Source organism: Trichosurus vulpecula, chromosome 7, assembly GCF_011100635.1.
Source record: "Trichosurus vulpecula isolate mTriVul1 chromosome 7, mTriVul1.pri, whole genome shotgun sequence".
NCBI lineage: Eukaryota > Metazoa > Chordata > Mammalia > Diprotodontia > Phalangeridae > Trichosurus > Trichosurus vulpecula.
Window position 1 is genome coordinate 147194987 of NC_050579.1, and position 60948 is coordinate 147255934.

Genomic DNA, 60948 nt, shown 5'->3' on the forward strand with positions numbered 1-60948 from the left:
TCTATCTGGTTGATCAATACTATATTAGGCTGTTCAAATTATTTACCAGGAAATTATAAGAACCAACATATTCTTTAGAACATGTATAGATATTGATAACCCATTATGCTTGTGATTATTTTAATGAATTAAATTGCCTGCTCTGTATTATGAATTGTTTTTAAGACTGGGCCACTTCTACTTGCCTAGGCTGGAAGTGTGTGGATCACTCACAGTCCAAACCCACTCTGATAGGCAAAGGGCCTTTGACATGCTTCATTTCTGACCTGTTCGAAACTCCTCCTTAGGAAATCTTGTGGTCCTTTGGGTGTTCACCATATTAATGTCAAATTTAGGACAGGCATCTGATTGGCTTTAGCCTTAGTGTAGTTCAGAACTCCAGAGCTAGAGTGATCTATTAGGCTTCAGCCTCCCTGGTAGGAAAGATTACAAACCTGACTCACTTTTCCCAGCTATGAATTAATTTTGAGTGAGCCACCCCTAACCAAGAGAAAAAATAGGATTTCCAAAGATTGTTGGGTTTTGTTTTGTTTTTTGTTTTTTGCTTTTCTCTTTATGTATTTTTCCCCTCATCCCTATGCGCTTCTTAATTTATATGAAAATGCTAAGAAAATTCCTGGGTGGATGGATGCATAAGGCCATAAACGTAGTTTCAAGATGACCAAGAGCATTTAAAAAAATTTGTTATATGGTAAGAAGAATAAATTACTTTTAGTGTCCTAAAAGAATTAATCTACAAGAAATTTGTTGGGTACAGAGTGGGGAGGGGAAAGTTTGGCTTAATAAATGTGTAAAGTTTGATAACCTGAGAAACAAAAGGTTACTGACTAGGGATGAAAGGGCTAAAACTAATGACCAGTAAACTGATACCACTGTTGATAATTCTGGTTTCAGATAAGGCTAAACCCAACTAGGAGCTATGGGAAAATGTGAATGAAGAATTTAGATTGGGTGGCAGACTATGAGAGCAGTTCTGAGCAGTGTTCTGTGAATTTAAAGAGATGATTAATGTAAGGTTTTTGGTTTGTTTGTTTTTAAAGCAAGCTATGTCTATAACACGAAGAGTGAAGGAGAGGTTTTTCAGCTATCAGCTTAAGGCAAGATTCAGGTTAAAAAATTCATTTTGAAGATTGAATGATCTTATTCAACTTTTCATATCAAATGCTCTAACCAAACAATTGCTGAATCTTCCTTTTTCTTCTTAGTATTGTGAATTTAAATACAACTGGGAAAAAAAATCTTCATCAAATTCTTAAGAAGGACCCACGTTTTCCTAACGCTTATATATTCTAATCCAACATGAAGAGTTTGCTGGTTAAGCCAGGATTTCTACCAGATAGATTCATAATGAGCAACTACTTTTTGGACTGACTGAGTTTTAACTTGGCACCCCAAATCAATGGCCTTCAAATCCTGATTTTTCTACTGCAACCAGAATTGAGATGCCAGCAATAGTTGGTCCATTTGTACATTTAAGAGAAATGAACCAAAGTAGTTTGAGGGTAATAATTAACTTTAGGATCCCTAAAGTCACTTCTTTAGCTCTCTTGTCTATAAGTTAAGAGAGGTTATTCATTAATAAGTGTGAACAATGCCCATGGAACAACATCAGAGTGTTTTCCTACATTTATTACTACTATTACTTAATAATAAGTAATTAGCAATAAGTTTCCCCTAACTCTGGCTGTGCAAGTCAATTTTCTCCATCTTTTCATTTGTTTTATTATTTTTCTTAATGCAGTTACTCAGTGGTATGCTTAATTCCAAGCCCTAAAGGCAAGAAAACTCACTCTCTAGTTAGTCTGATGTAACCTAAAGGACTCAGTTTAGGATGAAGGAAGGTGTATCTTTTTCTGGATTTCCAAATTTTGTAGGAGGTTTTTGAGCAATATTTTTGACAATTTAAGGGTTTTTTTTAAAGTTTTTTCAACATAAGTATTTAATTACTTGGTATCCTAAATTGTAAATATCTCTTCCCCTGCCCCATTGTCCCCTTTTTCAATATTTCCTCTGATTCTGGCTTCTATACAGTTTCTTCCTTCCCCTTCTCTCTTTACCTCTATCTCTTGGACTTCCAGATAACTTACTATCCTCCAGGCTTCCAAATAGGTGCAATCAGGATAGCTATTTCTCAGATACCAGCAGTCTGTGAACCAGGTTTCATCATCAAGAACCCACCAGTGTTTACTAGATGCATTAAATAGACAGGGTAAGAGGCTGACTCTCTCAATCCTCTTTCTCCACTGCCATTATCACTCTTCACAGAACAATGTAATTTCTCAATAAAATTCTATTCTCACAGAGACACAGATGAGACAACCCTATCCTAGACTAATGACTAAAGCCCTCAGCACTAGGCAGAGGGTATGAACTCATATCTCAGAGATGTAAGTTGGAAAATTCAGCACATATAAAGGAGGAAGTGAGTTAGGTGCTAGGGTGGGTACTGCTGAGGAGTCACGATACCCAAAGTAACCTGAGGTTCTGTGAACTCACATGGGAAACAACATGGTACGCTCCAGAGCTAAAAATCACAGATTCAATAATAAACATGAAGGTTATGTTAAGTACTGCAGCTTTCTTTCTCATAGTCATTCCACCTTTTAATAGCATATTTGATCAGGGACCACCATAATCCCTGAGGATATGGTATCCATGGCAGTATAGCATTTCAAGTGGGACAATTTCTTGAATAGTTTCTTGGATATTATGCTCCTCTCTCTTATAATATATTTTCCCTTCTCTCTTTCTTTCTTACTCTCATTTCCCTTTTGTTCTTCATCTCAAATCTTTCTTTTTTTTTGCTTCTTTACTCTGCTCCTGTTTCCATCCCTCTCTTTGTCATATATATTCCTCTCTTCCATCATCTCTTTTTCCTCTCAGGATAATTCTGGTATACTTATATTTTCTAAGTTTGGATATTCAAATATTCCAAACTTAGAAAATATATGTGTTAGAGCTGAAATATTAATTTTTTTAAAAAGGACTTGGAAAGGGGGGTTGTATTGCAAAAGGAGGCATTTCTGGGTTCCTTTAAATAGCAAGCTTCTTTATTAAATTACAAATAAGACAATATTTACAAAATTTTGACCTATATTCATCATTGTATGAAAAAGAAGCATACTCACAATCTTTAATAATCATCTCTATGCTTATGATTCTCAGTCTACTTATCCAGCCATAACTTCTCTGCCAATCTCCAGTTTAGCCTCTCCATTAGACATCTTGAACTGGATGTCCCATAGACATCTTAAAAGCAACATGTCCAAAACTGAACTCATTATCTCTCCCCACTCCAGTCTTTTTTTTGTTACTATCAAGGGCACCACTACCTTCCCATTCACGCAAGCTTGAAACCTAAGTGTAATCCTCCATTCCTCACTTTCTTTTGGCCCCCATACCCAATCTTGCCAATCTTGCATATGCTCCCTTCTCTCTGCCATTGATATCACCTTGGTGCAGGCCATCATCACATCATACCTGCAGTATGGCAATAGATTACTAGTTGGCCTACCTGACTCAAGATTGTCCCCAGTCCAGTCCATCTTTCATTCAGCTATCAAAATGATCTTCTTAAAGCACAGGTCTATGTCACCCCTCTACTCAACAAACTCCCGTGGCTTCTTATTACATCCAGGATCAAAGACAAAATCCCCTATCATTCAAAGCCCTTCAAAACATCTCCCCTCCCCTTAGCCTTCCAGTCTTCTTACACATTATGTTCCCCTTGAATATTTTGTGATCAGCTACATTGACCTCCTCGCCATTCTTCACACAAGACACTCCAACTCCCTACTCTAGACAATTTCTCTGGCTCTGGAATGCTCTCCCACCTTTTCTATTCCTTCAGGCTTCCTTGACTTTCTTCACATCCCAGATAAAATACCATCTTCTTCTTTTATTAGTTTATTTATTTTTAGTTTTAAACATTCACTTCCATAAGTTTTAAATTTTCTCCCCCTCCTTCCCTACTCTCTCCCCAAGATGGCCGGCAATCTGATATAGGCTCTACATATACATTCCTATTAAAAATATTTTCACATTAGTCATGTTGTATAGAAGAATTTTAGCGAATGGGAGAAGCCATGAGAAAGAAAAAACAAAACAAAAAAAAAGAAAATACTCTGCTTAGCTCTGCATTCAGACTCCATAGTTCTTTCTCTGGACGTGGAAGGCATTTTCCATCATGAGTCCTTTGGAACTGTTTTAGGTCCTTGCATTGCTGAGAAGGACTAAATCCATCAAAATTAGTCATCGTACACTATGACTGTTACTGTGTATAATGTTCTCCTGGTTCTGCTCACTTCACTCAGCATCAGTTCATATATGTCTTTCCAGGTTTTTCTGAAGTCAGCCTGTTCATCATTTCTTATAGCACAATAGTATTCCATTACATTCATATACTGCAACTTGTTTGGCCATTCCCAAATTTGTGGGCATCCCTTCAGTTTCCAGTTTTGGGCCACCACAAAGAGAACTGTTATAAATATTTTTTGTACATGTGGCTCTTTTTCCCATTTTTATGATCTCTTTGGGTAAAATCCCACCTTCTATAGGAAGCCTTTCCTGATCCCTTTTTATCTTAGTCTTTTCCCTCTGTTATCTCCAATTTATCCTTTACATAACTTGTTTGTACATATTTGCTTATATGTTCCCTCCCCTATTAGACTGTGAGCTCCTTGAAAGGAGGGACTTTCTTTGGCTATCTTTTTATCCCCAATACTTAACACCATGGTTGGCATGTTTAATAAAGGTTTACTGAGAGACTGAAAGCTTACTGATTTTAAAACAAAAAGGATCTTGGGGATCATTAGTACTATGCCTTCATATTTCAAAGGAACCAACTAAAGGTGGAGAAGGAAAATGATTTACTCAATGTCACAAATGTAGTATAAGCAGTAAATATGGTATGTAAAATAGGGTTGGGATCTTTTTCTTTCTATTTAGAACCAAATACTAAAAAAATTGACCTAAACTATTTGTTATATATCTTCTTCTTCTTCTCCTTCTTCTTCTTCTTCTTCTTCTTCTTCTTCTTCTTCTTCTTCTTCTTCTTCTTCTTCTTCTTCTTCTTCTTCTTCTTTTTCTTCTTCTATTTCTTGTTAAAATAGAAGGCCTCTAAAGTCCTTTCTTGTTACAAATTTATGATTTTATATGAATTTTAAAATCATTTATTTATTTGCTTTTCAGGGACAAAGACCAGGTTCAAAACTAATACAAAGTGCAATATACTTGAAATAAAGAAATCCCTAGCTTGGATACTTTACTAGCTGTGTTTTCTTGGAACTGATTATATTTTCCTGACAAATAGTCAAAGGATAGAAATAAGCAGTTCTCAAATGAAGAAAACCAACCTAGCAAAACATATTAAAAATATAAAAAATGTTCCAAATCATTAATAATTAGAGAAATATAAATTAAAGCAACTTTTAGTTTTGTCTTCATTCCTATCAGATTGGCAAAGATGATAGAAAAGGAAAATAGCAATTGTTGGAGGGGTTATGGGAGAACAAGAACACTAATGCACTGTTTATGGATATATAAATTAGTTTAAGTTTCCTGAAAAACAATTTTGGGGTATACACAAAAAGTAACTTCACCGTTTATACCTTTTGACCCAATAATACTACTATTAAGCATATATGCCATAGGGACCAAGGACAGAGGGAAAGGATTCATGTGGACAAGATTTAGTTATAGCAGCCATTTTTTGTAGTAGCACAGAAATGGAAACCAAACAGATGCCCATCAATTGGGGAATGGCTGAACATGTTGTAGTGCATGAATGTAATAGAATATTAGTGTACCATAAAAAAGATCACTAGGACAGGTTCAGACACACATGGGAAGATTTATAAGAACTACAGCAAGGAGAAATGAACACAACCAGGAGAACAATTTACTGGATGACAATAACAACAATATGAAAAAGAACAATGTTGAAAGACCTCAGGATCTAATCAAAGTATCAAAAAACAGTGATTTCAAAAGACTAGTGATGAAACATACCTCTTACCTCTTGACAGAGAGAAAATGAATTATACAGTCTCAGACCTAGCCAACATGTTGATTTATTTTGTTGGACTATATATTTGTTACTAGTTCATGCTTGTGAAGATGGGAGTGGTTATGGTAGGTTAGTGGATAGCAATATACAAAAAAGAGTAGCAAAAAAATTAACTCCTACAACACAACAAAAAAATGAAGAAAAGCATACAAATAGGACATTTTTGTTACTACCTTGCTAAAATTTACATACACATGTATATAAGTGTATATATTTATGTATACATATATATGTGCTTCTTTAAAAACTACATAATAGAAGTTCTAAGTTCCTTATACAAGCCCCCTTTCTTGTTCTTTGTGAATTGAAATGTTTATGTTTAAGTTCATAATATGAAAAATTAAATTTTAAAAATTTTAATTTCTTTATCTCTAAAACAGGAATAATAATACTTTTATTACCCACATTACAGAGCTGTTGTAAGGAAGGTGCTTTGCAAACTTTAATGTGCAATAACCATATATGCATTGCACACATGTATTACACATTTATGTATATGTGTATGTTATTTAAATTATGAGCAGGGAACATTAAAAACTATTCAATAAATTTAATGATTATGACAAATATATACTTCTGGTCCCCACTAAGACTAGCTAACGGAGAACGGGCCAAGAGATGGATACAGAGAAAAACAGATGAATGGACAGAAAAATAGACATACAGGAATAAAGAGAAAGGAAGAAATGAAGATTGAAAGGTCTGGGAACATTTTAAAAAACTATTCAATAAATTTAATAATTATGAGAAAATAGACTTTAGGTCCTTACTAAGAACAGTCAAAGAGAGGGGCCAAGGAGGATGGACACACAGAGAAACAAAGACAGACAGATGAACAAAGAAATAGACCCACAGTTATAAATAGACAGGGAGGGATGAAGACAGTTTGAACGACATTGAAACACAGAGAAAAAAGAAATGTAAACATGGAGAGAAATTTTTTAAAACCACAAAGATATAGAGACATACAGTCAAACACAAACACACACAACAAAAAGCTACAGGCCTTTTGTTTTAATGGAATTACAAGTGTCATAGACCAGTTGGTAATACAGTTGAAGCCCAATCACCCTAGGGCAGCATTTGTCATTTACCAATCTAAACAGTGTCTTTCTGGGGACCATTTCTTCTGGAGACAGAGCCAGATGAACATATTTAATGAGAGTCAAGGAATAAAAACATGAACCAGGTTCAAGACACAGAAGAGTCAGAGTGCAGACTCAATTATTGTCAGTAGCTCTATTTGCTTGGGGTTCCACGATCTTTGGCCAGTTCCTATGCTCAAGCACCACCTTTAGCCATTGCTTTCTCCACCAGTCCTCTATGCTTGTCCTAGGCAGACCTAGACAGCCCTATTTTGTAGTCTTTTAAGATAGTGCCACATAAGAACATTAACGCATTGTTCCATTTTTATTACAGAAATCTCTTGCGTTACTATCATTAAACAAGGCAAGTGACAAATTGGCCTTTGACATGAACCATTTCACTTTACCACTGCAAAACTAGAGTGGGGCAATGTGCCATAGTGGAAACAGTACTAGGTTTAGGTCAGACAATAGAGGTTCAAGTTCTGATTGTATCATATACTCCCCATGTGACCTTGAATATGACACTTAAACTCTCTAGGCCTCTGTTTCCTTATGGAACAATGGAAAGTACGCTGGATTTGGAGTCAGAAAACCTGGATTCAAATCCTGGTTCTGCTTTTTTCTAACTGTGAGACCTTGGGCAAAGTACTTAACCTCCTTGGGCTTCAGGTTCCTCGTCTATAAAATGAAGAGGCTGGACTAGACTAAGGTTACTTCCAGGTCTAAATCTATGACCCCATGATTTGTTAAATGTGGGGGTAAATTACATGATCCCTTCTAGATATAGAAGATCCTAGTTCCAGTCCCTTCTAGCCCTAGATCCTTTAACTCAGCTGTGCTCTAGAAATCGTGTAACTATAGGAACTCATTAGATACAGACACCATCTGAAGCCATCTACAGCTCCGCAGGACCTGCTTTACTCTTGCCCTTCCAGCACAACTAGCAAGTTTTTCACCTTGGGGAAGTGGTGCACTCTGGCTGCCAAGGGGAGTAGATGTGACCTAGGATACCCCTAGTGAGTTGACTGTGGGATTGGGTAGAATGAGAGACAGGCTGAGGAAGAGGTTGCCTAGGCCATAGTTTGTGGGAGGGAGAAGGCTCATCAAACCTTTTAAAATTAAGTATTCTTTTGTAGTTGCTGCACTCAGCTAGTTGCTAAATAGAATTGTTTTTGCGTTGCTGAAGGATTTCAGGCACTGTCTGCAACTTACAAATTTCAGTGTCCTGGGCAGAACCCAAATTGCCCTGCTCTAATTATGACTGACGCTGGGAATATTCCTTCCCCTTTAGCTAAGTGTTTTAAAGAGGACAGGGATACGTTTTGTGAGGTGGTCTCTGCATTATATTGGTGAATATAGAAATAGCAGGTAACTGTTTCAGTGGTTGCAATGGTCAAAGAAAAATCATTACTTCTTCACTTTTTATGGTGTCTTTTAGGTGTGGCTAAAAGAGATCCAAGCCAGATGGCTCTGGAGGCAATGCTTCTAACAGCATGGGTATATCACTTTTGGAAGAATGTTTTCAGAGTTGATCAATACAGAAAGGAAACAGAGACCCCTCTTATATGGCTTCCATTATAATAATGGGAACTCCCCTTAATCCAACTAAATAGTTGTTGAAAAAGATAAATTTTTGTGGTAGAAATGAGTGAAGAGTGGGAAGCTTCTAAAACACATTCTTTCTTTGTCTTATAGGTCTTCAGATGTAAATGTTTAAAGCCACGTCATGGGATATCACTCTATTAATAATTGTGTATGACCAATATTTATTTTTGAATAGAAAGTAACATGTTGAACTATGAGAAATCAAGCAAGGTTTGTTGGACATGCTCTTCCAACAAATCAATGATATCAGGGTATCCTACAAATCTGAGCCATCCTAACATGCCAAAGTCAGACGAATTTAGAAGAAATGCTTGTAATGACTGTTATTATCAGGTAACCCTCTATCCCAGTTCCATTGACTTCAGCAAATATTCATTAAACATCTGCTCTGTATTAGGAACAGTGTTAATTGCTAGGAAATTTTATTTTGATAGATTTATGAATTCATCAATGAGCATTCTTTCTTATCTTATGAAACTTCATTCTTGATCTATAAACCTTTCACTGGGGCAGGAGGCTCTACCTAATATTCTGGGTACCTTCCTTTAGACCTCCTAACATTACATGGATACCAAAGGAACACAAAGGCTGTCCATCAGTTATCTTTTGCTCTTTCTACATGACCAGACAGCCTCCTTTTCTGGACACACTTCTCGCTGATACCTTTTTTACACTATTTCTTTAATACAATTTTTTATTGCTAATAGGCTGTAGCTTTTTCACATCCACTATGCACCTACCTTAGACTTTGGGTGACTTGTGACTAAAATTCTTCATAATTTGAGTTATTCTTATTCTGTGACTCACAGTCATATACCCCAGCTAAACGAATAGTCATGCTAATGTCGATGGCCTCAACTTTAATGCTAGAAGTTTACTTTATCCTCTTCCATAGTTTCTGGTCTGCTTGAGAATTAAGAAGCATGATGGCAACAGCTCAGATAAGTTTCTTTCAACAATTTTTTTTTGTTACTCAGTAGGCAGTTTTGGGAGCTGTTTTGTTACTACTTTTTTAAGTGTTATAGATAGATATTATTTCATAAAATATAAACTATGTAACAGAAATTCACAGTTTCTTATTCAAGCCTCTTGTTTTTCTTGGTAGATTGAAATGTTTGTGTTTGTTGATGATTGTTGTCATAATAATAAAGAAAATGATATCAAAAAAAGAATTTACTTTAGGCTTTACTGGCTCATGTAACACCTGAGAGTGTTGAGAAACTCCTTTCCTCCCCTCCCCCAGCTATACATAGTGAGTCATTGCAATGGGGACAACACAACATATAAAACAATTCCTCTTCTTAAAAATCCCTAACATTTCAGAGTTTGAGACAGGAGATGAAGTTCTGTAGTAAAAGCAGCAATGGAATTGCTGGGCTTACTCTCTGGGAAATTTACATCTTAGAGCAATGATTGATGGCACTGGTGAAAAGTGCTTTTAACAGTTCCACAGAAACATAAAATAGCTTAGTTTTAGATGAAGGAAGAATACTGAAGAATTTCATTATGGCATAAATTTGTATTCCACAGGCTATCTGCAGCAATACTCTCTCACTGGCCAGAAACAGACTAAAATGCAATTTGGAAATATCTAACAAAATAAATAAATAAAAATAAAATAAATAAAAATTTAAAAATAAACAAAATAGATAAAATAGAATATGGATAATGGTAATGTGTGGTTTTCTGAGTCAATACGAAGTCTTCAAGGATTCTTATTATGATCTAGAAGTTCCTGTTTCTATTTAAATTTGACACTACTTAATCTAGAAGATACCATACATCCACTTAGAGTGGAAGTTTTGGGCTATGCAAAGCAACTTTCCTAAGAATCCCAGATGAACTGATCCAAAACTTCATTTTGTGCCAAAGCAACCATTTTGGGCATGTATTCTCAAATTTTAGAGTGTAGGCCATATCTAATTGCTTGCCTGAAATACTTAAGAATGGAGTTAACAGACTTCATCCTTATTGCCAGAATCATTGTATAAATATCAGCAATCAGGGAAGGGATGAGTAGGCTTTAACAAACTTTTATTGGTACAACAAATACTCTAGAAACTAGTTTAGTTAACTAAGGAGCTCAAAGGGAGTAAAATCACTAACCCCCCCCCCCAAAAGGTACCCTTTGACATGTACATAATAGGGATTTATAATTATGTGTACCATCCTTATTGTGTATATACAATCTTTTGGACTTTGCCCCATGGGCAATTTAAATATAAGCTGAAGGATGAATTGGATCAGTAATTTTCAAAATGTAGTCTGGCCATTCCTTTTAGGGGTCCATGAGGTCAAAACTAATTTCATAGTAATACTAAGATATTTTAATTTCTAATACAGTAAATGTCAAGACCTATTACCCACAAAACAACAACTTTTGGGGGGAATCCTCAATAATTTTTAAGCATTTAAAGGAGTCTGAGACCAAAAAGTTTGAGAACTGCTGAATCAGATCCATGGCAAAAGCCACAACTCCTTTTGTAAAATGTACGGATTGAGAACTTTAATATTAGTTTCTGGCTTTTGCTGCCATCTGGTGATATAACAGTATTATTGCTTGGGAAAACAAACAATTTTTTCTTTCTTTTGCTAAAAAAAAAAGATATAAAGAGTCATTGTTTACTGTATTTCACCACATAATCGACACCACCCTGTAATTGTCATTCCCTTTTCTTTTTTTTAGTCCAAAAATTGATTTACAACCTTTCGACTCAATCATTAGATGGTATAATCCTGTTGTCATGAAGCTTAAAAGGTAAACAGAGCAGCAACGTATTCACCAGTGGCATATGGATACACATTTATCTCTCATGCGTTGTGAGCCTTGAGCCTAGAATTCTCAGCACATTCACATCGTCATCAGTATATTTCCAAAAGCTTACTTTTGTGGCTTGTTTAGAGCACCGCAGTATTAACAGTATTGTCACTCAACCCAATGAAGAGCCATAGGGGTAATAGGAGTAGGCACACTGGTAAAGCTGCATGAGTAAGTCATGTGATATAGTAAGACTTGCATCTTCCCAATTGTAACTTATATTCATGAGTATTCCATGCATCCTAATCTTGCACCAAAGACAGTTTAGTAATGAATTATTTTTAAGTAACACCAGCACAATTTTTAAAAAATGTCACATAACGGTCACACCCCACTTTTGGCAAAAATTGTCATAAAATCTGTGACGATTACGCAGTAAAATATGGCAGTTCATTTGATCAAAACATGTTAATGAAGGTAAAGTCATGAATTTGATCATCCGTGGGCCAGGTAGATTCATTCCACTTTATTGCCTTTCCAAGACTATAAATTGGAGCATAGTTGCTGATCTGCATTGGTAATTTCCTGACCTGGAGCTCCTTACTGTAACAACAATGTGGCTTGCCACTACTGTGGCTGTGTAAGACCAACAACACCAGCACACAGAAGGGCTACCAGCATAGGTTCTTTGATCTGCTTTTCTAAGGAAAACAACTTTAAGGGGTTTACAGTCTCACTTTAATCAAACATACATATATCATTCACTTAGTTCAGGAGGAAAAGCTACCATCCTGAACTTCACAGCAAATACAAACAGAAATTACAAACGGAGACAATATAAACAGATCAACATTTCTTTCTAACTAAATCACAACATACATAGTTACCAGAGAAGCACCAACATCTGGGTTTTTTTTCCAAAGTCGGGGGGCTCCTTAGTAATGGCTACCCAAAGTCTCATCTGGTCAAATCACACAATACTCTTCCAGTGAGTGAGAACCCCAAACAAAATGTTAAACTCTGAGTTTATATACACTTCTTAGGGCCTGAAGGCTTCACCCGTAACCAGCAAAAGGGTGTGGGCTTGGGGCTTCAAACCTAGATAGCAAAAGGATGTGGGCCTGGGGCTTTGCACCTAGTAAGACTTAATCAAAGGCACTTGATTACTTTAGCATTCTAAAAGAGAAAACAGTAGGAAAAAAAAAGTCCCACTTTAATTACCAATACACCTACCCAATAAAATCACAGGTTTGGACAACGAAAAATATATCTAGAAACAGACATGGATTTATAGATGAGAGAAGACAACACAGAGATAAAAAGAGGAGGGGTGAGAAGGTGGGGCCCCACAGGGCAAGGTGGAAAAGTTGGCCAGAGAGTCAAGAGCTGAATATTTCCAATGCTAGATATTTTCCCTTTAAGGGAGGGCAGGGAAGGATGGTTTGGAGTAGGGAGGGAACTGAGGCAAGAAAGCCAATTAAAAGCTTTGGAGTATAGACAAGTGGTGATGATGGTCTGAACTAGGGTAGTGGCTATGTGATTAGAGAGAATAAAATAGATACTAGAGATGTTGTGGTATTAGAAGTAACATGGTTGGCAACTGGATATGTCACATGAATGAAAGTGAAGAGACGAGGAGCACACTGAGGCTGTGAATCTGGATGACTAGAAGGATGATGGTACCCTTGAAAAAGGGAAGCTCAGAAGAGGGATGAGTTTGGGAGAAAAGATAATGAGTTCTGTTTTGGACATGTTGAGTCTGAGATGCCTATTCAATTGAAATGACAAATAGGCAGCTGGTGATGCAGGGATAGAGCTCAGAAGAGGTAATGAAGCTAGAATATATAGATCTATGAGTCATCTGAATAGACATGATAATTATACTCAGTGTAGCTAATGAGGTCATCAAGGAAGAGAATATAGAAAGAGATGAAAGATGAAATACTCCTTGAGTACACTTACAGATATGGATGATTATCCAGGAAAGGGGGCTAAAAAGAAGTCACCAGAGTGCTTAGAAGTGAACCAAGAGAGGCCAGTGTCAAAAAATTCCAGAGGAGAAAGTATGCAAGGGAAGAAGGTGGTCAACAGAAGAGAGATCAAGAAGGATAACAACTGAGAAAAGTTCATAAAATTTGCAATTAAGAGTTCATTGGCAACTTTGAAGAGAACAGTTTAAATCAAGTGATGCGCCAAATTACAAAGAGTGGAGAAAAGACTCGGATGAGATACAGTAAATAAATAACTTTTTTTCTTTTCTTTTCTTTTTTTTATGAAGATGACAGCTGGAGGGCATGGTGTGGTCTAATGAAGAATTTTTTAAAATATTATTTTATGTTTTCCCTAGTTACTTGTAAAAAACCAATTTTTGACAATTTTTTACTTTGAGTTCCAAATTCTCTCCCTTCTTCCCTACCCACCCCGACAGTAAGCACTTTGATATAGGTTACATATATGCAATAATGCAAAACATATTTCCATATCTACATACCTATCTATATACCATATATCCATATATATCCATATATATATATATATATATATATATATATATATATATATATATATATATACCCACATCTATACCACAAGGAAGATAAAGAAAGTGAAAAATAGTATGCTTTAATCTGCTTTCAGACTCCATTAGTTCTTTCTCTGGAGGTGGATAGCATTTTTCATCATGAGTCCTTTGGAATCACTGTATTTCTGGGAATAGCTAAGTCATCCACAATTGATCATACCACATTGTTACTGTGTACAAAGTTCAGCTAGTATGTCAAGTGTTCAGACTACTATTTTTAAACCTCTATTCCAGTGGCCTTCTCATGCTAGAGATGTCTCCATTCCCACAGTCTTTTCCTATAATTAGTTTGTCTTTGAAACTTCCATCTGAGGAAGTAATCAGTCTAAACATCGTTACTTCTTACTCTTAATTCTAAACTGATATTGCCCTAGCTACTATTTTTCTCTGTTTTGCAAGATGATTCAGTGTTTCCTAGCTTAGGTGACTTTAAAAAAAACCAACCACCACAAAGTAAATGTGTGTGGCCATCAATATCCTTTCCTTTATCTATTTCCTATTTTTCAGCTTGCCTGAATAAGTTAGCTTGGAGATGTTATAATTGCTCACTGTGTTTTCATCCTACCTCTTTCTAATTTGATATTGATTTTGAGTTTTGGTCTAACTAGTCAATAGTTTGATTACATAAGACAGTTGATTCATAAATGACTTCACTATAATCACTTTTCCTGTCTGCTAAGATAACTCCATTTGTGTGTGTGTGTGTGTGTGTGTGTGTGTGTATAAGTATAATGTTATTCAGTGCTCACCACACTTAGTAGTATTTTCCAATTGTCTTCTAGGAAAAAAAAGTATTCATGAGGGTAAACAACACAGAACAATTTAGAGAGGATTGTCTTTGTAGTCAGAGGACCTGGATTCACATCCTGCCTCTTACACTTGCCATGCTTTGTGACCCCATGGTCACCTCCCTGGGTCTCAAAGGGGTTGGATGGTGGTTTCCTTGACCTATGACATATATATATGCAGGAATCTTCTAATTAACCTACAACCCTTTGATTCTTTCATAATTCTGAACAATGGTTTAATGAAACCACTATTGAAGATGGTAGATACATACATTTTATAGATTTTTTTTAATCAAGCTTCAGAACCTTTTAATCTGTGTTACCCTAATAATGTTGCTCTCCCATAACTCTTAGTATGGCTCTCTGCACATATTAAACCCTTAGTAAATGCTGAACTGATTTGAAATTAAATTCCAAAGTAGAATGGCATTAAAATAAATGCATGCAGTGTGTGCTGGCAACAGATGGCAGCACTAGAACATGTTTCTGCTTTCTAATGCAACATCTTGAGACACCTGAATTTTCACACAACCAGTGTAGTAGCAATAAAGTACCATTTGTATGCATTTGCTACATCTGTTTTTAGTACTGTCATTTCTAGATTCCACCTATATAAAGATGAAATAGCTCCTATACAGGGCGGTTGGATTATACCAAAAAGGGGTTATTTCACAACTAGTAGAATACTGGGCCTACTGAACTTAGAGCCAGAAGACTTGGGTTTTAATCCTGACTCGACCACTTACTAGATAGATGATGTCACTCTGGGCCTGTTTCCTCTTCTATGAGGTGAAAATAATAATACTTGCACTGCCTACATTGAAAGGTTACTAAGAAAATTAAATAAGGTAATTAATGTATATTAAAGCATTCTGAAAATTTAAAGAATGTTATAAACTTATTAAAACTATACTTCAACAGATTTGTAATTTCATTGATGTGAATAATCTGTCCAATGGCACAAATAACAGCCCCCTTATATCAAATGGTAATCGTCCTGTGTCACTTTTGTCCAAGTTTTCTCATAAATCCTCCATAGGTGATCTACCCAACATGCTAAGGATTTTCATCTAGATCTCCTGCTATGAGGTCACCAATGGAGCATGGAAGCCATTCATCTGCTGTCCTTCAACTCTTACTGTACAAATTTGTCCAAGTCTTTCTTAGGTATTACAGGTCTCTGTTGACATCTTTCATATTCTTCTTAGGCAGTTCATTTGTAATATGCTGCAAGTTCACCATGAACCTCTCCATTGTCCTTTTGGTGACTAGCAACTTTAAATCTTCTTACAAGACTGTGGCATTCTATAAATTGTCACCATACAGCACAACTGGAAAAATGCCGATTTTAAAAGGTAAATCTTTGGTTTTAGGGTGAAGCTTGGAGTTATTAAAAATACTGTGCAACTTCTCAAAGATAATGTAGTCTGCTCCCCCCATTTAATTCTGGGTCTAGTTCATTGTCTATTAGCAGAGATTATCCAAGATTGATTTATCAGATCAATGAGCTGTCTGTCCAATTGTATATCAGTTTTTGGACAATAGGCATTCTGTATCCATTTGGTTTTTTTTAAATGTAGATAGGGTGAACTCTTTAGTGTTTATGGTTATCATTTAGGAGACTGCAATATTCTGTGGTTTACTTCAATCAGTATCATGTAATCTATAAGTGGAAGCATTTGGGAGACTTCAACATTTTTGGAAAAACCCTCTCCCATTTGGACTTTGCAAGAAATATCCTCCATGGCAATATCGAATAACTTTGTCTCCCTGTTTTAAGACTCTCAACGTTAATTGTTGTTTGGTTTTCATTTTCAAAAAAGACCAATAACATAATGGGTGATGTCTTGATTTGCAAGTGAATTGGATTTAAGTAAGGTGGAGCTGCACAAAATTGTCAGCTTCATTCTCTCTTCCAGAGTCATCAAAGACAACTGGCAATAGCCTGGGATTCAGTGGACATCTTTGGTGTCTCTGATGTCTAACCAAGTTCTAAGCACCCCACACCACTTGCTTCAGCTACCTTCATGGCCAACAAATAGTTGGAACAAATCGTTCTTATCTACGCATTTCATCAGAGAAAATCTTCACATACTTGGGGGTAGAGGTCCCCTTAACTCACTGACAGATTTGAGACCTGTTGGTTACCCTCAATCTGACTTAGTCCATCTGCCAAGACAGTTTTACCAAGGTATGGCCACTGCCCATACTACAGCTTCTTGGAGCCACAGGTGAGAGTTGGGTGAAGGGTGGACACCTGATTTCATTACACCTTTTGAGGAATCATTTTGACATATATGTGGAAGACTTCTTGTTGCAAGATAGTCTTTAAGGCAGTAATTTACTCCATCAAATCAAATGTGCCTTTAAAAACAGTAATCAACAAACAGGAAGCACAATGGAATACTTTATCTTTCAGTCATTTGTATAAAAGGGGCTTGTATAAGACAGGGACTGCTGTAGAATATCATCTACAAAACCTTACTTATGCCTTCTTAGATCTCTACCAAGTACATCCTTGGTCCATATGGAGATTATTTTCATAGAGATTTTGTAGAGAAAAGAAAGTAGGTATATAATTCACTAATCATTGATATTTTCTTGGTTGCCTTTTTTTGGTAACAATAAGATGCATGATTTTTTTTTCCTAAGCATTTGATATGTTTCTCTCTGGCAGGTCTCTTGAAAAATGTTCCCTGAGTCCCTAAAAATTGCATTACCTCTAGCAAAGAGCACTGCTGCCGATATTTGATCTCTCAAAAAGTCCTATTCCAATTTCTCCTTGTGGTATGGAGGTTCTAGAAAGCTACATCAGTAGAATACAAGCTCTGAATGCTTCTTCCATGATAGAAAGGCTATGTGTTTAGTCCCGAGAACAGATCATGTCTGCTTTCCAAGGATGAGCCCAGCTAAAGAAGAAGACACCCTGACCAAAAAGTGACAAATTTTTTGGCTATGGTAACCTATGAATGAATGAGAAATACAAAATGGTCCTCGGATCTGTGCTTGCACCTTCTGCTTCTGTAGTGACAATGACAGAAGAGGGAACAGAGGGTGTCAAGAGTCAGAATTTTTAGACCTTCTACAAACTTTAACTGTTGATACTTTAAATGTGATATCCTTGCCCAATGATCAATAAGAGGACTTACTTCTCAATCTTGACATTTTTGTAGAAATAGTACCAGAAGGAAAAAAGAGAGCTGTAACTAAATGGATGGATGGTTTGCAGGTTCACCTTAAAGAAGCAAATAAAGAGATGGAAGAGTTGGACTCAGCAAGCAACCAAATGCAGTAAGAAACACAATTTTATGAGCCACTGTAAATTAAAAGGCATTTATTCAGTTCCTTCTATGTTCAAGGAACTATGATAAATGCAGGGGATAGAAAGAAAAAATGAAAAAGCCTCTTCTCAAAGAGTTTTTACATTTTATTGGAAAACTATAGCTTGTACACAGAGAAGTAAATTCAAGATCATTTGAAGAGGGGAGAGCACTAATATCCAAGGAATAAGAAGCTTTCCATAGGAGGTAGCATCTATGTCGAACTTTAAAAGAAGATAAAGTTGCTAAGAGACAGAGATGAGGAAGAAGCACAGTACAAGAATGCAGAGCAGAATACAAAGGCAAGTAGGCTGGAGATGGAATGCTGATTTCTGAAAACAGCAAGTTGGCCAGGTCATTAAAAAGCAGGATATGAGAAGAAAAGTAATGTAAAACCTGGACAGGTAAGCTGCAGTGTTCATTATAAGCATTTCAGAAAAACCTGGGAAGACTTACATGAACTGATGCTGAGTGAGGTGAGCAGAACCAGGAGAACACTGTACATAGTAACAGCAATATTGTGTGATGATCAACTATGATAGACTTAGCTCTTCTCAGCAATACAATGATTCAAGAAAATTCCAAAAGACTCATGATGGAAGTTGCTATCCCCACCCAGAGAAAGAACTACGGAGTCCACATGCAGATCAAAGCATACTATTTTCACTTTTTGGTTATTTTTTGTTTTTTTCCTTTTCTTCTGATTCTTCTTTCGCAGCAATGACTAATGTGGAAATATGTTTAATATGATTGTACATGTATAGCCTATATCAGATTGCTTGCTACTTGGGGAGGGAAGAAGGTTTCATATAGGAGGAAGGGAGAAAATTTGGAACTCAAAATTTTACAAAGATGAATGTTGAAAACTATCTTTACATGTAATTGGGAAAAATGAAATATTATTAAGCGCAAAAAAGAAAAAGAAAAAATGTTGAGAAAAGTTGAATATGGCAACCTAAAAATAATTTTAAAAAACAAATTATTTATATTTTAGTGGAGGGAAAAATTTGTTATAGATAAGTCATTTCTTATGTCTGTATACAGTAAACCATTACCTTTTTAGAACAAAGATTAAAATCAATACCAAATTAGAAGAAATCAGGATATATATCATGTACTTGAGGCAACTCTAGCCTATCTCATTCAAACAAACAATTTCCCAAGAAAAATGGCAATTAGATAAAAGAAGAGACATGATACAAACTATCCCCATTTCCTAATAACGAGTCCAAAATAACCTAGAAACTATCTTTGCCAGCAAATACTTAATCTTGTTCTGAAGAGATATATAAGAGCAACACCAGTTTAGAATATAAATTTGTTTATAAAATGTTATGGATAGTTGAATGGAAAGTGATGACCATTATCATTTATTCTACAAGCATTTACTAAGTGCGTACCATGTACAAGGTGTTATGTTTGGTTCTGAAGGGTCCCAGACAAAAACAAAACAGTCTCTATTTTCAAAGAGTTTACATTCTCCTGGTGGGAAAATATGCACACAGTTAAGTCGATATAAAATATGTACAAAGTAAAAACAGAATAATTTTGTTGAGGGGAACTAACTAGGGAGATCAGGAAATGTTTCATACAGGAAAAAGAAGCAGCTAGGAAAAAGAAACATATCCACATCTTTGCTTTTTGCTGCTATTATTAAGGACTAATATCTGGACACTCTTCGATCTCCTTTCCTATATCTTTATCCAGATCATGTCCACTAACAATAGATAACCCAAAGTACTCTATCCTGAGCCTACCTCTTCTCTCTCTATACCTCTTTGCTTGATGATCTCCCAAGTTTTTGTTTTGCTCTATTTTAACGAGCAGAGGAATTGCTTTAACATGTTTTACTTTAAGGATGGACTCATCTGTGCCCCTCCTGAAACCAAACCAAAGCAAACCAAACCATAGCTCCTGAAAAGGCAGCATTGCATGTTCTAAAAAGCGCTGCCAGAGTAGAAGGCAGAAGCGGTCTAGTGGAAAATACCCTCTTTAGAATCAGAGGAACTAAGTTCAAATACCGGCTCTGTTACTTCCTACCTATGCGACCCTAAGCATATACGGCACCACTTTGGCAGTCAAGTTTCCACATCTGAAAAAAAAGGAGAAAGGGGATGGACCGAGTCTCTCAAGTCACTTTCAGTTTCAAATTCCATGACCCGTGGGCTTGCACGTAACTGGCCCCAAAGGAATGAATAAGGAAGAGGGCGTCTAAGCTCAGCTTATGGATCACTGGCAGTGCAACCTTCGTGGGTTATCTGTCATTAGGTGATGCTCCCGTTCCTGCAGCCCTCGATCCCGCGTGGAGGGAGCATTCCCAGAGTTTCGAGGCAGGGTAACCCTTCGGTCCGGCTGCCCAGGCTAAGTGCCTACTCTGTGCCGCCTGAAGGGAAGCATAGGGATGGAATGGAAAAGATGCAAAGGATACCCGGGACTGACACCTCGGCAGATGTCCAGCACTCTAAAGAACATCCCGACTCGCTGGGGAGAGCATGGGGGCGGGAGAAGACGTGTGATGGCGTCAAGACAGGGACAAAAACGTGTCTACTGCGCACGCGCACAAGGTACTCCATCACTCTTGCCTCAGCGCCCCCTTCTGCCCCTACCACTTTGGGATCTGACAGAGGAACAGATGGACGGAAGCTACTCTCCTACACGACGTGGACACTCTTGCTCTTCCTCCATGCCTTCCCACGTAGACAGTGACGCAACTCAACACCTCCAACTCTTCTATGAGTTCCCACCCCGCAACTTGCCAGTACCCAAGATGGCCACGGAGAGGATGGGCCCTGTCAGAAGCCTATCACAGGCTAGGCGCTGACCTTTGCCCCTCCCCACTCCTCCCTCTCCGGCGCCAGTGGCGGATTGCTTCCGCGCGTGCGCAAAGGGGACGGGGGAGGGGGGTGGGGGGTGCGACACCGACCCACTGTATAGCCAGTTCCGCCTCCGTAGCTGCTTCAACCTCTGCTTCATCCCTTTGCCACCCCCAGAGCTGGGTTCCCATCGTTACCTGCGCGAGGGGACAGGGAGGCAGGACCGGCAGAGGCGCGCTCCCAGAGCGCTCGGTCTCGGCTGTTCCCCTCCCGCGGGCAGGTGGCCGGGTCGGCGGGAGAGGCTAGGGGGAGGCCCTCAGCAGCGCCATGTCGGCGGGCGGCCAGTGCTCGGCGGGGCCCGGCGGGGTCTCGGGGGGTGCCTCCTGCGCCTCAGGAGTGCCCCCCGGGGGGGTGTCGATGTTCCGGTGGCTGGAGGTGCTGGAGAAGGAGTTTGACAAGGCCTTCGTGGACGTAGACTTACTCCTGGGCGAGATCGACCCGGATCAGGCGGACATCACTTACGAGGGACGCCAGAAGATGACCAGCCTGAGCTCCTGCTTCGCGCAGCTCTGCCACAAAGCACAGACCGTGTCCCAGATTAATCACAAGCTGGAGGTGAGCCTGGGGGAGGGGGAGGGAACGGGAGCGGGTAAGGGGGGGACACTGCCCGGGGCTCCCCTGCGAGGAGGCGGTGTTCTGCCCACCTGGGGCCCCCGGAGCTTCACCTCGTCGTGGGGGAGGGGAGGGGAGGGAGGCTGGGGAAGAAGCTTGGGGGCGTCCACCAAAGCACTCCCAGCTTCTAGTAACCGTAACGACAGGTTACCCCCTTGCCACCGTAGAAAGGAAACCTCATGCGAAGAAGAGATTGCCACAGCTCATTTTCTGGGCCCTGGGACTTAGCATCGGGGTGATGTCTTAGTACTCCTCCCTACCCTCCTTGGTCCTGCTCCACATTTGAGGTTCTTCTATCAGATTAATGGATATCTTGGAGATAGACACTGTTGATTCTCTTTAGTGCTGGTAATACACCGTAGCTTTTTCTTCAGTACCTGAGTTATTCAGTGGAATTTGATCAGAGCTGTTGAGACGAATTAGTTTGGAGAGGGAATCGCTTTCCTTAATTATAGTAGAGTGGTTTTCTTTATAGATAGGTTTAGTTCTTAAGTTACCTCAGTTGTTTGGAACGGCTCTTCAGCACTGGGTTTTATTTGTGAACCTTTTGTGATCCCCCCTTATTGCTTTCCTTCTAAGATTATTTCTAATTCATCCTGTAGATAGTTTGTCCCCAGAACTCTTAGTACAGTTAAAAGCTTTAGTAGTTTTTTCAAGTCTTAGTGCAGTTTTAAATTACCAAACCTTTAGTATCTTAAAATTGCACTAAAATTTTGGGGACACCCTATATATCTCGTTTGTATATAGCTATTGGAACGTTGTCTCCCCTGTTAGATTTCGTAAGCTCCTTGAGAACAGGGAATTTTTTTAGCCATTCCTTGTATTTCCAACGTTTAACAGAGTGCCTGGCACATAGTAGGTGTTTCTTAAATGGCATGTCAACTTATTTACTTGGCATGCCCTAATTCTCGAAAGCTGGATTCAGGGTAAGTAAAGAATGCTCAAACCTTGATCTTCTTGTGACTTTCTAGGGGCAAAAATATTTCCACATCACATGTACAAAATAATTCAAATTAGAACATTGTCACAGTACTACAGAGTTAACAGATAAAGTGTTTCATGAAGGAACATTTCCCACTTTAGGATTTATAAGCAAAGAATTAGACTTGTCCTTTTAAAGTAGAAAAAATGGGGATGGGAGGATGGGGATGTTGAAATTAGGACAAAGGGATTAGGTGGGAAAAACTATGGTAATAGCTTTCAGTTCTACAGCAATAATGTTACAGGTAAAAGTAATTATGATACATTTTTAATTAAGAAGTTATTATTATTGATCCAGACATTTGGGTTCTTACTTGTCACATAATTTGGGTGGCTCTTATTACAGGGTCAAGGTTCTGTGTTTTAGAAATTGGTAAATCTTGAAAGAAAAATTGTGTACTTAATCTTTGGTTAGCCTACTATGGCATTCTAAGATTTTCATCTTGAAGGTTTTTGTTGAGTTTTCATTGACAGCTTATCCCTTCCCAAAAAATTTGGTAAGAAACTAATGGTGAAAATGCCTCTTGAATTCTTGGGTTTTAATGTTTTATTTTGTGCAATTCAACAAATATTTTGTAAGTTTCTCTTTTTGGCATTTGCGTTTGGGTGTATGTCTGTTTTGTAGGTGGTGCTTATGATCCTGTATTATAACGGAAAGGAAATCTAACTTGAATTGAGACATATAAGATCTCAGAATTTTTCACTCCAATGTAGGGCTATATTAAGAATAAACATCTTTTTATATTAGAACAGATTTTAATTTCTTTTAAAAACTTAGATAACCAAACACTTAAACAGTGATAACTTAAATGTCAAATTAAGAAGCTAATTTTGTAGAAGGGATCATTTTGTGAGTGGGAGGTGGTTTTCAATTACCTTCATCTTTATCCATTTCAAATGAATGTTAAAAGTAGTCATAAATTATTCAAAGTTGCTCTTTTCTCAAATTACATATTCTAACTTCAAGATCTTTTGTAGGAGGCTGTATTTTTTAAATGTAAAAATAAAATAACACTTTTTTCTTGAATCCTTTTTCACATTTGTTCTACTACTACAAATGTTGGCAATCCTTGTTTTAGATGAAGTCGATAGTAAATGGAAGAAAAATAGACTTTCGTCTTTGGGTTGGACATATTTGGAAAAAGTTGCCCAACACTTCTGAACAAATCTTACAAGTTTAGCAAATTATGCAGTTTTCATTTAGTAGGAACTCTTAGTTCTGCATGCAGAGGAGAAGAAAAAAGAGTCACCAGCAGCAAGTACTTTTCAGAGTTTACCACGAGGTAGCTATTGTATTTCCAGTCTTCTGAATACTTAGAAAATATTAGCCTCATATTTTGATGCATACTTTCTGTTCCTCATATGACATGGTTTTTAAGCACATCACCGCTCTAGTTGGGTTTTTCTGGATACTCTCCAGCTTACTAATGTCTTTTTAAAAACAATGTACCCAGGAATGAACACAGTATTCCAGATACGGTCTGACCACTGCTGACTATGGTGGGATTTATATTTGTGTTTGATTACCTCCCTTGTTCGGGACACTGTATGTCTATTAATTTGGCTTAAGATTTCCTTAGTTTTATTTGCTGGGGGGTGGGGGAATGGGGGGATGGGTGGACTGGTCATTTTGTTGGCTTATATAGGACTTTTAATCGCATGAAACCCATAGGTCTTTTTCACATAAATTGCTCTTAAATCTGGGGGAGGGGTATTAGAGGGTAGGGAGGGAACCTAAATGAAAGACTTTAAAACTTCAGGAAGTTGGGGGAGATGGATAATTTTTTAATGAGTTTCTCATTATCAAAAACCGTCTTTGTAGATCAGGGTTTTCAGGCTGTTGTCTTAGTCTGATTAACTTCGTAGAAATTAAAACTTGCCATTAAAAGATGGACTCTAGGGGCAGCTAGGTGGCACAGTGAGTAGAGCACTGGCCCTGGAGTCAGGAGGACCTGAGTTCAGATCTGGCCTCAGACACTTGACACACTAGCTGTGTGACCTTGGGCAAGTCACTTAACCCCAGTTGCCCTGCCTCCCCCCCTGCAAAAAAAAAAAGAATATAACTGTTATTTTACAGTTTTTTTTTTTCAGAGACATGGTATGAAATTCCTTGGGGAATTTTCTTACCATTAGTCAGTCAGTAACTATTTATTAAATGCATGCTAAGTTCCAGGTATTCTGCTAAGCCCTGGGAATACAGAAAAAGAAAAAGACAAACCCTGCCCTGAAGGAGCTCATAATCGAAAGGAAGAGACAGTATGCAGATAATCATGTACAAACAAGCTATATACAGGATAAAAAGGAAATAATTAGAATTAAGGAGGATTGGGAAAAACTTCTGGGAGAAGGTGGGATTTTAGTTGGAACCATGAGGAAAGCTAAGAGATGGAGATGAGGAGGAAGAACATTTCGGGCATGGAGGACAACCAGAGGAAATAACCTGGAACCAAGAAATGGAGTGTCTTGTTAGAGGCACAGCAAAGAGGCCAGTATCACTGAATTGAAGAGAATGTGGAGAAGACTAGAAAAATAGAAGTGTGGGGCTAGGTAGTGAAGGACTTTAAACGCCAAGCAGAAGATTTTGCATTTGATCCTAGAGGCAATAGGGAGCCACTGGAGTTTATTGAATATGAGGATGACTTGGTTAGATCTGCATTTTAGCAAAATCACTTTGGTGGCTGAATTTAGGATGCCCTGTACTAGGATAAGACTAGTGGCAGACAGACCAAGCAGCAGGCCGCAGCGGTAGAGTGCGGTGATGAGGACCTGTACCAGAGCGGTAGGAGTATCAGAGAAAGAGACAGGTAGATATATTTGAGAGAGATTGCAAATGTGAAATCAACAGGTCTTAGCGGCAGATTGGATGTGGGAGGTGAGAGATAGTGAGGAGTAGAGGATGATACCTAGGTTGTGAACCTGGGGGACTGGGTTGATGGTAATGCCCTCAATAGGGAAATTTGGAAGGGGCAGGTTTTAGGAAGAAAGAAAATAAATTCCATTATGGACATATTGAGTTTGATTTTTATGGGTTATCCAGTCTAAGATTTCTGAAAGGTAGTTAGAGATGGGAGACTGGAGGTTAGTAGAGACGCTCGGCCTGGATAAGTATATTTGAGAATCATGAGCGTTGTTGTTGGTGTTGAGTCGTTGCAGTCATTTCTGAATCTTTGTGACCCCTTTTAGGATTTTCTTGACAAAGATACTGGAGTGACTTGCCATTTCCTTCTCTTACTCATATTACAGATGAAGAAACTGAGGCAAACGGGTAAGTGATTTTCCCAGGATCACACAGCCAGCAGGATTTGAACTCAGGTCTCTCTGACTCTTAGGCCTGACTTTCTATCCACTGCCCCACCTCGTTGCCTCCACAAACATAGAGATGATTATTAAATACATGGGAGCTCATGACAACTCCAAGTGAAGTAGCATAGATGATAAAGAGAAGAGGACCCAAGAAAGAACACTTTGGTACACTTATAGCAGGCATGACCTGGATGGATGATGAGGATCTGGCAAAGGAGACTGAGGAGGAAATCAGAAAGAGAGGCAGGAGGAGACCCACAGAGTGTTGTACTGAAAACCTAGAAAGAAGAAAGAGTAGCAAGGAGAAGAGGGTAACTGATAGTGTCAAAGGCTTCAGAGAGGTCAAGAAGATTGAGGATTGAGGAAAAACCATTAATATCTAATTTAAACTGCCCAATTATTTTGGTAATAATAACGTACCAGAAATGAGATGCTTTCCAAAGGTTTCAGTAGAATTGAAAGCAGTTGGATAAATCATTTATTTGATCTTTGTCTCAACTTCCTTATCTATAAAAATGAGAGTAGACCTAGATCCTTAAGATTCTTCTACTTGCAGAATTTTATGGTTCCATAACTATGAGAAGTCCTGTGGTATAGTAGATAGAGTATTGGACTTTCATTGGTAAAATGGGGATAAATAATAGCACATACCTTACAAGGTTGTTGGAAAGTTCAATGCAGATAATTGGCACTACAATGTAAAGCACTTTGCAAACCTTAAAGCCCAATAGAAATATTAATTATATTATTCATGTGCATATGCAGTATTTGTATCTTATATTTTAATTATATTTATAAATATTAATTATCTTGATCTCACTTTATAATGGATTTTAGGTAGAAATAGTTGAAGAACAAGTCACCACCATGTTGTTATTCTTTTATGTTTAATATTCTGTAAATTTCTGCATAGTACATAAAATTACTGCTTTCTATAATTGAATAAAAATATTAAGATATAAGCACATCTACTGTAGGCTCACTGAAAGCATCTTTGGGACACCTCCAGTGGCAGAACAATAGCAGTGACGTATACCTATCCCACATGGTTTTTATTTCTTCTGTGTATAATTTATTAATTTTAAATATTTAATATAAGAGATCAATTTTAAATCATTTTTCTTAAATTTGTATGGATCAGTGTTATCTGTGAGTAATAGTTGTATCTGTAATTGTGTTCTGGTTCCAGTAAAGTTATTTGTTAAACTCTCAGGTGTATTTGAGGGATTGCATTAATTATATGGTAACTTGTCATTTATTAATTTATAAAGGTAGTAGTAATTCTAGCTACCTGATAATGATAATGTCCAGAGATGCCAAAATTTGTAGCTTTCAGTGATATGTTACAGCTTCTACCATGTCATTCTGTAATCTGTATTAATTAACAAAACTGGTCTCTTTAAAGATAACCTTTCAGAAATTTCTAGTGGCAGTGAAGAATTGTCATCAAAACCTCTTTTATTCCTTTTAACAAATGCGCATAACTCAACCATTTATGTCAGCATATTGTTGGTTATGTTCATATGGATATTGTGCTTTTTGAGTACCTTTTGATTCTTCCCTTTTGGACCTTAAGTATTTCATAGGCTTTTCCCATTGTAAACCACTTTTGATTACATCTAATGGAGTATAGGCAGCTACATTGGTGCAATGGATAAAATGCCAGGCCTAGAGCCAGAAATATTCATCTTTCTGAGTTCAAATCTAGCCTTAGATACTAGCTGTGTGACCCTGGGCAAGTCATTTAACTTTGTTTGCCTCAGTTCCTCGTCTGGAAAATGAGCTGGAGAAGGAAATGGCAAACCATTCCAGTGTCTTTGCCAAGAAAACCTCAAATGGGGTAATGGATAGTCAGACGCAACTGAAAACCAACTGAACAACGACAACAAAATGGAATATACCCATTGTTGGTCTTTACTATTGAAGTGAAGTGAGATCTTTGTCCCAAAGTATTTCTGTAAATTTTTAATTTGCTTTTCATGTGCTCTGATTATATCAATCTTTTTTTTTTTTTTTTAGGAAGTATTAACCTTCCTATGGCAGCATTGGAGTAATAAGCTCAGTGTTTTGTTAACATGGTATGGATTTTTGTGTGGATTCTTTCTAGATGTGTTCTAGTTCATTTTACCCAATCAGAAGTATGTTAAGACCAGTATTGCCTAGGTGTTAATTTTGGACTTATCTTAGCCAGTCAGTCTCTTTGACATATTCATTGTCGCTCAGCTTTTCATATTCTTAGCGTCTTACCTGGAAAAGTCAAATGTGGTTTTCATTTGGTGGTTCATTCTGACCTCTCTATTCTTTGGTATAGGACATTACATATTTTACACTTAATGAATCCAAATAACATTTTTATATTGTTGGAGAAAGTTTCCATAAGATGAAGTAATTGTTTATTATGCTTTTCAGCCAAGTTATTTTCTTGTATATTTATAGGTTTGTTTTGAGCGATACAAGTTTTGAATACTTTGTATAAAAATATGTAACTATGTAACTGATCTGTTTTTGGAGATGTCATTGGTGTTCCCATGTTTTTATAATACGTATGTGGCACCTTAAGAAAGATGGAATAGGCTTGCTTCAGAGAGTAAACTTTGCTAGAAATTCATGCAGCATTGCAAAGTACTTGAATTAATAATTATTGCTCTTATTAAGACAGGCTGCTTTGCAGTTTTGCAGGGGAGATAGAATTCATCACTTCCCTCAGTGTAACTTTTGTCATGCATTATATTAATAGTATCCAAGCTTTCTTTGTTTTCAACTTCTTTAAGTCATATAGACCGTAAATTTTCCATAGCTTCCTTTTGGGGTTTCCCCTAATTTTTATGCTTCTCAAGCTTCCATCTTATTTGATTCATATTAAGTTACTCATTTTGTTCTTGGTGTTGGCTTTTATTTGTATCGCCTTAATCTTTTGGCTTTCCTCTTTAAAATTTTTAAAAATAAATTTGTATTGTTACCTTTGATTTTTATATTACTTACATTTTTCATTGAATCTCTCCAATAGAGCCATTCCTTATGTCAAAGCGATAAAAATGAAAAAAAAAGTTTACTAAACTAACCATGTCCAAAAATAAGTCTGACATCCATACCCATAATCTACCATCTCTGTAGAAAAGGGAAGCGTGTGACCTTCAGTTGTTGATTAAGTGCATCAAGTATTCGTGATATATTTTATGTTCTGGATTCCATTCCACTTTTTTTTTTTGCCTTTAATTAAATGATATGGTGTTTTCTATTGTGCATAACAGGTAGATATTGATATTTAGAAGCTGCCTTGAAAGAAGCACATTTGGTATTTTCTCTTTCCTTGATTGTGATGGCCTCAGGGTACAGAATGAGGCCCTTTGGCCTGTGTGGGAATTTTTTTTTCTTTATTTTGCGTATTTGTTACAAAGATTTCCTTTTTTTTTCCCCAGTAGAAAGTGGAGAAGAGAAAAAAATAGATATTTAGAAGGCATATTAAAATAGATAATAAATAGGCATATTAAAAATTATCTAGTCTTCCAACCCCCCCGCCTTTTTTTTTAAATGAGTTTTGTATAGAAAGTGCAAGGTTTGCTATTTTGAAACTATAGTACAATTCAACATTTTTCCAGTGTACATTGTGTTTATGGCACAGTACTAAGTGCCATAGATATGGAAAGGTACCTTTAAAATTTGATAATGGGATTTGAAATTTTATGAAGAGACTTTTTCTACTTCTAAAGTTCTGTAGCATGTAAGAAGTTAATTCTATTTCATTCAGTGCAAATTACATGTTTTAGAGGTTTGGAAGAATTTTTTTCCTTCTTGGCCCCGCACATACCTTATATTTAGGCTTTTCTGTACATGAAACATTTAAATATAATTTGGATAGCCTTCAATTTACTCATGAGTAATATTAGTTTGGTTTATAGCAAAATTCTCATCTAATTAAATCATAGCTCTCCTGTAGTCACTTCCTAGATCAGCTATGTTTTGTTCATGCATAAAGCATTATCAGTTAATTAAATTATACTCTTCAAACCCACATCAAATTCAGTTAATACTGGGCAGATATAAAGGTTTGCCAGCTTTTTGTGTAATAAAATATATTACACAAATAAAATATATTCATGCAATTTCAAAACAACCCTTAGTTTTGGCATTATTCATAAGGGGAAAACTAGGAACCTGAAAAATATAGAATATTTTTGAAATGTAATAGGAAACACAACCCCAGAGTGTGTTTGAATTAATTTCACTTCCATATCTTAATTTTATGCTTAAAGAGTTAGACTCCCTTCAGGAACTGTGGTGTGATAAGGACAGAGAAACCAAAGGCTGTAAAACTAGAGCAGCAACTATTAAGAAATCAAAATGAAAGGGCTTATGAAGAAATAAGGAAATGAAAGGTTTACTAGAATAAAATTTAACTTTGCTCTTCTGAAAATGAAGTAGAGAAAAGTAATCTTAGGAAGATATCATTAACACTTTTTATGATACTTTTTATGTAACTCACTGGTGACTTAATACTATAAACTAGTTCAAATGTGCTTTTTGCAGAGCAGATTATATTCTTGGGTGGTGCAGTAAATAACAGGGCTGGACCTGGAGTTAGGACCAGAGTTCAAAAGTGGCCTCAGGCATTTACTTAGCTTTGTGGCCTTGACAAGTCACTTAATCTATCTGTCTCTGTTTCCTCATCTGTAAAAGGAGGATAATAATAATAGCACCTTTTCCTCAGGGTTTTGTGAGGATAGAGCAAGATAATATTTGTGAAGCACTTTGCAAACTTGAAGTCTTATATAAATGCTAGCTTTGTCACCAGGAAGTCTTGAATGAGTACTTGGGTACAGAGAGACTATATAATACTAAAAAAAAAAAAAATAAATGTTTTGGTTTACTAGGTTTAGGAGCATAGATAAGAAACTTAGGTTTTATTCAGCTTGTTAGAAAGCTACCTTTGTTTTTTAAAGTCAAATCTTGACTATTATGGGACTGGGCTATTCAGTTTTTGCTCATATAGATCTATTTCTTCTCTCTTTAAAAGATGTTTTCTTGCTTTTTTTCCTTTTCTTGTACCTCCTGGAGGTATGATTATTCAAATCAGTCTACTTTCTGCTCTGGTTTGGATTTTTGGCATTGTTCTGGTTTTCAGTTATCCAAGCCTTTCTTGTCTAAGTAAGCATAGATTATTGAGATATGACTTTAATAATATTATTTAGCTTGTATAATTTGACAGATAGTTTGATCCTAGTAACAGGTTTTTCAAATTAGGTAGTATATAAACTTAATTTCTAGGTATTTATATTGACTTTACAGAGTATAAAAATAGTATAAAATTTTATCATCTGGTGATTTGGCTTCCAGGAATATAGAGCTTTTGTTTGTCATAGGTGTTTGACAAGGGAGGACTTTCAAAGTCACTGTTTAAATAAGTATCTTCAAATTTCTGAATACTTCTTGTAGGAATATTTTTCTTATGTGGCTTATAATTTTAATCTATTTCTCTGCCTGTTTATTGACAAAATGGATACCTATAACCTATTTAGTTATATTATTATTTAACTTATGCTTGTAAAGTGTATCGCATAAAAATTGTTACTTGCATCTTTTAGAGCTATCCAGCTCCTGTTCTGTTTTGTGTGAATGTAACTGCATATTTTTTAGGGGCAGCTAGGTGTCACAGTGGATAGAGTGCCAGGCCTAAAGTCAGGCTCATCTTCCTGGGATCAAATCCAGCCTCAGCCGCTTAATAGACGTGTGACCCTGGGCAAGTCACTTAACCCTGTTTGCCTCAGTTTCCTCATTTGTAAAATGAGCCAGAGAAGGAAATGGCAAACCACTCCAATATCTGTGCCAAGAAAATACTAAGTGGACATGACTGAAAATGACTGAATGAAAGGTGGCACAATGGATAGAGATAGGCTTGGAGTCAGAAAGACTGAATTCAGATTACCCTGTTTGCCTCAATTTCCTTATGTGTAAAATGGTGATGTCTTGATTTAAGGCAGAGTTACACAGAGTCGTCAGCCTCACTCTTTCTTCTAGAGTTATCCAAAGTCCAGGTTGCAGTGGGTGACCGCAGTGTCTTTGATGTCCGACCAAGCTCTAAGTGCTCCACAGTGGCTTCAGCTGCCTTCATGGCCATTGGAACAAATTGTTCTCATCCACCTAAACCACTGAGGGAAAGTCTTCACTTACTTGGAGGAGACATCCCTTCATCTCATCAATGGGTTTGAGGCCTAGCAGTTACCTTTAACCTGGTTTAGCCCATCTCCTGAGACAGTTTTACTGGGGTATGGCCGCTGTGCATGCTCCAACTTCTTAGAGCCACGGAGTTGAATGCAAGGTGGATACCAAAGGTACATGGCAAGTCCCCCCAGAGGTGCTAGTCCTCCCTCAACACTCCATACATACCATGATTATCATTATTATCATTACTCCCAGTGCTTATTCCCTTCACCTTTGCCTTGGACATTTCAAACTGTGTGTCCCAGAGACTTCCCAAACTTAACACGTCTAAGACTAAACCTATTATTTTCCTCCCAAAACCTTCCCGTTTCCCATAAAAGATAGCATTCTCCTTCCACATTAGTAATGCCTCTCTTCCTTCGAGCTGCAGCTCAGGCTTTATCTTCTATGTGAAACCTTTCGGGATTTCCCTTCTCTTCTACAACCGCTATTGCCCTGCTTAAACTTAACTATTATATTTATTTAGATGTCATAGGGTCATAGATCTACAGCTGAAAGGAACTTCTGAGGCCTTAGAATCCAACTCCCTTGTTTTTAGATGAAGAGACTGAGGCACACAGAGATTAAATGGCTAGAGTAACAGAACTAGTCTGAGACAGGATACAAAGTCCAACACTGTCTACTCTGTACCCTTCCCCCTCTCCCCAGCCACCTCTAATAATAGCTAATATTTCCTTGACATTTTAAAGTTTTCAAAGTATCTTTCATTCGTTGTCTCATTTGACCCTCAGAATAAAACTGAAGTAAATGTTATCATTATCCCCATTTTATAAATGAGGAATATGGGGCTAAGAGAAAGGTTAAGTGACATGCCCAGGGTCACAGAGCTAGAATATATCTGATGTAGAATTTGAACTCAGGTCTTCCTGAGTTCAAGTCCAGCACTCTATTTGCCACGTCAGGTTACCTCCTAAGTTGTCTAATTTATTCTCATTATTAAGAAGGGCCCTTCCTTCTGCATGGCAATCCTTTTACCTAATTAACTCACTTTCCCATTCAACACAGCCAGCCATTCTCTACCTCATTGTCATTTACACTCAAAGATTCTGTCCTAGGCCCAAGGAAGGAGCACTTGGGACAGACCTGAGGAAAGAAAGGAAAGTCCATCAAGGAATTCTAACCCCCCACTTCCACCTCCCCAGCCAGTCACAGAGAAAAATCTTTTCTCCTACTCCTACCTTCCCATACCAGAAAGACCAGAGCACTATAACCAAGGTCAAGATCAAGGACGAGGGATAAGTCTCCAGGCTCTTGCTCCCTTCTCCTCAGGTGTAGGTTGAAAGCCTCAGGAAGGGCCCACCTACCATCCTTTGCTTTTAAAGATGCAGCAGAACCTCTATTCTTGTGCTCTCTCCCCCCAGGGGCCAGGCCCCTCCATAAAAAGTGCCAAACCAGCCCAGATGGCTTTGTATAGATGGCAGCTGACTCATCTCTGGGACAGGGGCAAGTTCTGCCTGACTTATGAAGCCTTGATGGCATGAATCTTTTGGGAGAGCAGGATGGAAACTGTGACCCTGGTCCTTGCCATGATGATCTTTGCATAACCAGATCTTATAGGATATCTTCTGAAAAACTACTGTAAAACACCAGAATATTTACCTCCTGGCCATGACCAGGTTTGATATTGAGAGGTACCTCTTCTGCTTCTACTTGGCCTCCAAGTACTTTGGCCTCTACTTACATTTCCTAGCCCAAGTACTGTCAGAACTCTGTCACCTCTCCACCAGCCAAATAGTCCAGTTTCAAATCCACATGTTGGACATAGAGAAGTATCCTAACTACTTGGCAGTCCTTCTGGACATCAGTGCTCTCTTTGAGATTCCTACCCCTAAACTAGAGGTCTGAAGAAGGTGAACAGCTGCCCTTCTCTTTGCCCCTGTTCCCAGTGGCAGGAAGGGAGGAGCCTGTGGTTGCCTTCCAGGGATAGGTGGGTGGCCTGAACCTTGGAGAACAAGGCCCTTCCATCCACCTATCCGGACATTGTCACTTGATGGTAGAGGCACAAGAAATGAGAGTGGTGGAGTTGGGAACAGAACTTCTTCAACAGGCCCACGGTTCAGGACCCAGGTAAAACTCTAGGAACAAGAAGGCAGATCCATCCTGAGCCAGAGAAGAAGCCCACTGACTGCTAGGCTCAGCCTCCCTCAGCAGTTCCCTGGGACCTGAAAGGTAAATGGCCAGAGGCCAAGATTAAGGTAAAAGCATAAGCTTCCAGACATGTTGTTACCTTCCCCCAGCAGCTGATGGAGAGCCTAAGGAGTGGGTGTTAGAGGCCAGGCTGCACCCGAAGAAACATGAAGGGCAAGAAGACCAAGACCTAAGCTTAAGTAGAGCCCCTAGGCTCTTGTTCCCTTTCTCCAGGGTCAGGTTAAGTGTTTAGGAAAGGGACTGTGAGGGTCAGGGCCCAGGATCAGGCAGAACTGCCTAGGCTCTTTCTCCTTCCTCCAGGGGCAGGTAAAGAGCCCTGAGAGAGGCCTAAGTGAAAGACTTTGGTTTCTTTAGTTGCCTAAATACTAGAGGGCCAGCACAGGACCCAGGACCAGGAATAACTGCATGGTTCTTGCTCCCGATCCCTGGGTAGCTCAGGGCCAAAATGTCAGGGCCTGAGCCAAGGTCAACTTCAAGGCCAAGGATGACTCTCAAGGCTCCTACTCCTTTCCTTTAGGGGAACATTCTCATTTTTGTGTTTGTATATCGAGAATTTACTGGCACAGAGTATATACATACTGATGAGTTGATTATGTATCATTTAAACATATTGTTGGTTAATAACTGTTAGGGGAATATGTTTTACACGATTGCATATATATAACCTATATCAAATTACTTATTATCTTAGGGAGAGAAGAGGTGAAGAAGGGAGGAAGAAAATTTAGAACTCAAGATTAAAAAAAAAGAATATTAAAAATTATCTTTACATGTAATTGGGAAAAAACAAAATATCACTAAAATAATATTGTTGGTCAGAGCTCCTTTGTCACCAAAGAATATCTATTAGTGGGTGATAAATAGTATTGTCTATAAATGATTGAAAGAATATGTTTGAACTAAGGTAATGTCATATCTTCTCCTGGTAGCTTCTGACTTGTCTTCTGTTGTCTTAAGTGCATCTTTGAAATGGAGATGGCAGCCTTACTGGATTGCCTTGGAAGAGTGACTCATTCCGTTATATTCTGTACTAGTGTAATGTAGTTTGGGTGGCAATCAAATTAGTGCACAGTGTTACAATGAAGAATATTATTTAGGTGCTCAGAAGTGCACTTTTCTTTTTTTGAGGGGAAAGGCAGGGCAATTGGGGTTAAGTGACTTGCCCAAGGCCACACAGCTAGTAAGTGTGTCAAGTGTCTGAGGTCACATCTGAACTCAGGTCTTCGTGACTGCAGGGCCGGTGCTCTACTCACTGCACCACCTAGCCGCCCCAAGAAGTGCACTTTACTAGAATGGTAAATGTCTTCTTGTCTTTTAAAGGCACAGTTGGTGGATCTGAAATCTGAACTGACAGAGACCCAGGCTGAAAAAGTAGTATTAGAAAAAGAAGTTCATGATCAACTTCTACAATTGCACTCTGTTCAGCTGCAGCTGCATGCCAAGACTGGCCAGAGTGTCGACTCTGGTACTATTAAGGCAAAACTGGTAAGTAGCTGAAAAAAGGGTTATTTGTTTTGGATCATGGTAGAGGGCCATGTTTTATGAAAACTGTATATCAGTTTTTATATATATTTAAGTCGACACAACAGGATTGTTCTTTTGAGTTTTATTATTGATTTTTACTCAAATTCCAGTCCATGCTTTTCTGAATTTATTGATAAGGGTAAGAAGTTTGACAAAATTTTTGAAAAAGAAAAAAAAAGGATGTTTTAGCAGTGAGTTTCTTCTGACCTCTTCTCCTTTTTTCTTGTTTTCTCCTCTTATTAAGAATGTATTAAATTGGTAGAATTATGGAATGTTCTCTGTAGATTGGATATTACACTACTAAGTTTCTTTTACTCTGTCATTGTGTTGGAGTGTAAACATACTCTTATCATCATGGATTTTGATTTTTTTTAAGGGGTGGGAGGTTGAGGAAGGGAAGGAGAGTTCAGAAACAGCTGTTGTGACTGGATTGGTCAAATTGTTATTTACTTATAAGTAAATATTTACAGTTCTGTTTGTTGTAGAAGGATTTACTTTACAACCATGATTTTTACCACTTAATTCACTGTTTATTCACTTGTGTTTCTAACTAAAAAACTTTCTTCTTATATCTTAAGTCTGTCCCCTCTGTGGAAGAACTGGTAAGTATGACATTTCCCCATCTCATTTACTAGTATGCGTTCTGTTGTGTGTGTGTGTGTGTGTGTGTGTGTGTGTGTGTGTGTGTGTTTATACTAAATTGATATACTTTGTGTTGTAAAATTTCACTGATGGTGAAAATTTTTTGAAAGGTCAGTGGGTGATCCCATAGGCTTTTCTGCTGTACTTCCTGCTGGCTGTTTTCTGACCATAGTTAGCCTGAGTAGAATTTAGCCACTGAAAGCTACACCTAAAGTTTGCTTTTCCTCTGAAAAGAGCTACGTTTTTTCCCATCTTGTGGGAGATACTTTGCCAGGCTTTATGGGGAGACAAAGATGAATAAGACCAGGTTTTTACCCTTCGTGGAGGTTTGTTTGGTAGAGTAGAGAAGTCTTGGACACAGATTATTATAACGCAGTTCACAATGTGGTAAGTGCTTGAGAAAGATAGAAACAAAGTTCTCTTTGAGATTCTGGTTGAGTGATTACTTAAAACTGAGGCCATTTTAGCTGACTTTCTTCAGTATATCATTATTGAAATTTCTCTAACTGTAATTTTGACCTCAGGAATATGCACGACTTTGCTTGTTATATCACTGCATGTAAGTTGTAGCAACTTTGCACAAGTCCTTAAAATGATTATTTAATCTTTTAGAAAACTAATTTGAAATTTTCTTTTGAAAGTAATAATATATAAATTTTTAGTACTGTTTTCTTCTAGTCTTGTTGCCTTCTACTCTCTTACCCCCTTTATCTGACTGGATTCATAGCTTTCCTGAAATGTTCTTCATTTAAAAAAAATTATGCTACATCTAATTAGAATTTACATATAGACAATACCTTTTATTATCTAATAATAGGATAACTTAGGTTGTATGACCTGTTCCTTATTTTAAAAATGTTACTTTTAAATGCTTTTCTTCCTTCCATGGGTTAATTTATAGCCTGACAATTTAAAAAATAAATTTTTATTAATATCTTTGCTTTTATATTGCCTAAATTTCCCTGTCTCTTCTTCCTCTTGCCCTCTTTCCTGTCCCAGAGAGCCATCCCCTATAACAGTTTTTTAAAGAAAAAGAGAAAAAAGAAAAAAAAATTGTCAGAACTGATCAATACATCAAAAAACTTGACAATATATACAGTGTTCCATAGTCATGGTTCTCCTCCCTGTTACACTTCTGCAAAGGAGTATGAGAATATATATGGTATAAGTTTAATTTTTTTTTTCAGATTGGTTAGCTTACTTAATTCAATACAGCACTCACTCAGTTCTTAGTATGTATATAAAATATTCTTCCAAATGATAGAGATAAAAAGTTGATGTAGTCCCTGTCTACAAGGGATGTGCAGCCTAATGGCAGGGGAATGTAAGAGAAACACACACACACACACACACACACACACACACACACACACGCAATTGTGATAAAGGCAAAGGAAAGCCAGGCAAAATGGTATGAAAAATTTGACATGACCTTCACTTGGGGATTAGAGAGGATCAGGAAGGTTTGTTTCATGGGGGATTTATTTATACCTTTGAGTTGGGCCTTGAAGGAAGGGATAGATTTTGGCAAACAGATTAGGGAATGTCTATTCCAAAAGCTTTGTATATTTAATATAAATTTCAGATAGTGAATTATTATGTAATTGTATTGTGTCCTTAGTAAAGTAAAAAAATAGACACACACATACATATATGCACACACGTTTTATCTTCTTGGAATCTCAAAATCAGAAAACATCAATATGGACAGGTTTCGTTAAAAATATTTCTAGCTTTTAAAAAATTTTAAGTTTTCTCTTTAAAACTGGTTTTGGGTTTGCATTAGGTTTCACCCTCCAAAAGGTAAAAAAGTACCTAGAGAAACTTGTCATTTGAGAGGAGTGGTTGAGGGAGGTACGAATAGATAGGCATAAGAAAGAAAAAGTTAGTGGCGATTGAGGAGGCTGTAAGGATCAAGGATAGTTCACCTTCAAGGCAAGAAATGAAGAAAAACATTGAGAATCTTTGTCAGGAATTAGTGAGAGAGGTACTAATTCATATATAGGTGTTCCGAAATCTTGCCATGTATCTTTTTCTTCTTTTTTAAAATAGTATTTAGAATTGTCACTGTAGCATCTTGTTTAGTTTTGATTTTCTTTTTATAAGTGTGTGTGTAGGGGCAGAGATTTGGCATGGTTTGTCTTCCCCATACAACACTTGAAGCCTGACTCTTGTACCTAGTGTAGTGTTTGGCTTTCTTGGTAGCAGTTTACTCAGGTTGTAAAATTCACGTTATCTGAAAATTGTGTGAATTTCCTCTGCTTGGGTAACCCTCCCCTCCTCCCCACTTCCCGCTGGGGCAGCTATATAATCTTTTCGGTTTTTTGCTAAATTTTAGGAAATTACTTGAGGCAAATTGAATGACTTTTCTAGGATCACCTAGCTAGTAAATGTAACACGTTGAATATGCAACTGTAAGCTATGTTAGGTACAATATAATACTCAAGGAAAATTAAGTTATCTTCTGAGCAGTGAACTTATAAACATATAGGACATATAAATTACATAGAAAATTCTATGATCTATCATCTGAGATAATACAGAAGATGAGGCATATGAATAAAATTCATATGTAAATTCTGTTGAACTTTCAAAAACACATCTCTGGATATATTTTACCTTAAGGAAACATTCTTTTTAATGTAAACTCTAGAAATCAGTGGAGTCCAAGGGTAGAGAACCTGTGGTCTCCAGGCCACATGTGACCTTCTAGATCCTCAAGTATAGCCCTTTGACTGAATCCAAACTTTACAGAACAAATCCCCTTAATAAAAAGATTTGTTCTGTAAAACTTAACTCAATCAAAAGGCCACACCCAAGGACCTGAAAAGACCACATGTGGCCTCTAAACTGCAGTTTCCCCACCCCTATACTACAGCCCACCTGGACAGAAAGAGGAAGTAGTAGTTGAAGAAAGAAATAGGGAAACAGATTACTAGTCTGACATAGAGATATTAATTAGTATTGATGGGGGGGGCAGGGCTTTAATTATCTGGACATCTGTTGGATCATCAGCAGAGAAGCTGATGATTTCTTGACTCTCCTTAATGATGTTATCCTTCAATCAATGGAAATTTCATTCTGTTTCTAATTCTCATCAATGAAGAGAAATCGATTTTCTTAGGATGGAAATGATGGAAAACTGGTGGAAAATGACCATTCTGTCTTGGGGGTTGGTGATTGCAAAGGAAAGGAAAGCTGGAAATAGTTTGTCTTGTGCCCTAGAGTTTTGGAGATCCCAGACTGTTCAGAAAACTGGTAGGTAAAATCCCATGGAATAAAATATAGAAGACAAGAGAGACCAATCCAATAAGGGAGAAAAGGCAAGTTGTTTAAAGACAGTAGTGTAGAAATTGGAATAGACATTGGAATTCCAATAGAATTCCAATAGACATTGGAAACTTAACAACCAATGAATATTTTTTAAAGACATATAAAAGATGGAAGCAAAGACATGTTATATACAAATGATGTCTTTTAAAAAAGTGGCATAATCCTGTAAGGAGTGCTAAAAGCTCAAAACGAATTGAGATCAGTGAGAAAATTTAAGAAGAACAAAAGTGATCATAGATATACACCTAGAACAAACCTCTGGGATCATCTAGTCCAAATCCATTGTTTTACAAGTGAGGAACAGGAACCCTAGGAATTTAAAAGATTTAATGAAGGTCATGACTAGTGGAAATCAGGCTAGTTTTGAACTGATTATCTTCAGACTTTCAAAACAGTATTATTTCCACTGTGTTACAAAAGGTTGTTTTACTTTATATTAAAGGGGAAAAAAAGAGCTGAAAATGGATAGGACTGCTGCTGAGGATGAATGGAACAATGATAAATGCCTACAGAGAGAAGGCTGAGTTGCTCAACTCTTCGTTTTGCTGTTGTCTTTGTGGTCAAGGAAAATGATCTTTGGACTGAAAAGGAAAGAAGAAAAATGGCTAATAGGGAGTTGATAGAAAAGAGTAGTGGTGGTAAGACAGTACTTAGTGGCCCTTGATGAATTCAAGTCAGCAGGCACAGGTGAGCTACATCCCAGAATACTTAAACATTTCACCAGTATGAGAATGATAGAGGTGTAACAGAATTGGAGGACAACGAGTGTCCTAATTTTTTTTTTTAATGGAAGAGAGTCAGCAAACCATAGGCCAATGAACTTGACTGCACCCTGGTAATCTAGAAAAATGGTGTGGGAGGGGAGGGTTTGAGTCAGGCTGTGAAGGACTTTTTAAAAAAAAAAATCTTTTGTTTCCATATTACTTTCATTTCTAAATATGTCCCTCCCTTCCCTAGAGAACCATTCTTTGGAAGATAGAATAAAAAAGAAAGAGATAAGGAGGGAAAGTAGTTCAACAAAACTAACCAACACATCAACTAAGTCTGGCAGTTTATGTAACCTAGAACACATTATTAAAGGAGTGGTTCATGCTTGCCTAGAAAATGGTGATAACAAAGAGCCAGCATGACTTCATCAAGAGTAAGTCATGCCCCACTAACCCTGTTTCCTTTTTTGACCAGGTTTCTATGCTGGCAGTCAGGGAAATACTATAATCTAGGCTGCCTGAGTTTAGTAGAATATTTAATAAAGTTTTTAATCCTACTGTACAGTTGGGTGGATTTGGAACTAGAATGGCCAGACTCCAAGAGTAGTCATTCGCTAACATTGTTCAATATCAACTTGAAAGGAGATAATCTAGTGAGTGTCTCAGGAATCTATGCTTAATCTTGTGCTATTCACTATTTTTATCAATGAGTTAAGTAAAATTATAGAAAGTATGCTTATTAAATTTGCAGATGACACAAATCTGGGAGAGAGAACTCATGAGATCAAAGACCCTATATTCAAAGATATCTTGAAAGGCTAGAACATAAGATGAAGAAATTTAATAGAAGTAAATCAGAAGTGTTGGGTTAAACAATATTTCGGTTTTTTTAACCTGCATATATATATAAGGTTAAGGCAGCACAGCATTTTCTCTAAAAAAGAGCTAGAGCTTTTAGTGAACTACAGGCTCAACCTGAATCAATCAGCAGTCTCAGAAAGAAAGTTGGTCTTTTTCCTTGCCCAGGCTTAACTCATCCACCTTTGCCACCAATCCTGTCTCCTTCCCATTTCATCTGAGGTCTTGCTTCTTCAGGCATCCTCTCAGTTTATGTATCTTCAATCTCTTCCCTACTACCTTGGCCTATAAACATTATTATGGATCTGAGAGAGGGGCAGGGGAGAACGAGAGGTGGAAAGAAACTCTTTCTCTTCACCTTTCTTCCTGACTCATACTATCATCTTTCCTTTACTGCTAGACTCCTAGAAGGAATAGTCTATATTCAGTGGTTCTACTTCTTCACTACTCACTCATCAGTCTGTTGCAATTTGTCTAGTCTCTCTTAAGCTTGTCCCCCATTACCACCTGCCTTTTGGACATTTCACAGTTGGTGTCCCATAGACATATTAAACTATGCCCCCCACCCCCCACCAAAAAAAAACCCTTTCTCCCAAGCATGCCCCTATTAATGACACTGCCATGCTTTTTAGTCTCCTGAATTTCCAACATTGACATTGTCCTTGACTCTTTTCCCTCACCTCTCATACCCATTTAGTTGCCATATTTTCTCATTTCTATCTCAGTAAACTTTTTGTATAAATCCCTTTCTCTCCACAAAGCCACCAGGCCTACTTTACTTCCCACCTGGACTGCTCCATAGCCTTTTAATTGATCTCCTACTTTGTCTCTAATCCATCTTCCACACCATTGTCAATGTGATTTTTTTCTTTAAGCACAGGCCTACCTACTCAATAAATTTCTAGGATCAAATAAAAAATCTGTTCAACATTTAAAGTCTTTTGCCATTTGACCACAACCTGCCTTTCCAGGCTTTTCATTTATTACTTCTTCTTCAGCCCATCTAGACTGCTGCTTTCCTTGTTGTTCCTCATCAATCAGATGTGACTCTCCATGTTCTTTCTCTGCTTTTGTTTTGGTTGTTCCTCAAACCTAGAAAGCACTTCCTCTTTTCTTCTATACTTAGAATACCTTGCTTGCTTCAAACTCAGTTTAAGTATCACTTTCTATCTGAAACCTTTATTGATCCCCCAATTACTAGTACCCTCCTTCCCAAATTTACTTTATATTTGTGTGTATTGTATTTATACTTATTTTTGTATTTATTTTGTATGTTTTCTGTGTATATTTATGTCTTCCTTGAGAGAATATAAGCTTCTTGAGAGCAAGATCTGTTTCGTTTTGTACTTAATGCACTGCTTGTTAGGCATTACACTTGTTAATTGATTGATGTCTCTAGTGCTCACTATTTTAATTGAATGATCTTTTATTACCAGATCTAATGGCCATATTTTCTCAGTCTTCATGTTTCTTGACTTCAATGTCTCATTTGACACACCACCCCACCCCACTTTTTTTTTTATTATTTGTTTACTCTGTCTTCTCTTTTTTACTTAAAACCATCATGATTTTCTTACCTATCATGGCTACTTTCTTTGCTACTTTCAATTGTCTCTTCATCTTCCTATCCCATAAATATGAGTCTCTTCAAGATTCTGTCCTTGGTCCTTATCTATGCCACTTACTTCTTTGATTTATCACTTCTGGGGAGAGGATTCTTTATATAATGGGCAGCCTTGGTATCTTTGTTTTAGTATTAACCCCAGTAGCTGCCAAGCTTTAGGTTCCCCAGAATCCATTTTGGGATAGGAAGTTTTAAGGGATACTTTGGCTCCTCATTCAGACTCTCTGGAACTATAGGTGAGGGTCCAGAAAAGGATTTAGAGCTGGAAAGGATCTTAAAGTTTGAGACAAGAAAGAACCAGAAAGTATAGTCAAGCAAAATAGGTTTCTACATATTCCATGTCCAAAAGCAAACACATGTATGTCTCATTCTCCACTCTAAATCTTTCGCCTCTCTCGAAGGAGGTGGGTAACAGGTTTTATCATTAGTCCTTTGACATTGTAGTTAGTCATTATGCTGATTAGAGTTCCTAAGTCTTTCAAAGTTGTTTGTCTTTATATCATCATCATCATATAAATTGTTCTCCTGGTTCTGTTCATATTACTCTGCATCAGTTCACAGAAATCTCTCCGGGTTTTACTGAAACCATCCATGCCTTTATCATTTCTTACAGCACAATAGTATTCTATTACATTTGTTTGGCCATTCCCTGATTGATGACCACCACCTCATATTCTTATTCTTTACTACTTCAGAGCTTTATTTTTGTATATCCTTTATTTGTTATGCTTAGAACAAATACCCACCTCCCTTAATATCTCCCTTCTCTCTAATACCTCTTCCTTTTTTCTCTCGTCTCCCTTTCTCTCCTACTTCCCTGTTAAATGAAATGTACCCAACTGTGTGTGTGTGTGTGTGTGTGTGTGTGTGTGTGTGTGTGTGTGTGTGTATGTATTCTTTCCTCCTTTGACCAGTTCAGATAAAAGTGATGTTCAAGTGTCATTTGTTACTTCCTTCCTCCATGTTTTTATAGACTTCTACTTGTGCATCCCCATTATGAGACAACTTTCTGAAATGTTTATTCAGGTCTTTTCTTAAAAACCTCTGTCTACCTCAATTGTAAAATGAAGATAGTAATAGCACCTGCCTCCCAGGGTTGTTGTGAGAATCAAACGAGATAATATTTGTAATAGAATAGGTGTTTATTTAATAAATACTTGTTTCCTCCCTTCATTCTTTCCCTGTGTCCATGCCCTTCCCCATATCCCAGTGTATTCCTCTTCCCCTCAATTTCCTCTCTTCTAAAATTGCCAAGATATAAGAGAATCACACCTTGTTCTGTCCTCAGTCAGGACAAATCTTCTAAGTAGATTCCCTCTGTGATCCCTGATGATGAATAGTGAGTGGTTAGAGGAGACACATGTATTATTTCCCCCATTAGAAAATAAGCAATTAATCTTTTTTTTAGTCCCTTGTGATTGTTCAATTGTGTTTACCATTTTATGTCTTTTTTAGCTGCTGTGTTTGGTTGCTTTTTGTTTTTGTTTTTAGAGACAATTAGGTTAAGTGACCTGCCCAAGGTCACATAGCTACTAAGTATCTGAAGCTGGGTTTGAACTCAGGTCCTCCTGTCTCTAGGGCTGGTGCTCTATACACTGTGCCACCTAGCTGCCCTATTAACTCCTGTGTTTGAACTTCAAAGTTTCTACACAGCTCTGGCTTCTTTCATCAAGAATCCTTGAAAAGCCCTTTTTTCATTAAAGATCCATTTTCCCCCCATATGATTATACTCAGTTTTTCTTGACTGCAAGCTTATATCCTTTGCCTTCTGTAATATAGTATTCCACGCTCTCTACTGGTACTAGCTATTATTATCATCCCCATTTTACAGATGAAGAAACATACTCAAACAGTTTGTGACTTACCCATTGGTTACACAGCTGTAGTAAGTATCTGAGATGCGATTTAATATAGGTTTCCCTGACTACAAATCCAATTGTATGTCCATGTATTATGTTGCTTCTCTGCATGCCTTTGATTTTAATTAAAACATACTTAGTATGATTCATTTGGTTATATTCAACTTTTATGTTCAACTTTTTTTTTTTTTTACTTTTTCTGTTCATACTCTCTAGAAATTTCATTTTATTTACTAAATTTGCTAAATGAGAGGCAGAATTTAAGTCAACATGCTATTTTATTTGCAGTTTTGGATACAGGCCTGGTGATATTAATAGATTATTTTTAGACTGATGGGTTTAGTCTATCCTTACTGTTACTATTCTCTATTGCATAGTTATTTGTGAGGTGACTAATATACTAACCTTCTTTTCAACCTCCCACTCTTTCTTTTTAAGTTTACCTAAATTCAGAATTGAAGCAGATTGTACTATTTCATTCTTTCATTTTTTCTCTTATGGAACTTATAACATGGTTGTAATTTAAAATTAAGTTTGTTTGTTTTTTCTCTTAAACACCTGTTCAAGTTTCTACTAAGATAGTATTTGAATATTCTGCCATTTATTTTCTGAAACATTTCCTAGTTTTAGGAGAGCAATTTCTTAAAAGCAGAATCTTTCCTATGTTTTCACAACTAAGTCAAATGATTGTTTAAAAAATACACTCAATGAACATAATTTTTGTGTATTTCTGTTTTTTTGCAAAAGAAATTGCAGCAAATCAACTGAATGAAGCAAGGTATAGCATTTTATTAGTCTGATGACATCAGTATCTAAGAATGTTGAAATCCTTAGGTTTTCTGCTTGAATTAATGAATTATTTTGGTTTAGAGCAGGGCTGTCCAACCTTAGGTTTTTATTGAAACAATAGACAGTATATTTTGATTTGCCATTTTAATGAGAGCTTTGTGGTAACTTGGCTTCTTTTACTAAAGCATTTATGTAAATTTCTGTGCTTGTAGGCAGGCCGCATAAATCACACTGCTTTAGGAGGAGATGATGTGGTGATTTAGGGAAATTTAATTGAATATGAAAGTGTGACCTATTTTGAAGAGAAATGTTATTTATGGTATTGTAATTCATTTTGTAGGAAATGAATGACATTTTATTTTGTAATTATACTTCGTATTGTATAGTGGCTAGAAAGTCAACCGTGATTAGGGAGATTTGAGTTCAGATTCCTCTTCTGATACACAGAGACTTTGTGACCCTGAGCAGATCACTTAACTTCTTAGTACTGTAGGGAATGCTTTTGAGACTCCAAGCTGCATAGCCAATGTTGATCTTCATCAGTGAAGGAAATTTTCTTGCTTGGAGTTCCATACATAGATGAAATTACATCCAGTCTAAAAAAAAGATGGTTGGTTTATATCTTTTTGTTTTTGCTAAGGAATGTGGGATGCTATTCCTAAGGATTCTTAATAATACTGTCAGTAAATTGTATTTTAAAAATTATGTTAGGAGAGAGAGCTTGAAGCAAACAAAAAAGAAAAAATGAAAGAAGCTCAACTTGAAGCTGAGGTGAAGCTATTAAGAAAGGAGAATGAAGCCCTTCGTAGACACATAGCAGTTCTCCAGGCGGAGGTTTATGGGGCAAGACTGGCAGCCAAGTACTTGGATAAAGAATTGGCAGGAAGGTGAGTAAAAGTGGATTCTTATACATTTTCAAGTGTGGATGGGGTTTTGATATTTAAGAATGTGAATGGATATTCAGTGAGATCTTTTCATATATTTGTTAGTTAAATAATTTCTTATGATAAATGAGAATACAACAGTAACCTTTACCCTAAGGAGAGATTTTACAGTTGAGTAAAACCTAATTTCAAGAAATTAATATTGGTGAGATATGTTCCAGATTTATTGGAAAGGGCTTAGAATTAATATGTTTATCCATTAGATAAGCAGTATAATAAAATAGAGAGTTGGCCTTAGACCCAGTAAGTCCTGAGTTAAGTCCTGTCTGATATTGCTGGGTCTGTGATCCTGGGCAAGTCACTTTACCAATAGTACTCTAGATAATTATCTAAGACTAAGCTATAGAACAGTTATTGATTCCCATCGTCAGAGGAAGTTTCCTCATCAGGAATTTCTTATCCTAAGGAAATCTATAAAGGGGTACGTAAATAACAGGTTTTTTCACTTATGACTTCTGCAGTAGCCCATAATTGGTTTTACTAACCTATATCACACCACTGCTACTCCTCTACCTGCAGACCTTATTTGCCTATAGTATCAAGTTCAAAATCTTCTTCGTCTTAGAATTCAGTTCTTCAAAACTTCATTTCACTTTATGGAGCCAGCCTTCCCACCCACCATTCTACAAGAAGTTCTTCCTGATACTTACTGCTAGTCACACCATATTGCATATGTATTGCCCATGGTGCGCTCATTCCCATACTTGTATTTTTGCTCCTATTATTTCCCTCACCTAGAATTTCCCAGATTATTTCCCTTGCCCGGAACTGCCCCCAGCTACTTCTGTCTAAACCTTACCACTCTTCAAGGCCTTTCTTATACTCCCCTTCTTCCATGAAGCTTGACAGATCTTGCCAATATGGATTTTTCCTCCTAATGCCGCATCCTTATTTTTTGGACCATGTACTTTGACTCTGTCATATTGAAATTAATATTATTACTTAATTTATTAAGTATTTATTTAGTATTACTTTCTATTTTGTGTTATTCTCTCATTGTTTCATATGAGCACTTGTCTTCCCAACAAGATTCCAAGACTCATGGGGGCAAGAGCTATGTTGTATTTCTTTCTTATGTTCCTTATAGAACTTTGGCATGGTGCTGGGTATATAGATAAACTAGATGAATTTAATTTCCTTTTTCCTTTTAAATAAAAGAGTCCAACAGATCCAGTTACTGGGTCGAGATATGAAGGGGCCTGCTCATGATAAACTTTGGAACCAGCTGGAAGCTGAAATCCACCTGCATCGTCACAAAACAGTTATTAGAGCCTGCAGAGGACGGAATGACCTGAAACGATCGATGCAAGCACCGCCAGGACATGTATGTTTTTTAATCCTTTTGTAACCAACCTTTTCTTCTGTTATAATCTGTTGTGTTTAATAGTCCCATTTTCATTTTGATTTTAATTTCTTCAGGAAAATCTGTTCATTAAATTTACAATAAAAGACCTTATGTTTATTCATCTGATTTGCAAAATCATTTTAAAAACATGACAGCTCACAAAGATTTTGCCAGTCCTTGGAATACTGCCACTTACAGTGGTACTTCAGAAAGTGGCAATCAATAATACTGTAGATCATATATCTAATTCTTCCTTATTAGGCATGACCTAATCAAGAAAGTTGGTTTAAAAGGTATATTTGATTACAAAATTTGCTATCTATAAGTCAGTCCATCAATATAGTAAATACAATTAAATAAGTAGTGTAATATTTTTACAAATAATCTTTATTAATTTCTGTGTACATAATGGGTATCTAGGTAATTCAGTGGATAGAGTGCTAGGCCTGGAGTCAGAAAGACCTGAGTTCAAATCCAGCCTTAGACATTTACTAGCTGTGTGACCCTAGGCAAGTCATTTAACCCTGTTTGCCTGAGTTTCCTCATCTGTAAAATGACCTGGAGAAGAAAATGGCGAACCACTCCAGTATCTTTGCCAAGAAAGCCCCAAATGGGGACATAAAGAATCAGACAGGACTGAAATGACTGAACAACAATGTACAATACTTAGACAGATATAGTTTTATAAAAATTTTAAGAATGATTTGGTTACCAAATTTAAAACACAGATTCTGGGATACTACCACTTATCTGATAGAGTCTGAGATGTACGTAGAGTAATCTGCTTTCACCACTACTGCTGTATTCCTTGGTTTACCTCCATTCAGGCAAATCCAGATCAAATCTGATTACAACAACTGCACTTAAAGAAAAAAATCTTACCCTTATGAAATTAATCCTTTTCCATTTTGGTTCATGTGGGTATTTAATATTTGCAAGAGGATAGTTCTAAGACAGTGAAATAATTTCTATGTCTCTGCAGTTCATCTTTGCCTAAAGTTAATGAATATATAGTATATTGCCAATAACACCCATTGATGCTACTGTCTCTTCCACTGTTAGTGAGCCCTCTTCCCTAATTTCTTCATATTTTGGCATTAGAAGTAAAAGTGTATGGCACTTTGTAAGAAAGTTTGAGAGGCAGTGATGGGGCATGTATGGGTAAATAGTAAGGGATGGTCTATGCAGTATAAAATCATACATACAGTTGTCTTTTTATTAGCTCCTTTACTCCTTTCCAAACTAAAAGTGCAAACCTGTACTGAGAAGTAGCATTCTTCAATTCATATTGCAGGATGGCATGCAGGATAATCACCTTTCTTTGTTTAGACTTTTTTTTTTTGTTATTAAGGTTGAGTGAGGATAGAAAGCTGGGGCAAGAAAGAGAATGGGAGTACATAGCTATTCCTGAGGGCACAGGAATGTGAGTATCCAGACTGGAAAGCCTTAATTAAGTTGCTTAGCCTTATAGTGAAAATAATCTATTAGTCATTTAGCTGACAGTGTAAGTCTGAAATGGATAGTTCAAAAAATATATTAATCTTGCCGGTACTTCAAGTGAAGGTATATTTTATTTTCTAAGGCTTTTTATTTACCCCTTAGTTCTTAACAACTATTATGTGACAACCTGTTATCTTCCCCCAAAATAAGCATTTCTAAATGAAGGCTACGTGGTGGTATTGAATATTTAACATCTTTTAAATATAATTGTATTCAATAAGCCTAATTTAATTTAAAAAAATTTTTGTTTTAACTAGGATCAGGATTCCTTAAAGAAAAGTCAAGGTGTTGGTCCAATCAGAAAGGTTCTTCTCCTCAAAGAAGATCATGAAGGACTTGGCATTTCAATTACAGTAAGAAGTAGTGCTTTTTTTCTTTTTATGTTTATTATGTTAATTCTGCTTCGGGGAATAAAGTGCTGAATGAGTTAACTTTGAAGGTAACTCAAGTTTACCCTATTTGTATACCAAAAATGATTCTTAAAAATTTTAACTATTTGTTGATGAAAATCTTACCAAAATGTGTTATATACTTCTCTCTCATAGTAAACAAAATGTATCCTATATATAATTTAACTTCTTTTGATGGTTCAGGATCATTACAAATTTCATTATAAATATAAATAAAAATAATACCCTGAAACAGATGTCAAACACTTCATGGCTATTCTAAATGGGCCTATTAGTTTGGTGGATTTTTTGTTTTGTTTGGGTTTTGGGTTTTAAGGTCCATTTGTTATCATCTGTCATTGCTTTCTGCTTGTCTTTTAGTTCTTAATCTTTTACTTTAATTTACACTTGTCCTAGTTGAGAGGCCTGTGGGTTGTACCATCTCCTTTATGATAATGGACTTTGTGACAGCTTTAGTGCTTAAAAGGCCTGAGACCTTAGTTCTGGATGGATAATTAAGATTGCTTTACGAATCTTTGAATTTCATTTTCATTTAATAAGGGAACTATACACATTCATTTAGTTATGGGTTCTATCTAATAGTGACTTTGTAAATGTAAACATGTTAATTTGGCTATTTAAATATTAACTTGATATCAGTTCTTTTGTGTAAGATAAAATCAGTGTCCTATGCACTTGTAGTACAGATTTTTTGAGAGTGGAAATTTGCTTTTAAAATTGTAAAAGGTCTTTTAAACAAAAATAGAAATTTTTTTCTATCTTTTTTTTCCTAAGTGACTTTTAGATAATTGGTGTAAAAGATATTGCAGTTTGTTTATTGATGAAAGAATTTGATTTTTGTTCCCAGAGATTGTATACATTCGGCATGACTGTAGCCTTCGGATATGTAATAGGAGAAATAAACATTTTACTGGAAATTGGCTTCTTAAAATTCCTTAGTATTTTATGAAAATGCTTTTATGATTTTATTTGAATGTAAAATTAACTTGATCATTTTGACTGTGACTACCACTTGTTAATTAAATTATTTCTTCCATATTGATAGGGTGGAAAGGAACATGGTGTTCCAATTCTCATATCTGAAATCCATCCTGGACAACCTGCTGATCGTTGTGGAGGGCTGCATGTTGGAGATGCCATTCTGGCAGTCAATGGAGTCAACCTAAGAGATGCTAAGCATAAAGAAGCTGTAACTATTCTTTCCCAGCAGGTAAGTTCCCTGGTGCCTGCATAATTATGACTATCAATTTATTCTTTTCATATCTGAATACTTGTAAGTCTCTATATAAGCTTTTTTTCTTTGCTGTAAATTCTCTCGGGTATCAGGATATTGATGTGATTTCACTGTTGAAATTTTGGGACTTTTCTAAATAACCATTTGGTCAGACTCACACTAAAGGAAACTTTATGAAACAGTGCAATGAAATTATAATGATCAAGCTTGTGTCCAAAGAAGTGATATGAGAATGTACTACCTCCCTTCTTTGAAGAGGTAGGGGAGACTAGGAACATGGAAACACTACATATAATGATGTACATGGTTTGATACATTGATTAGTTTTCTTGAACTTTTTTTCCTCTTTTTTATTTTTTGTTGTAAGTGATAGCTCTCTTAGAGGAGAAGTAGATATATTGGGAAATGTAGGTGATTAAAAAAAAGTGTCAACAAAATATTTTGAAGGAAAATCTTTTTTTCTCCAAATTATCTAACAAGAGATTAGCTGCTGATATAATATATGATATAATAATATATATGAAGTATATTTTAGGCATGAATAAAGCCACATTTTCATGTAAAATATTATAGAAAACACAAACTAGATGAGTTATTTATTTCTAAAAATTATCAACATTCATTAGAGAAGCTTATTTTCAGATGTTGGTTGCCAGGTAATGATTTGGGTGGGAGAAGGGGAGAGCAAACAACTCAAGAAACTTTTTTCTCTAGCAGAAAGCATAACCTAAACAACCCTCCAAGATGAAATTACATATTCTTGAAGTAATGTAAGCTCCTTAAGGTCGGGTACTTGTTTTACTTTTATATTTGTATCCTCAGTGCCTAACAGTGCCAGATTCATTGTAGTCACTCAAGTGCTTCTTGATTGACTAAGGGTAAGGATGTATACTAGATAGTGTAAAATGCCAGGACTAGCACCTAAATGATTGTTAGGATCTGGATTTGCTAAATCCAGTTTGTTAAAATTTCATTTGTCCATTTTTGTAGTCTACAAGTGGTTAGTTTATATTTGTTCAGGGTCCGTTGTTGAAGGGCCCAGTGTAGCAGGTCAGTCTCTCTTATAGTCATATAATCGTAGCCTGCACTTCTAACTAGAGTCAGCCAAACTTGTAAGTGAATGCAGTCACAAAGGAGTTTAGACAGAAGATTGTGGAGGACTCAGCATAAATCCATTAGAGTTATTGGTAAATAACTCAAAATACATAACCTATTAATGGTGGTTTGGTATTTTCCTTTCTTTCTATCCTGTAAAACTTGTTCTGTGGTACCACAGTTCAGTGGCTTAACCAGTAGCCTAAGAACCTAGCAGTTCCCAGTTGTGATCCAGGCTGTGTCGTTAACTAACTTTCCCTACTTGGAAGTTCTTTTTAATAACTTATAAAACAGAAACTTATTTTACATTTAAAACATTTGATTTGTACACATTTAGGGTCATAGATTTAGAACTGGAAGGGACCTCAAAGGATGTTCTTTGAACAAGTAGAAATTTTGTTTAATAGTTTTACTGCCAAGACATGGCATCATGAAAACGTTAACTGGCAAAAATAATCCTAGAATGAGCTAGCCTGAAACAGTGTTTACTATAACCCAGTTTGGCTAGAAAGAACATGAAGAATGCATAACAGCAGAACTGCTTGTGTAGTGACCTATAGAAGAATAACTGCTGAGAGTATGAGCAGGGGGGATGCTTCAGTGACACTGAAGCACAGTTTTAAGTAATTTGGCATAGATGTGGACTGGGAATCATTATTACAATACTGATCAGCTTATTATAGGAGTTCTTGACCTGAAATCCATGGTACCCCAAGGGGACCATGGATAGGGGTTTGGTGAACTTGATTAGGGAGAAAAAATGTATCTTTATTTTCATTAACCTCTAACTGAAGTTTAGCATTTCTTTTAATTATTCAAAACATTCTGAGAAGTCTTGCAAAGTAGTGCATAACACAAAAAAAGGTTAATAACATAGTGGCTAGTTATAAAAGATGAAGCTATGAGAGCTACCAAGTTTGTATACAGTGCTCATAGCCAAGTACTTACTAGATGAAAGTCAATAAGTATTTATTAAACACTTTCTCTGTGCAGAACATTATGCTGGGTTCAAGGGGAGCTACAAAGGTTACGTAACACACAGACCCTGTCCTCAGAGTGCTTATAGTCTAGACATGGGATATTATATACTTATAACCACAGTAACATGATCAGTCTGGCATATTGTCCGTAACATGGTAAGCATTTAATGTTTTTTACATACATTTACGAGATGTGTGTTTAAATACAAACATATGTGTTAAACACATATGTTTGTGTTTAACCCAAAATATTTTTGTTATACATGATAGATGTTTGTGTTATATATGTTTAACACAAAACAGTGTTACATGTTATTGGATGGTTGAAAGAGAGGAAGGCTTCATGGAAGTTGGGACATTTGAATTGATCTTTAAAGGATTGGTAGGCATTCAGTTGATAATGAAGGAGTAGAAAGACATCACACATATAAAGAACAGCATGACAAAAACACGGAGGCAGAAAGCCTAGGATGTATTTAGGACACCAAATACATTGGTTCGATCAGAGTTTAAGTGTCTGAAGATCAGTTTGGAAAGGTAGGATGGCACTAGGTTATTCTCAAGTTTGATTTCCAGGCAGGGGAATATACATATTACTTAAACAATAGGAAATGATTGAGGAATGGAATGACCAAATCTATATGTAAGAAGGTCATTCTGACATTAAGGAGCAATTGGAGGGTGGGACTGAGGGTGGAATAGGGGAGATTATTAAAAAGCTTTCAGCCAGTTAGGTGGAGTTAAAGAACTTGTAAATTGGGAAATAAGTAATGGTCATAAAGAAAAGGTAAAGAATCAAAGGTAACACTAAAGTTTCAAACATTATGATACTAAGTAAATGGTAGTGCCAGTCACAAAAATTAGTGAAGCAAGAGGCAAAAGCAGTTTTAGAGGAGAAATTAATCTCTCGTGTGTTGTTTGATGGACTGGAAGAACTAAGTGGTAGTATTCTGAAAATATTTTGGATATGTGGGTCTTAAAGCTCAAAAGAAAATTTAGGACTAAAGAGGGGTGCACATTGTAAGGGGTTAAGGAGGTATAGAATGAGAAGGAAATAGGGAAATTAGCTGTTAACTTTTCCTAGGAGCTTAGCAGTGAGAGGAAAGAGAGTACAGTAATTAGGTAGTGTAGAAGGATCAAGATGATAGTTGTAGGTTTTTTTTTCTTTTAGCATTAGGGAGACCTAGGTATGTTTATAGGCAGATAGAAAGGGGGCAAAGAACAGGGAAAGATTGGAAATACAGGAACTGTTGGTCTTACATGGTCTTAGAGGGAGTTGGAGGGAATGGGATCAAGAACACACAGAAGGATTAGCCTTAGCGAAAGATAGGGATAAACTTTGAGGAGTAGAACTGAGGGAAAGTTTATGGTAGGTATATGGTTTCAATCTTCTAAATGAAGCAAGGAATATGAGATTAAATAATATATGTATTGACAACTAAGTGACACAGTGGATAGAATGCCAGGCCTGGAGTCAGGGAAACTTGAGTTCAAATTTGGTCTCTCAGACACTGGTTGTGTGACCCTAGGCAAGTCACTTAACCCTCTTTGCCTCGGTTTCTTCATCTGTAAAATGAACTGGAGAAGGAAATGGCAAACTACTCCGGTAACTTTGCCAAGAAAATAAAAATAAAGTTAAAAAGTTAAAAATAAAAGTCACATTATCAAGTGTGTTAATGTAAATTCCAAGTGATTGTAGATGAATTTTATTAGTAGACACATTAGTGTAATTCCACCCATCAGTAGAATGAAAATTAATTTGAAAGAAAAATTTTGGAACTTAACCTCTTCTCAAATGAAATCATCCTTTAGAATTTGGAAATGCTTAACTGAGAGAAGCTGAAATTTCTTCTTTTCTTCCTCCCCCTCCCAATTTAGAGAGGAGAGATTGAGTTTGAAGTAGTTTATGTTGCTCCTGAGGTAGATTCTGATGATGAAAATGTGGAGTATGAGGATGAGAGTGGACACCGTTACCGTTTGTACCTAGATGAATTAGAGGGAAGTGGAAATCCTGTTGCTCATCGGAAAAGTACAAGTGGGGACTTAAAACTATTACAAGGTAAAGGTGATCTGTTTAAATTCCTAAAAGTAGATATTTGACTTTTTAAAAAGTCTTATTAATAGTTGTTTGATGACAAATGTCTTTAGTTTACTGTTAGAGAAGTCTCCTTTGAGTAGTGTTTCTTTGCTGATATTTTATTTTAAATTGATGGCATTGCTAAGTAACTGAATATCATTTTAGTCTTTTCAGATTGAATCATTTGTATAAGTTGTAATAGTCCATGAATTGTTTATAAATTATGCAAAACGTTTGCTAAATCTCATGCCATGATATGTCCATAGATTGTCATATCACACACATTCATTTTTTAAAGGTTTATAAACAACAGGGATACATCATGTTTATCTGTGTAGAGACTGTCCATATTGTAATTTATCCAGCATCAAATTTTAATACTAGCTTAACTTCCTGCTTTCTACCAAAATTCCTGACTACCATTTAGGGAATGCTATATAATTGCAAGGTACTTTTATTTTTATTTATTTATCTTTTTACAAAGTAATTTTAACAGCAGAGCATAATCATTTACCTAAAATGGCAATAGAATGCATTCCACAGTTTAGTAGAAATTAATTTTGCATTATCTATTATTTTAGGCTACCTGAGCCACTTGATTCCATTAATGCAAATAACCAGAAGTCGATGATACTTTGTGCTTCTATATGAAATTTACACATTATGAGAAACTTAATAGAAATCTGTTCCACAGTATATGATATCCTGTTCAAAATGGGAGCAGCCTCTTGTTAAGAGTAATAAGCCCTATCAATTAATTTGGGGCATGTTATATCTCACCATGTAACTAATAAGTATTTATTATAGTAGGTTTTCCCTTGTAGAATAAAATAAAGCTATTAAAAAATTCTTTTTTCATCTTGTTAATGTACATTTGTTCTATTCCACCTCTCTTTTTTCAGGCTTTAATAAGAAGCCAGTAATTGATGGACATGAAAATGGGGACCTGGGAACCTCAAGTGAAACTCCTCTTGATGATAGTGCATCCAAGTTAGCTGAGTCAGCAGAATCTTTGTCATAAATGGTTTATTAAATTGACTTTTCTGCAGGCAATATTGTTACTTCAGACTGTTATGGATTTTATATACTAGGGGAGGTTGTGAAAAGGACTATCTAAAAGCAAAGGGAGGCTGTTGTTTATTGCCGAAATAAAAGGCAGTTACCTCAGGGCTTCATTGTGAGCAATTCTAAATGTTTAAAACTCTCCGTTTTCTGTGATAAACCATAATTAGCAATTGCATGTAAAGCAATTTTTATTTTCTTAAAATTGTAAGCACCAAAGCATGTGTTTCCCAAAGGGATATTACTAAGCTTTTAAGGTACAAAATGAAGCATAATTGTTTCATTTGGTTCCTTTTTCACTTAACAGAAGGACAGTGTTAACAGGAATCTAATAGGAAATAGCCTTTAATTACAAAAGAGTAAATTAAATTGTTTTAAGTGTATCCCCAAATGCTATATTGTGGTGTTTAAGTTGCAAAATTTTATTCTGTTAATAGCAGGAAAGTAGGCTTAACTTCAAAACAAAACAAAAATATCCCACATTTAAATATTTCAAAATTGAAGGAATGATTTAGTTTTCTATTTATTACAGATTTTGATTCCTTAATCATTTCTCAGTGATCAGTCGTAATGAGTATGCCTTTCAGCTTTGTTTAATACAGTTAAAAAGTAGTTTAAGCACTCCTTTGTCAATCAATGCTGCACTAGAAATAATTTCTAAAGTATTCTTGCACATTATACTTTTTTGTTTATTAAAAATTCAAATAAGTGTAAAATATCTGTTCACAATTATGTTGATGCATGTGCATGGCATTGTTCAGTCCCAAGCTTCCTTCCTGGTGTCCTTGTGAGATTAGTTTTACACATTTTGAGTTGTTCATACAGTTTGTCATACCATGATAGTCCTGGTACTTAAAAGTTCAAAACTATTGTTGTTAACATGAAATACATTGCCTTTGAAGAATAGTTTTAAAGTAGCTGATAATTGATATAAGTCTCAAGGCTCAGGGCACACATGAAGTATTAGGGAACTTGATACAGTAATTGTCTTGGTTTTTCCATGTCTGTAGCTCCTTTCCTTATTCTTCTTATGCAAAATTTACAAATGTGTAGCTTCTCTTATCCCAGAGCAAAACCTGTTTTGATTGCTCTTATTTGCTACTGTGCAAGCCACTATTCCCTAGTGGGTAATAGCAAAGCATTGTACTTAAAGAGATGAGTTTTGCCAAGATCATTGTGTTAAAGACCCTGTGTAGATGGAGAAAAACCTAAACGGCCTTTAGAATGGTATCAGTTTATTCAATGCCTAATGTTGAAATGTTACATGATGCAGGGTGAGGTTCCTAGCTTCTCCTAGGTGCATTATATATTTGTTTATAGAGAAATCTTTAAAATGTATATACTTCATTCAGTGATTTTGCTATTTATAAATCTGTTTATAACTATTGCTCATTGATAGGTTCTTGTCGTTACTGTTTTGTTTTGGGGGGCAGTTTCATTCATTCAGCTTGGCTATTTCCATGTTAAATTTTTAATAGTAGTACACTTCATATTGTATATTGTTACTGATACTAAAATACCTTATAGCATAACATTGCCTTTAAGCAAAAGCTAGTATTTAATAGTAAAACTGTAAGCAAGCAAGGTGTGCACATCATTGTTTGCTCTAACATCATTTTTGGTGGGAGGGTGGGGGGAGCATTTGCTTTTTCATGCATGATATGAGATCTGAAGTTGGATTTCAGTGTGTATTCATTTTTGCTTTGCTGTGAGGTTTTTTCATTGTGGCAAATCTAAAAACTGTTCATCTAGGGCATGGAGTTTTTTTTTTTCCTATTTTCCGAAAAGACAGTGAGTGATGATGGTGGTTATCACATTTTGCAGAGAATTTGCTTCTTTTTATCTGTGACTAAAACTTTAAGTATGTTAAGATGGAATCTATTGTTCAGAGAGAACTGACTTTTAGATTTATGAAGTTATTATGATCCTGAACCCGAGATCTGTGGAGATGATGATGTGATTTGGAGGATGGATATGTGAAGGATTGGAAGTTCCTTCTCCCGAATTTAATCTCCAGTCTGAAAGGAACAAGGTCATTGAAAACACTACTCTTTATTTGTTTTTTGTTGCTATCCCACAGCCTGCTGCTGTAGTCTTTTAAGGGCTGCTGAACAGAGAATTATAGAAAGAGGTAAATGCCTCTATGACTGTCTCCACTTCATCTCTTCCCCACCTTGGTTTTGCAGCCCCAGATTAGAGCACTGTTGCTAGGATGTTACTGTGAATAAATCTGTGCTTCCAAGCAGTGGGCAGCCGTGCAGGTGCTTTGGTGGCTGTCGCAGTTCAAAATTCACCTATGAGGTGTAGCACTTTGAGAATGAACTAGAAATTACAGAGATGATTTCCCAGTGTCTTTCTTTTTTGCTCATGACTGTACCTCTCAGACCCTGGTCCAAAGAAGAGTTAGATTCAAGAAGAGTTTCCAATGTAAAGCAGTGTTGATGTCTTCATTTTTATAAGAAAGAAACCATCAATATATAGCAATTGGGCCAATTGCACAATTGCTTCTAAGACAAAACCAGACTGTCAAGAAAAAAGAGGATGATTTGGAAGGGGGTGTGGGGCGGGGGAGAGGGAGGGATGATGGTGGTGAAGAGGTCGAGATAATGACCATAGCAGATGTACACATCTAACATCAGGACCATTTTCTAAAGATTCCTCATCTGTAATGACTGTTTAGAATTTAACAGAATATTGACTTTTACAACATGGGACCATATTAAGGTATATTTAAGGAAAATGAAAATTTTTTTGGTGGTAGAGGTAACTGAACAGTTGTTGAAAGATGGTTGAATTTCCTTGGTGATGGTACTTTTACCACATTGGGGATTTTTGTGTCTGTCTTCAGAAACTCAAAGATGTTTTCTATACGTATGTTGGTTAAACATTATTTGACAACATTATTTATTATATAATCCAATATACTTCTATTCAGGGTTGGGCTCATCAATAAAAGATGTAATATTTGCAACAACTGTATTATAACTAGTTAAGTTGGGTTGAATATTTTTTTATTAGCCTGTAAATAAAGATGGCATCTTTACATTGAAATGATGTTTTATCTTATTTAACAAATAAATTTTTTGTGCTTCTTTGTTTCTTATTAAATGTTAGTTTTTTTCCGATTACGTCTTCATTTGTGCTAATACAGAAAATCTGTCATGAAATCTTTATCAGGTTTGAATCATTTAATAGCTAGCTACATTTTATAGTCAGGGTATTTTATCATGGCTTAATTATGTTAGGAATAAAGTATCTTTAGTTAAGAGCATGTCAGAGCAAATTCAGCTGTGGAATCAGTTTTCTATTCTAAGAGGTAAAGTTCTTGGAGAAATAGGTCTGTTTGGCTTATTCTTGTTGTTATGAATGTCTGGTAACTATTAGCAATGATCAAGTGAATACTAGCTGAAGAACATCCTAGGCTACTAAAGAGAATTCATTTGACTTTTTCCACCTAGTGATTCAGCAGCTATTTTCCAAACATCTTCATTATAGAAGATTTTTCTCTGAATTTAAAAAAAGTCTTTTTAATTGCAAGCATACCATATGTGTGTATTAGTTGCAAAACTTACTTTAAATTTCCTTTGTTCTTGCTACACTCTACACTCTCTTAGAAGTGCTAATAAGTACTGGCATTTGAAATATATGTATACACACTCACAGATAATGTATACATACATGTATATGTATAGAGGTATGTATGAGATAAATGTGTATTCCATACCAAGTTCTATGCTTGAGCTTCATTAAGAGGATAAACCCATTTCCTGCATGTTACTCATTTCATTATTCGATATATAACTTAAAATGAGAGAAGCACTACCTGTAAACCAGTACAATACAATATTTTGATACATGGTGAGTATTCCTTTCAGTGATACACATCATAGTTCATCTATGCCTGCCCATCTTGTATGATTCTTATTCTTTATATGTGAAATTGTTGGAGGAAGCTATCTAAAATATAAGCAATGTGAAGAAAGGACAAAAAATTTTAAATCTTTTTCCTTCATCTTTTTTATCTTTGTGTTTTTGGAGTACATGCCAAGAATAGTGTGGGCTTAGCAAATCCACTGAACTGGATTCTGTATTTGCTTGAACTTTATCTAGAGATGCTATAAAGGGGCAAAGTAAATCTTGACTCCCAAGAGAAGTGAATTCTCGATCTTACTCTGTGCAATCAGCTTATCATTCTAGAAGACTTTAGTTTTTCCTCTTCTAGTTCTAGCAATAGTAATACGCAGTTGCAAGGGTTTAGTTATAATACAGAAAAGTTAAAGCAACATAAAAAGTTGTAGATAAAATATTGAGAATGCTAGTGTCTACAGTGTTGCATACTGTGGTGAGTCACTAAAGCACTCCCTCTTTCATTGGAAAACCTTTGGGTATGACTGTTAGAATCCCAACTAGGTTTGAAGAGAGGTACTTCATCAGAAGATGATTTTATTTTTCAATAGTTGATCACAGCAACTTGTAAACCTGCTAAGGTATGGAGCATTTGTGATCTGTTCCATTGGAAGTTGTAAGTACTCTTTTTTTCATTTTAATTTTTTTTAATTTATTTGTAGTTTACAACACTTAGTTCCAAATTTTCTCTCCCTCCCCTCCCCCCAAGATGGCAT

The 60948-nt window shown here is 36.5% G+C and overlaps 1 protein-coding gene across 2 annotated transcripts; it reads left to right on the top strand.

Moving 5' to 3' along the window:
* Nucleotides 1-21088: 21088 nt before the first annotated feature.
* Nucleotides 21089-59429, top strand: GOPC (golgi associated PDZ and coiled-coil motif containing). Of its 2 annotated transcripts, XM_036767285.1 has the most exons (9): nt 21089-21635; nt 35664-35828; nt 36446-36469; nt 46391-46566; nt 47782-47947; nt 49726-49821; nt 50924-51088; nt 55066-55246; nt 56167-59429. In XM_036767285.1, the coding sequence occupies exons 1-9, from the start codon at nt 21348-21350 to the stop codon at nt 56283-56285; spliced, it is 1380 nt and encodes a 459-aa protein (XP_036623180.1). In that variant the 5' UTR covers nt 21089-21347; the 3' UTR covers nt 56286-59429. The 2 variants fall into 2 exon arrangements, with proteins under 2 accessions (XP_036623180.1, XP_036623181.1); XM_036767286.1 differs by lacking the exon at nt 36446-36469 and having other exon boundaries at nt 21100-21635.
* The last annotated feature ends 1519 nt before the right edge of the window (nt 59430-60948 follow it).

Excerpts from the sequence above, each read along its gene's own strand:
- GOPC (XM_036767285.1), top strand. The coding sequence starts at position 21,348 with ATGTCGGCGGGCGGCCAGTGCTCGGCGGGGCCCGGCGGGGTCTCGGGG. Across the intron at positions 21,636-35,663 it reads AGATTAATCACAAGCTGGAG|GCACAGTTGGTGGATCTGAA; the intron begins GTGAGCCTGGGG and ends TGTCTTTTAAAG. Across the intron at positions 49,822-50,923 it reads GACTTGGCATTTCAATTACA|GGTGGAAAGGAACATGGTGT; the intron begins GTAAGAAGTAGT and ends CCATATTGATAG.